Here is a 72,089-nt window from a genome sequence, read left to right on the forward strand (position 1 = left end):
TAGAATTTACAGTGCAGAAGGAGGCCATTCGGCCCATCGAGTCTGCGCCGGCTCTTGGAAAGAGCACCCTACCCAAGGTCAACACCTCCACCCTATCCCCATAACCCAGTAACCCCACCCAACACTAAGGGCAATTTTGGACACTAAGGGCAATTTATCATGGCCAATCCACCTAACCTGCACATCTTTGGACTGTGGGAGGAAACGGGAGCACCCGGAGGAAACCCACGCACACACGGGGAGGATGTGCAGACTCCGCACAGACACTGACCCAAGCCGGAATCAAACCTGGGACCCTGGAGCTGTGAAGCAATTGTGCTATCCACAATGCTACCGTGCTGTCCACTGTCTTACGGTCTGATTTTCCAAAGTGCGGTCGGGGGATGGATTTCTAAGTAGCAGTGGTCAAGAGTGTTGTCGCCATGTGCTGGTTGAACTTTGGCAGTACACTTTTGAGGTTGGCCTTGTTGAAGTCCCCGGCCACAATGAACAAGGCCTCCGGGTGTTTTGTTTCGTAGTTGTTTATAACTGTGTACAGTACCTCCCTTGTAAGAATGATCTGTTCTAAAGTGTTTACACATCTATCTGAGACATCACTAATCAATGTGTCCCTCTCCTTTGTGAATACTGATGCAAAATACTCATTAAGGACCTCACCTTCTTTCTCTGGTTCTACATATAATTTCCCTCCTTTGTCATTGAGTGGACCAACTCTTTCTCTAGCTACCCTCTTCTTCCTAATATACCTATAAAACGCCTTGGGATTCTCCTTAATCCTGTCTGCCAAAGACATTTTGTGACCTCTTTTTGCCCTCCGAACACCCTGCTTGAGCTCTTTTCTACTTTCTTTGTATTCCTCAAGTGTTTAATCTGTTTTTAGTTGCCTCTACTTCACTTATGCATCTTTTTTCTTTTTGACAAGATTCGCAATTTCCCTGGTCATCCATGGTTCCGGAATCTTGCCTTTCCTGTCCTTTCCTTTTACTAGCACATGCCTGTCCTGCATGTTAACTACTCCTTAAAAGACTCCCACATGCCAAATGTGGATTTACCCTCAAACAGCCTCTCCCAAACAACAACCTCGAAATTCTGCCTAATCTGGTTGTAGTTAGCCTCCCCTAATTTAGCACCTTAACCCTATGACAACACTTGTCATTTTGCAGGGTTATCGGAATTGTCATCACTGTTCACCACATGTTCTCCTACTGCAACTTTGATGACCTGACCAGTCTTGTTCCCTAGTACTAGGTCCAATATAGCCCCCTCTCCAGTCGGACTATCCACATATTGTTCCAAAAAACCTTCTTGGACACACTTAACAAATTCCTCACCAGACCCCTAGCCCTAAGGGATTTCCAGTCAATATGAGGAAAATTAAAGTCTCCCACTATAACAACCCTATTATTTCTACATCTTTCCAGAATCTGCTTACATATCTGTTCTTCAACTTCACGTGGGCTGTTGGGAGTCCTGTAGTACACCCCCATCATAGTGACTGCCCCCTTCCTGTTTCTGAGTTCTACCCACAGTGCCTCTTATCTTGATTCTTCCATGATGTCCTCCCTCTGTGTGGTGATCCACTGTAATTGGAGTGGTAAGGTAGGACCTGCACTACAGGTTCGCCGGTAGCTCCTGCCGGCTGGCTCCGCCCAGGGAGAACTGTATAAATATGCATGACCGCCAGTGCCCTGCCATTTTACCAGCTGCAGCAGGAGGCCTCGCATCTGACTGTAATAAAGCCACAGTTGTACGCAACTTTAGTCTTTGTGCAATTGATCATGCATCACTCTGTACAGCTGTAATATGTTCTCTAACCAGTATTGCAACTCCCCCATCTCTTTTACCTTCTTCCCTATCTCGTTAAAACACCTATATCCTGGAATATTTAGCTGCCAGTACTGTCCCTTTTTTAACCAAGTGTCCGTTACAGCAATCACATCCAGATTCTGCGTGTGAATCAAGGCTTTAAGTTCATCTGTCTTACCTGTTATACTCAGTGCATTGAGGCAGATACACTCCAGGCCTCTCGGCCTACTGAGTTCGACCTCCCCCAGCCCGCCCTTCCCCTTAGCCAGCCTGACCCTGGTACCATGCTCATCCCCAGTCTGTACACTTGCTGGCTTACTGTTCTGATTCCCACCTCCCTGCCAATTAGTTTAAACCCACCCACACCATACTAGCAAACCTCCCAGCTAGAATATTGGTGCCCCTCAAGTTCAGGTGTAACCCATCCTTCTTGGACAGTGCAACACTCTCTCAATACTGCCTGTTAACCTAGATTGTGGTCAAGTCGCTAGAGTGGGACATGATCCTACAACCTTCTGACTCATAGCCAGTAATGTGATCACAAAAATACAGCTGATACAATTTGTTGGTGTAAAGGCCTGGCTCAAAGAGAAGATATGCTCACTTCAGCTTCACCATATGGACGGTAATTTACCAAAGTGGCGAATTTGTCTGATACAGAACCTGCTCAATTTATATTCTATTGATGCCCATTTGATCCATTCAGCGATGCTGAAAATTTACCCCATGTATTTATTTGACATTCTGCTTAATAAAGAAATGGTGAAAGCTGATCTCCTTGGTCTGTTAATATGCCTGATTGTGTCAGAGTAGCTGGTCAATACCATTGCAGATGTAAACACATCAAGTCCTGTCTCCAAAGACTCGGTCTCTTCTAAAAAGGGACATAGACAGAAGTTTGCAGTTACCATGTCCTGATGAGAGGTTACACATTAGCGATGCTTTTTCCTCCACAGATACTGCCTGATCTACTGAGAATTTCTGACCAGACATGTTTAGATTCCAGGTACAGTGGCTTAGCTGGTGTCCATATTTAGAACTGTCGTCGTGGCGACTTAAATGGTCACCGGCGATAGACGAAAATTCCCAAATTAAGCCCATAAAATGCAAAACGAGTCATAAATCAAATCAGCAGCAAGTGCCAGCGTAACGGCATCTGCAACATCAAAAATCCCACACAAATAATGGTACATCCTTCAGGACTACAAGCTTCAGTATAATCCATACGGTACCTGTGTTAAATGGACGTGAAGGACTTTTAAGACATTGCCAGCTCCGACCAAGGGAAAGAGTGCCCCGGCAATCCCCGACAAGGTGGTTCAGAGAGTGCTCCGGGCAACCTTCCCCTGTCGGCTGGAGCGTCCCGTCGCTATGGCGACGGCAGAAATTACGTCACATCCGTGCCTCGGGGTCATTCGCGGCTGGGGGTCACGTGGTGTGCAGGTCTTATTGTCCCTCCTCAGCCAGGTGTGGGCCCTGGGCCCTGAGCTGCAGTGAGCCATCGCCAAGTTCCGCCTCAGCCAGGTGTGGCCCTGGACCACCTCTGCTGAACCATCACCAGGTCCTTCCTCAGGCAAGTGTGGTCCTGGACCACCTGTGCTGAGCCAACGCCAAGTCCGTCCTCAGCCAGGTGTGGCCCTGGACCACCTGCGCTGAGCCATTGCTAAGTCCCTCCTCAGCCAGGTGTGGCCCTGGACCACCTCTGCTGAGCCATCGCCAAGTCCGTCCTCAGCCAGGTGTGGCTTGGACCACCTGCGCTAAGCTGCAGTGAGCCATCACCAAGTCCCTCCTCAGCCAGGTGTGGCCCTGGACCACCTGCGCTGAGCGGCAGTGAGCCATTGCCAAGTCCCTCCTCAGCCAAGTGTGGCCCTGGACCACCAGCGCTGAGCTGCAGTGAGCCATCGCCAAGTCCCTCCTCAGCCAGGTGTGGCCCTGGACCACCAGCGCTGAGCAGCAGTGAGCCATCGCCAAGTCCCTCCTCAGCCAGGTGTGGCCCTGGATCACCAGCGCTGAGCAGCAGTGAGCCATCGCCAAGTCCCTCCTCAGCCAGGTGTGGCCCTGGACCACCTCTGCTGAACCATCACCAGATCCTTCCTCAGGCAAGTGTGGTCCTGGACCACCTGTGCTGAGCCAACGCCAAGTCCGTCCTCAGCCAGGTGTGGCCCTGGACCACCTGCGCTGAGCCATTGCTAAGTCCCTCCTCAGCCAGGTGTGGCCCTGGACCACCTCTGCTGAGCCATCGCCAAGTCCGTCCTCAGCCAGGTGTGGCCTGGACCACCTGCGCTGAGCTGCAGTGAGCCATCACCAAGTCCCTCCTCAGCCAGGTGTGGCCCTGGACCACCTGCGCTGAGCGGCAGTGAGCCATTGCCAAGTCCCTCCTCAGCCAGGTGTGGCCCTGGACCACCAGCGCTGAGCAGCAGTGAGCCATCGCCAAGTCCCTCCTCAGCCAGGTGTGGCCCTGGATCACCAGCGCTGAGCAGCAGTGAGCCATCGCCAAGTCCCTCCTCAGCCAGGTGTGGCCCTGGACCACCTCTGCTGAACCATCACCAGGTCCTTCCTCAGGCAAGTGTGGTCCTGGACCACCTGTGCTGAGCCAACGCCAAGTCCGTCCTCAGCCAGGTGTGGCCCTGGACCACCTGCGCTGAGCCATTGCTAAGTCCCTCCTCAGCCAGGTGTGGCCCTGGACCACCTCTGCTGAGCCATCGCCAAGTCCGTCCTCAGCCAGGTGTGGCCTGGACCACCTGTGCTGAGCTGCAGTGAGCCATCACCAAGTCCCTCCTCAGCCAGGTGTGGCCCTGGACCACCTGCGCTGAGCGGCAGTGAGCCATTGCCAAGTCCCTCCTCAGCCAGGTGTGGCCCTGGACCACCAGCGCTGAGCAGCAGTGAGCCATCGCCAAGTCCCTCCTCAGCCAGGTGTGGCCCTGGACCACCAGCGCTGAGCAGCAGTGAGCCATCGCCAAGTCCCTCCTCAGCCAGGTGTGGCCCTGAACCACCTGCGCTGAGCCATTGCCAAGTCCCTCCTCAGCCATGTGTGGCCCTGGACCACCAGCGCTGACCAGCAGTGAGCCATCACCAAGTCCCTCCTCAGCAAGGTGTGGCCCTCGCCCTGGACCACCAGCGCTGAGCAGCAGTGAGCCATCGCCAAGTCCCTCCTCAGCCAGGTGTGGCCCTGAACCACCTGCGCTGAGCCATTGCCAAGTCCCTCCTCAGCCATGTGTGGCCCTGGACCACCAGCGCTGAGCAGCAGTGAGCCATCACCAAGTCCCTCCTCAGCAAGGTGTGGCCCTCGCCCTGGACCACCAGCGCTGAGCAGCAGTGAGCCATTGCCAAGTCTCTCCTCAGCCAGGTGTGGCCCTGGACCACCAGCGCTGAGCAGCAGTGAGCCATCGCCAAGTCCCTCCTCAGCCAGGTGTGGCCCTGAACCACCTGCGCTGAGCCATTGCCAAGTCCCTCCTCAGCCATGTGTGGCCCTGGACCACTAGCGCTGAGCAGCAGTGAGCCATCACCAAGTCCCTCCTCAGCAAGGTGTGGCCCTCGCCCTGGACCACCAGCACTGAGCAGCAGTGAGCCATCACCAAGTCCCTCCTCAGCCAGGTGTGGCCCTGGACCACCAGCGCTGAGCAGCAGTGAGCCTTCGCCAAGTCCCTCCTCAGCCAGGTGTAGCCCTGGGCTACCTATGCTGAGTGACAGTGAGCCTTCGCCAAGTCCCTCCTTATCATAGAATTTACAGTGCAGAAGGAGGCCATTCGGCCCATCGAGTCTGCACCGGCTCTTGGAAAGAGCACCCTACCCAAGGTCAACACCGCCACCCTATCCCCATAATTCAGTAACCCTACCCAACACTAAGGGCAATTTTGGACACTAAGGGCAATTTATCATGGCCAATCCACCTAACCTGCACATCTTTAGACTGTGGGAGGAAACCGGAGCACCCGGAGGAAACCCACGCACACACGGGGAGGATGTGCAGACTCCGCACAGACAGTGACCCAAGCCGGAATCGAACCTGGGACCCTGGAGCTGTGAAGCAATTGTGCTATCGACAAGGCTACCGTGCAGCCAGGTGTGGCCCTTGGACCACCTGTGCTGAGTGACAGTGAGCCTTCACCAAGTCCCTCCTCAGCCAGGTGTGGCTCTGGACCACCTGCGCTGAACGGCAGTGAGCCATCGCCAAGTTCAGCACCGGATCCATCTTTTGTGTTTCTGCACAGGAGCTCACTGATTATTTCCCCCGTAGTAATTTGCGGTTTTGAAATGTGACCTCGTGCTGGGTTTCGCCTCGCAATTTTGGTTTACCACTAGATTCATCCAAAAACAATGTACTGCAGATGCTAGAAAACCAAAATCAGGACAGAAAGTGCAAGGGTGGAGAGAGAGAAACAAGAGTTAACATTTTGGGGTTGTGATCTTTTATCAGAACATACGGTAGCACAATGGTTACATTGCTGCTACACAGCGCCAGGGTCCCATGTTCGATTCCCGGCTTGGATCACTGTCTGTGCGGAGTATGCACGTTCTCCCTGTGTCTGCGTGGGGTTCCTCTGGGTGCTCCGGTTTCCTCCCACATGTCCCGAAAGATGTGCTGTTCGGTGAATTGGACATTCTGAATTTTCCCTCTGTGTACCTGAACAGGTGCCGGAATGTAGCAACTAGGGGATTTTCACAGTAACTTCATTGCAGTGTTAATGTAAGCATACATGTGACAATAAAGATTATTATTAAAAGATGCTGCTACTAAAATAAAAGCAAATCACCGCAGGATTATATTTAATTAATATCACTCCCTAATCTATATGCATGACCACCCCCTTGATTTTATGTGGCCGTGCTACCCTCATTGTGCCAATCCCAGACAGTGCCTTCTTTGATCACTTCCTGATATATCTCTCCATCCTCCTGCACCACTCCAAATCCTCTTTCTTCCTAAATCCTGAAATAGCTCTCACAATTAATTTGGAACTACATTTTCAAAAATCCCTACTATATCACCTTTGGCATTCCATTCATCAAGGTATTCCTGCAACTACCAACATACTCAACCACACTCTCACTTCCACCATTGACTCCCTATTCGCTTTTAAATCTCCATTTAAATAAGAGCAAAACAGTGGATGCTGGAAATCTGAAATAAAAACAGTGTTGGAAATTTTCAGCAGGTCTGGCAGCATCTGTGGAGAGAGAAACAGAGTTAACGTTTGGAGTCCAATGTGACTTCTTCATATTCCAAAGGAGAATCTCTGTTTTTATACTATTAAGGCCATTTTCTCTCACCTTAGACATTTTTTCCAGAATGGCTCTCATCCCTGTTCCCTTAAGTCCATGGGGCTCAAGTTTGAAAGGATATGATGGAGAACAGGTTTGGTGGCCACCCACAGCCAAATTTGGCTGGAAAACATAAAAGCACTATTGGGTCCTGCTCTTGCCTGCCAAAATTTCTCTCAATTCCAGAATCATCCTGGAAAGCAAAGATAACCATCACCTTCCTTTCTCTACTGCAAACCATCTTCTTAACTCCCTCTCCCCTGTCTCATCTCCAAAAATGGAGGATGCCATTGGCTTCTTGGTCATTAAAACCATTGCCTTTGCCACTTCCTTCCCTAGAACCAGCCAACCAAGCCTAACTTCCTCTAAGGTTCCTCCCATCCCTGCCCCAGACCTGAATGAGCAGCTTTCTTGAATTTCTCTCCGATCGGTCGGCGCAACATCGAGGGCCGAAGGGCCTGTACTGCGATGTAATGTTCTATGTTCTATACCCTCTCCAAGCACATATTGTCCATGGAACCTGCCTTCCTCGATCCTATTCACCCTAAACTGTTAATTACCCAACATCCCTTCCTGGAACCCATGTTAGCCAATTTTGTTTAACGCTTCTCTCCTTCATTAGCCTCCCGTTCAAATCTGCCATCCTCAAACACCAACCGGAGACCTTTCAGTCCCTGCAAACCACAACTCCATCTCCAACCTCCCTTTTCTTCCCAAAGTCCTTGAACGGGCTGTCACTTCTTGATTCAGTAACAACCTCAAGGGAAGGGGCCCATCATTCCCCAAGAAAGAAGCAGCTAGCTTGCAGGGCAGAGAGAGCTGCTGGGAAGGTTGAGATCGGTTCGGAGGCGGCGGGGCCATGGGCCGCAGCCCCAGCAGTATATTATAGGAAGAGGCCAGCTGAAGCTGTGTGGTTCGGGGAGCGGACTGAGGCATGTACCAATGTGGCAGCAGGCCAGCCTGACTGATCCTGGTCTGGGCAGCAGGAGCAAAGAGATTGGAGAGCTGATCGAGCATTTCGTCAAACACCAGTACCAAGCCAAGGAGGCCAACTACAAGGGAATCGGACCAGCTCTTCCTCTTTCTGACTGACATGGGACACAAAAAAAGGAACAGCAGGCTGCAACTGAACTTTTTTTTAAATTTCCAAGATGGTGCCAGAGCATGGCGACTCTGCGGGCTCTCCCCTAAAGATCCTCATCCTACATCTTTTATTAGCGTTATTGGAACAACATAGAACATAGAACATACAGTGCTGAAGGAGGTCATTAGGCCCATCGAGTCTGCACCGACCCACTTAAGCCCTCACTTCCACCCTATCCCCGTAACCCCTCCTAACCTTTTTGGTCACTAAGGGCAATTTATCATGGCCAATCTATCTAACCTGCACGTCTTTGGACTGTGGGAGGAAACCCACGCAGACACGGGAGAACGTGCAGACTCCGCACAGATAGTGACCTAGCGGGGAATCAAACTTGGGACCCTGGCGCAGTGAAGCCACAGTGCTATCCACTTGTGCTACCGTGCAGCCCAATTATATTATAGTATGTTCCCATATTATTACCCAACATATTACCCAACATATTATCGTATGTTCTATAATTATTAATTATTATAGTACGTTCTATGTATTTATGTGTGGAGTGATCTTCCAGGATTGTAAGCAGAACAATACTTTTCACTGTACCTCGGTATATATGACAATAAATAAATCAAATCAGAAATCAAAGTCCATGCCCACCTTGCGTGCAACTCCACGTTTAAATCCCTCCAATCAGGTTTCTGCTCCTGCCGCTGTATCAAAATAGCTCTTATCAAAGTCACAAATTACATCCTGTGTGACTCTGGCAAAAGTAAACTAACTTCCTAATTTTTCTCAGCCGGCTTTAGCTTTTGACCACACCATCCTCCTTTCTACTGTCATCCAGCTGGTTGGGACTGCACTCACCTAGTCACATTCTTATCGTCAAGTCGGAGAATTGGCTGGAAGATCTTCCCACTCCAGCACCTCTGCTGTCTCCCGAAGATCTCTCCCTGGCTCCCTCCTATTTATCATCGACATGCGGCCCCTTGGTTATATCATCCAAAAATACAGCATCCGTTGCCACATTTACACTGACAACCCACATCTACCTCACCACCACCTCCCTTGACCCCGCCACTGTCTCAAAATTATCAGACTGCTTGTTTGACATCCAGTGCCAGGGGAGCAGAAATTTCCTCAAACTAAATATTGAGATAAATAAATACTTGCATTTAGTCAGCACCTTGCATGAGTAGGATATCTCAAAGTGCTTTGTAGGCAATAAGTACTTTTTAACTGTAGTCATTGTTTTTTTTTTAGTTTTTCCAATTAAGTGGCAATTTAGCATGGCCAATCCACCTACCCTGCTCATCTTTTGGGTTGTGGGGATGAGACCCACGCAGACACGGGGAGAATCTGCAAAATCCACACAGTGACCCAGGCCGGGATCTAACCTGAGTCCTCGGCACCGTGAGGCAGCAGTTCTGACCACTGTGCCACCATGCCACCTGAACTGTAGTCATTGTTATAGTAAATGTGCAAATTTGAGCACAGGAAGCTTTCCTAAACAATATGGTAACAACCAGATAGTCTGTTTTGTGGTGTTGATTGAGGGATAAATATTTGCCAACACTATGGGTAATAACCTTTGGGCAGCACGGCAGCATAGTGGTTAGCACAATTGCTTCACATCTCCAAGGTCCCAGGTTCGATTCCCGGCTTGGGTCACTGTCTGTGCGGAGTCTGCACGTTCTCCCTGTGTGTGTGTGGGTTTCCTCTGAGTGCACCGGTTTCCTCCCACAGTCCAAAGATGTGCAGGTTAGGTGGATTGGCTATGCTAAATTGCCCTTAGTGTCCAAAATTACCCTTAGTGTTGGGTGGTGTTACTGGGTTATGGGGATAGGGTGGAGGTGTGGGCTTGGGTAGGGTGCTCTTTCCAAGAGCTGGTGCTGACTCGATGGGCCGAATAGCCTCCTTCTGCACTGTAAATTCTATGATTCTAACTCCTCTTCAAAATAGAGGCATGGAGCTTCTATGTCCATCTGAGAGAGCAGTGGGGCTTGGTTTAATGTCTCATCAGAAAGGTGGCTCCAATAGTACAGCACTCTCTAAGTGCCAACCTTGCTTTATATGTTCAAGTTCTGAAGTGGGACTTGAACCCACAACCTCCTGACTCTGAGGTGGCAGTGGTACCAGGTGACACATATCTGACACAGAAGACTGAAGCCACTGTCTGGACTATGCAACAAACTCAATTCCCTAGCCACTAACTCTGTCCCTCTTCTTGGCAACTACCTGAGGCTGGACCACACTGTTCAAAACTTTGTTGCCATATTTGACTCCGAGATGAACCTTTGACCTCAATGACACCATCAGTAAGACAAAAACAGAAAATCCTGGACAATCTCAGCAGGCCTGACAGCAACTGTGCAGAGATAAGGGAGCTAACGTTTCGAGTCAGGATGACTCTTTGTCAAAGTGATGACTGTCAGTAAATCTGTCTAATTCTGTACCACTGCCTGACATCACTGCATCAATGCATTTGGTGCTGAAAAAAAGAGGAGAAAACCAGGGGGCGAAAAGCAGGGAAGAACTTAAAATAATCATCCATAGAATCCAGGAGGCCATTCAGTCTGATGCGACTATCAATTCACTCGAGACAGAGAATAAAAGTGAACAGAGGCTTTAATCAACTAGAACAGTGCCTGCCTGCGACTGCTCTGCAAGTGAGAGCCATAGGGCAGCTGTTCTTATACCTCCCCTCGAGGGGGCGGAGCCAGGGACAGAGCCCACAAGGGCACCAACATGATACAATTAGTGTAGTACAGTACAATGGTCCATAGGTGGAGTCCACATGGGCAGCAGCGTGGTACAATGTAATACAGTGGTGAATGATTACCATAATACGTTCACCACACAGCCATCAAGTCCACACTGGCCCTCTGAAAGAGCACGCTACTGAGGTCCACTCGGCCTATCCCCAACTAACCTGCACATTTTTGGACACTAGGGAATTCTAGCATGGCCGATCCACCTAACCTGCACACCTTTGGAGTGTGGGAAGAAACCAGAGCACTTGGAGGAAACCCACGCAGACATGGGGAGAATGTGCAAACTCCACCCAAGGTCGTAATTGAACCCGGGTACCTGGCGCTGTAAGGCAGCAATACTAACCTCTGTCACCATTATCACTAGAGAAAAAATATTCGGAAAATTAATGGGATAACAGCTGACAAGTCCTCTGGATTTGATGGCCTGCATCCTAGGGTCTGTAGAAATACTGGACGCATTGGTTGTAATCTTCCAAAATTCCCTATATTCTGGAAAAGTCCCAGTGGATTGGAAAACCTCAAATGTAACGCCACTATTAAAGAAAGGAGGGAGATAGAAAGCAGGAAACTATAGGCCAGTTAGTCTAACATCTCTCATTGGGAAAATACTGGAATCCATTATTCAAGAGGTAGTAGCAGGACATTTAGAAAATCATAATACAATTTAGGCAGAGTCAACATGATTTTAGAAAAGAATCATAGAATCTCTACAGTGCAGAAGGAGGCCATTGGTCCATCGAGTCTGCACTGACGATTGAAGAGAGTGCCCTGCCTAGGCCCACGCCCTGACCCTATCCCTACAACCCCACCTAATCTTTTAGACACTAAGGGGCAATTTAGCATGGCCAATCCACCTAACCCGCACATCTTTGGACTGTGGGAGGAAACCAGAGCAGGCCAGAGGAAACCCATGCAGACATGGGGAAAAAGTGCTAACTCCACACAGACGGTCACGCGAGGCCGGAATTGAACCCCGGCCCCTGGCGCTGTGAGGCAGCAGTGCTAACTACTGTGCCATTGTGCTGCCATCACCGTTGGGAAAGGGTAACTATGTTGACAAATTTATTTGTGTTCTTTAAGAATGTAACAAGAAGGATGGACAAAGGAAAATGAGTAGATGTGGTGTTTTTGGATTTTCAAAAGGCATTCGATAAAGTGCCACATGGTTACTGCACATGATAATAGCTCATTGTGTTGGGCATGGTATATTAGCATGGATAGAGAATTGGCTACCTGTAAGGAAATAGAGAATTGAGGTAAATGGATCATTTTCAGGTTGGCAAACTGCAACTACTGGAGTGTTGCAGGGATCATTACTATGACTTCAACTATTATTATATTTACGATTTATATTAATTACTTGGATGAAGGGACAACCAGGGGCTCCGGTTTCTTCCCACCGTCTAAACAGTATTGTAGCCAAATTTGCTGATGACAGATAGGTAAGATAGGCAAGAAAGCAGGTTCTGAGGAAGATACAAAGGGTCTGCAAACAGGTGAGCACACAAAAATTTGACAGATGGACTGTAATGGCAGGAAGAATAGAAAATCAGAATATTATTTAAATGGAGAGAGACTGCAGAATGCTTTAGTCAGAGGGGAACCTAGCTGTTCTTGTATATGAAACACAAAAAGCACGCAGTGTAGCAATAAATTAGGATAGCAAATGGAATGGTAGCATTTATTACAGAGAGGATAGAGTATAAAGTCTTGCTACAACTGTACACCTAGAGCAGGCATTGTCAAACTCGGGGGCGCGACCTGCGGGCAGGTGTCGGGAGGGTCGCGGAGCCGCTCGTTGCGGCGCTCCCGATCGCGCAAATCTGCGCGCAACAGCCGCAGCAGCCGGCTGTTAACAACGCCGGCTGCAAGCAGCCTTCAAAATGGCCCCGAACATGTAAAACAAAATGCAGCCGGACTGCGCATGCGTGCTAGACCATCGGCGCACATGCGCAAAACTATGCGCATGCACGCCGATGATCGGGTACGCATGCGCATTGCGGCCACTTTTTAAAAAACAGTTGCAGCTTTTTGTTTTACAAGTTCGGGGGGGTTTTATTCATTTAATTCATTTATTTTATTCATTTAATTTTTATTTTTTTCATTTATTTTATTCATTTTTTTTTTACAAGTTCAGGGTTTTTTAAATTTGATAAATAGTTTAAAAATAAAGGATCTCCCATTTAAGATGGAGATGAGGAAGATTTTCTTCTGTCAGGGGATCATTGAGGTTTGGTATTCTTCCACATTGAGCAGTGGCGGCTAATTGAATATAGGGCTGAGTTAGGCCGATTTTTGATTGATAATGGAGCCAATGATTCTATGATTCGATTTGTGATATTTCACTATGTTAAAGGCACTATAAGTGCAAATTGTTGCTGTTGTTCTTCTAAGGGTATTTTAGGGATATAAAAAACTGCCTGGAAATTTGAATTAAAAGCATAGACGCTATGGCAATCAGAACTGTAAAGCAGGTTTTGTAGATTGAAATGCATGTTTATGTTGTGAAAGGGAGATGCTTAATAGATCTGATAGAGAGGTAATAATTTCAGCCGTATCAGCTTCTTATGGGAATATTACAAAATGAGAATTTGACATTTCTTCATTTTATTAATTTGACAATTAGAACATACAGTGCAGAAGGAGGCCATTCGGCCTATCGAGTCACTTAAGCCCTCACCTCCGCCCTATCCCCGTAACCCAATAACCCCTCCTAACCTTTTTGGTCATGAAGGGAAATTTATCATGGCCAATCCACCTAATCTGCACGTCTTTGGACTGTGGGAGGAAACTGGAGCACCCGGAGGAAACCCACGCAGACACGGGGAGAACATGCAGACTCCTGGGATCCTAGCGCTGTGAAGCAACAGTGCTAACCACTGTGCTACCGTGCCACCCTAAATTACCCCTTAGTGTTCAAAAGGTTAGGTGGGGTTATTGAGTTACGAGAATAGGGTGGGTTGTGGGCCTAGGTAGGGTATTCTTTGAGAGGGCCAGTGCAGACTTGATGGGCCGAATGGCCTCATTCTGCACTGCGTGATTCTATGATTCACTGGGAAATAACAGAAGATAATATTCTGCCTTGCTGTCGTCTGCAAAGCAGGCCTGATTATTTTAATCTGCAATTTTCAAAATGGTATTGCCATCTAACATTGATAAACATTCATTCCCAAGGCTTATAAGCCACAAACAACACTGTGCCAGTTTTGGATCCCAAAGTAACCTTTGAGGAGAATGGCGCTCACTGTCAATTATGCATAAGTGCTATAGCAACTTCAAGAGGCAGACACATATTAAATGTTAATATCCAATTATTGGTGTCCAAGATGCTTTGTTCCATCTTAGCTTCACAAAAACAGCATTTTTGTTTTGCATAAATATACTTTATTCAGAAAATATCTGAAACATTACAAAATATTTCAAATTCCCATAATAGAAAAATGCAAAGATATTCACATTCCCCCCAGAGATCAAGATGCAATCTGATGTGCGTCAATTCAATAATGAGAACATTGCAAACATTTCAATATTTTTGTTACAGAGAATACAATTCTGTTCAAACTATACATCGGTCATGTCGCACTATAAGGTGCTTCAATACAGTTACATACAGTTAAGATTAAGTAAACATTCTGAGAGGTTTTACTCAGTTACCAGCCCCTCAATCTATCTTGCTGACTGTCTCACCATCGAAATACACTGAATGCCATGAAGTTGCTGCATTTGTGTGCAAGATACAAACTAAACTTGCCACAGTAAGTTAAGTTGTTATTTCATGTCTAATTGCCCTTTCAATAATAGAATGTTAATTATTGCCCTTCAACCTCTTGTGGAACTGAAAATTCAATATTACAAATGTGGAAGCTCATTGAGATACTTTTCAAAAGAACTTTAATTTTTATCTTGTTTTCCTCTCTATCCAATTTTTCTTTCCTCCCTTTTATTTCATTTTCTGTGTCTGATTTGATATTGAATTCACCCACTCTAATTTACACTTCCCTCTCAGTCTTGTTTTATTTATTTCTCAATTCTACTGTCTGATTGTTTAAAGGGGTTCACAACGGCTTGACTTGTCCACTCAGGTTCCCAGTGCCCTGTTTCCCTTGCCCCTTGCTGTTCCATTTTCATTTTCAGTAATGCAGAATGTAAAAAAAAAATCAACTTTCATGTGCAAGGGCACGATTAAGAACATAGAACAGTACAGCACAGAACAGGCCCTTCGGCCCTCGATGTTGTGCCGAGCTTTGTCCGAAACCACAATCAAGCTATCTCACTCCTTGTCATTCTGGTGTGCTCCATGTGCCTATCCAATAACCGCTTGAAAGTTCCTAAAGTGTCCGACTCCACTATCACAGCAGGCAGTCCATTCCACACCCTAACCACTCTCTGAGTAAAGAACCTACCTCGGACATCCCTCCTATATCTCCCACCCTTGTAACAGCTACATCCACCTGAGGAAATAGTCTCTGAACGTCCACTCTATCTATCCCCCTCATCATCTTATAAACCTCTATTAAGTCCTCATCCTCCTTCGCTCCAATCAGAAAAGCCCTAGCTCCCTCAACCTTTCCTCATAAGACCTACCCTCCAATCCAGGCAGCATCCTGGTAAATCTCCTATGCACCCTTTCCAATGCTTCCACATCCTTCCTCTAATGAGGTGACCAGAACTGCACACAATACTCCAAATGTGGTCTCACCAGGGTCCTGAACATGTTGCACAATAACCCCTCGGCTCTTAAACTCAAGCCCCCTGTTAATAAACACTAACACACTATAGGCCTTCTTCACGGCTCTATCCACTCGGGTGGCAACCTTCAGAGATCTGTGGACATGAACCCCAAGATCTCTCTGTTCCTCCACATTCCTCAGAACACTGCCGTTGACCCTGTAATCCGCATTCAAATCTGTCCTACCAAAACGAATCACCTCGCACTTATCAGGGTTAAACTCCAGGGAGTTCCCATTAACTAAGGGAAGACAGTATTAGGTGCCTTGCTACAGCAAAATTTGGTTCAATATGTTTAAGCAATTGCACCTCAGTTAAAAATATTGATGTTTACACTGTACATTTGAAAGAAAAGCTAGAATGAAAATCAGAAAACCATATCACAAAACATTTTGATACTACAAGATGGTCATGGAATGCCCTACCAAAATAGTGGAATAGAATTTAAAATAATTTTTCAAAGGGAAATGGATAAGTTTGGAAATGAAGAGATTGAAAGTGTTGGAGAATGGAGAGGGGGGAATGGTAATAATCAAGATGCTCTTTTCAGAGAATCAGCAAATGTGATGGACTAAATGGTCTACATTCTATGCTGTAAAACTCTGATTCTAGCATAGCTTCTCCCACAGCACAAATGTGCTCTGACAGCTAAATCTTGGTACGATTTAAGAGTGAACTATTTCTGGCATTCCTGTACTATCTTTGATTGCTGAGAGATCAAGGAAAAATGATGACTAGCTTCTTGTCTAAATTAGGAAAATAGATTTATCGAACTGATTTAATTTTCGCTGAAGAAATGAAGATCAAGTCGAAATACGAATCCAAGTTTATAAGTTTGACAAGTGGATAATTTAAACATGTAGGTTATTTAAGTTGGACTGTGAGTGCAAACAAATATATATTAACAGACTTCAAATAATGTTAACCAAGAAGGATTCCTTCTCCACGCAGAGTGGATATATGACAGTTGTGCAGCACGGTAGCACAAGTGGCTAGCACTGTGGTTTCACAGCACCAGGGTCCCAGGTTTGATTCCCCGCTGGGTCACTGTCTGTGCGGAGTCTGCACGTTCTCCCTGTGTCTACATTGGTTTCCTCCCACAGTCCAAAGACGTGCAGGTTAGGTGGATCGGCCGTGCTAAATTGCCCTTAGTGTCCAAAAAAAGGTTAGGAGGGGTTATTGGGTTACGGGGATAGGGTGGAAGTGAGGGCTTAAGTGGGTCGGTGCAGGAATAGCCTCCTTCTGCACTGTATGTTCTATGTATGCTTAATCATTAAGTGGAATTCAATTAGCACATTTTTAAAAAGAACAAAATGAATATCTGGCAATGAATAGGACTGAAGGGTGTGAGGTATAGGCCAGTGGTAATTGCAAGTTCTTTGGAAAGTTGTTAATGTTGTCTTGGAATCTCACTGGCCAAAAATAACATGCACATTGTTTTCTAACAAATTTCTGTGTGCTGGTAACAATGTCACTGTGCTGATTGTTCAATGTTTAATTGACAGGATTCTTACGAATCTTGGTAAAGGCAGAATAGCAGGGACAGAGATTCAGTAGATTTGTTTATTCAGTAGTACATTATTGGTTGCTGGATGCCACTGGTAGTTTCAACTGTTTTTTCATTAGGCTACAAAAATTATATTTAAGCGTGACCATGAAGCTGCCAAAGGTGGTATAGTGGGTGGTGTCACTTCCTCCAAGTTAGAAGCTCTGGGTTCACAATCCAGCTCAGGACCTGATGGCCAAATAATGCCATCAACCTGTTCATAATGCGACCAACAGGTTGAATATCAACCTGCAAAATCCTTCCATCATAACAATGACAGGCAGCAAGAGCAGGAAAGACTCCTGGTCAGCCATGATTGATACGGAGTGACACCTCTCAACCTATAAGCCTCTGATGACAGGCTAGCAACCTGTTCCAGGAAACACCTCACTATGGGAACAAACGAAAGTCTGCCTTGTGCATCACTAGGTGCGGGAAGAGAAACAATGAAGCTACCAGATTATCGTAAAAACCCAACTGTTTTATTAATGCCCTCCAGAATATGGCTGATTCATAGTTACAATATTAAGTTACATAGCAAGCCATCCATTTGCATCAAACTGCTACAAAGAATAAAAGCATTCTGGAAGTACCTTCACCATACTGATGGTAAGAATTCAAGGCAATCATTTCTTGGCACTTATGGGTAGGCAATAAATACCAACTTCATCAATAATGGCAATATCCCATGAATAAGCTTTTTTTTAAAAATGCCTTCCTACAAATTACACTACAAAAGGCAGCCATTCAGTCTGTTGTGTCTACCACACTAAAACATTATTCTTTACTATCTAATTCCTGAGTGGTGTTTGGAATTCCTGGATTTCGGGCGGCACGGCTACCTCACGGCAACGAGGACCCAAGTTCAATCCCGGCCCAGGGTCACTGTCCATGTGGAGTTTGCACATTCTCCCTGTGTCTAAAGATGTGCCTGAAAGGTGGATTAGCCATGTTAAATTGTCCCTTAATTGGGGAAAAAAATTGCCTACTCTAAATTTTAATAAAGTGAATGATCTTCATCTTTTAAAAAAAAAGGAATTCTTGGATTTGTTAACTTTGTATGCATTCATTTATTGGCTGTGGGCATTTATTGCCCATCCCGACTTGCTCTTAAGAAAATGGTAAACTACCTTTGTGAACAGTTGCAGTCTATGCGGTGAAGATGTTCTCATGATGCCGTTATATACGGAATTTGATCCAGGAATGACACAGCAACAGTGACATACTTCCAAGTCAGGATGGAAGTTAAAGAATCCCTACAGTACAGGAGGCCATTCGGCCCATTATGTTTGCACTGACCCTCCGAATAAGCACCCCACCTAACCTGCACATTTTTGGACTGTGGGAGGAAACTCAGTGGAAACCTACAGACACAGGGAGAACGTGCACACTCCAGTCACCCAAGGCCGGAATTGAACATGGGCCCCTGGCGCTGTGAGGCAGCAGTGCTAATCACTGTGTCACCCCTGTTCTGTTCACCATCTGAGCACATTTCCTTGCAGGCTGGGCTGACTTAGGAGTGGCTGCTTGGTGGAGTTTCCATTCACTCGCCACCCTTGGTCTTCTAGGTGGTAAAGGTCACAGATGTGGGCGATGATGCTAAAACCTTGGCAAGTTACATGTGTTAACGTTTACTCCCTGTAACATTTACATCTTATAACGCTTTCAACAATAGTATCTCTATTGTTAAAAAAACAGCGTATGCACCTGCTCATTGCAATTATCTCCAGATTTATGGAATCATAGATGATTATAAAGCACTAAAGAACTATTCAGTCTGTCATGCCTATGTCACTTTGCTACAAGAGCAAATCAGCTGATTCCACTCCCCAGCTTCATCCCCATCTCTAGATTTTCTCTTCACATGATCATCCAATTCCCTTTTGAAAGCCATCAATCTCTGCCACATTCTCAAGCAATGCATTTCAGATCCTAACCACTCACTGTATAAAGGTTGTCCTCATAACATCATTGATTATTTTGCCAATCACCTTGTATCAGTGTCCACTGGTTCTCGAACCTACCTCACTGAGAATCATTTCTATTTACTTTTGTTCAGTCAACAATTGTGCACACCTTTATCAAATCTCCGCTCGACCTTCTCTTCTCTATCAACTCCAACTTCTCCACATAACTGAAGTCCCTCAACCCTGGAACCATTCTCGGAAATCTTTTCTGCACCTTCTCTATAGCTTTACTAAAACGTTGCACCCAGAAATACGCACAATATTCCAGTTGAGGCTGAACCAGTGTTTTGTAAAGGTTCATCAAAGCTTCCTTACCTTTGTACTCTATAGGCGGTGTTTCACAGCAACGGCAACTCTCAATGACATTACCAGAAGTGTGCAGGACATCCACTCGGAAGCAGGATGTCTGGCCACACTGAATCATGTGGCAACCAGCCAATTATGCGTTCAGAAGATTAATGCCCAGCCAATTTTGCAGCACGGTGGACAGGAAGTCACCAACCCTGCAGTTTCCTCACGGGGTCACAATGCCTGGCTGCTTCATGCACAGCACCTCAGACAAGCATCCACTCCCCACAAGCCAGCTAGAGAACTTTAGTGCCTGAAGTTGGCTCTACCCCTTTCCAACCTGCCACATTTGGATCCTTGACATCCACCACCTGACATCCATGTACAGTCACCATTCAGGTTTAGTGCAACAGGCAAGCCCAGGTCCAAGAAAGTTCCTCATGCAAGAGAAGCAATTTTCACTCACTCAAAATTCCCAATGAAGGCTACCTCACCTTCTGCACACTGTCTAGCCAGCTATGAATCTAAAGTCGTGTTTCATGGTTGTTGCTCACTTAATCGCAAAGGTACAATTTAATACACAGTACAGTGCAGACCATTCAGCCCATCGAGTCTGCACCGACCCACTTAAGTCCTCACTTCCACCCTATCCCCGTAATCTAATAACCCCTCCCAACCTTTTTTTGGGACACTTAAGTGCAATTTAGCATGGCCAATCCACCTAACCTGCACATCTTTGGACTGTGGGAGGAAACTGGAGCACCCGGAGGAAACCCACGCAGCCACGAGGAAAACGTGCAAACTCCGCAGTTACCCAGCGGGGAATCGAACCTGGGACCCTGGCGCTGTGAAGCCACAGTGCTATCCACTTGTGCTACCGTGCTGCCCTTAATCTGGTGACCATGTGTCTTAATGAGTATGCATGACATGCTAATCCATTAAAAATAAGTTCCCACCACTTGTCATCAGAAGCCACAATCTGCTACCAATTTAATTCATGACTTTCATCCAATTGTTGGGATGCTTATATTTTGCCTCCCATACAATTACATGTCCTCATCTCATGTCCCACTCCCAGGAGCAGCATTACATTCCACCTAATGCCTCTTTAAGTATTTATAAAACCCAGGATTCTATATGTATTTTCAACTGTCACCTTCAATGATTTGTGCAATTATATTCCCAGGTGTCTCTGTTCCAGAACACACTATTTTATATTGTCTCTCCTAATTCCTGATCCCAAAACCTATTGCTTCATATTTCTCTGCATTGCTTAATCTGTCCACCCACCTGGTTATGTCCTCTCGAAGTCCATCACTATCCAACCCAGACCTCACAATACTTCCAAGTTTTGTATCATTTGCAAATTTTAAAATTGTGTCCTGCACATTCAAGTTTAGGTCATAAATATATATCAAGAAAAACAGGGTCCCAACATGGACTCTCTACCTTCTACCAGTCTGAAAACCATTCAATACTAATCTCAATTTCCTGTTGCTCAGCCAATATCATATCCGTTCAGCTACCATCCCTTATATTTCTTAAGCTCTAACTTTGCTGACTATGTGGCACTTTATCAAATGCAATCATCTCCTTTACCTCGTCTGTACCTCAGAGACAACTATTATGACATTTATAGTCATGAGTTTAAAAATTATTTTCACATGCAAAACCAAACTCACGTGATTTGCTCTCACCAGACATTGCTCCTGAAATCCAACCCATACTCGGACTATAAAACTATAATCTCGCACTCTGGAATTCTCTTGCAAGAACCTTCACTTTGTCACACCTCTGCTCCATCTTCCAAAACTCCCTCAAAACTTCTATCTTCCATCATGTTCTCAGCTCTTTATTCCTTCTGGTTGATCTTTGCCTATCTCCTTAGTATATTTAGCTATTTTAAAAAGTTATGATATAAAATGCAAGTTGCATCAAAGTTGTCCTGCAGTGTCCCTATTTAACTGCACAATGAAAATACAAATTTACAGTTTTAGGTACTCTAAAAGCATCAAGTGCACAAACCACAACTACAAAAAGCAGTGTATAAATATTTCTTAATAAAAACTGATTCTGAAGGCAAGTTTATATTGACACAGTGATGGAATCCATCAAAATATTTAGTACTTATAGTCAATGCAGACAGGTTGTAGACTCTAGCTTCCAATATTTGACAACTTTTGGTCCTCATTGTGAGTAGACAGTAAAAGGTAACTGCATTGATTTATCTCTGGAAGTTTGCAGTCTCGAACACTGCACAAGCATGCAGTGCAGTTTCATGGAGCCAGTCATTTTATTTTCCCATTAATCTTTCTTAAAATAAATTTAGAGTACACAATTGTTTTCAATTATGGGGCAATTTTGTGTGGCCAATTCACCTACCCTGTAGATATTTGAGTTGTGGGGTGATACCCACGCAGACATGGGGAGAATGTGCAAACTCCACACGGACAGTGACCCAGAGCCGGGATCGAACCTGGGACCTCGGCGCCGTGAGGCAGAAGTGCTAACCACAACGCCACCATGCTGCCCTTTATTTTCCCATTAATGACCATAATTCAGAACTTGGGCAGTGAGAGACAGAATTTAGCACAAACACAGTTCAAAGGCTTGATTCTTTAAGATTGGAAGTGGGGATGTTCGCTGGTGATTGTAGTGTTCAATAATCTCAGATACTGAAGCAGTCTGTGTCCATATGCAGAAACGCCTTGATAATATTAAGACTGCAATTTTTAAGTGGCAAGTAAAGTTTGCACTACACTATCACCATCTCCAGCAAGAGAATTGAACTATCTCCTCTGTTTCTATTGCTGTTTCTTCACTGTTGCTGTGTCAAAATCCTGGAACTCCCTTCCTACACCGGAGATACTGCAGTGGTTCAAGAAGGTGGCTCACCACCATCTTCTAAAGGGTAATTAAGAATAAGCAATAAACTGGCCTTGATAGTGATGCTCAGACCCCACAAAAGACATTAAAAATTCAGGACTTGTGGTATGGAGTTGTCCCATTTGCTGCTACCTGTTGGATAGCTTGCTAGCTGTAACTATACTAGTTGTTATTTATTGTACATAAACAAATCATTATGTGCCCATTTAAGATCTAAGGGATGCATAGCTCATCTCTCCACATTTTTGGTACATGGCGAGGAATTACGATATTAACTATTTAGGACAGGATGTGGTTACAGAACATGTTAGATACGCCAAGTGTTCAAATATCAGTCTCAGTGAATCCAGGAATGCAAGAGCAAGCACTCTTGTTTAAAGATAGAATGAGTTTGTCATGAATCATTTATAGTCAAGATATTTTTCAGTCGATATGATCTCCAAATCCTTAATTTCTTCCTTCCCTAAAAGATGAATGGTTTGGAATCTAAACTTTCTACTTGAGAAATAAATGAACCACATTGCATCAGAGATATCGCCAACTGTTGGATCATAACTCATGCTTATATACCCAAATCAGTTCTTTACACTACAGATATTGTTACTTTACAAACATACAGTTTGGTATTTCTTGCAAGTTTCAGCACAATTGTTATGACTATTTAATATATAACATATCTGGTGAAAGTATATTAGAATTGTATTTTACAAAAGAAGTTTTAAAGAATCCAGTATATCTATATATGCAGCAAGCCTATGTTGAAGTAAATTGGTTTTGAAAACTGTTCCGTAATAAATACAAATCTGATTCTAGGATCAAGTAAGGTGAGCCCTGATAGACACAGCACTTTGCATCATGCTTATTGACAAATAAATCCAGATGAAATACATTTGCTGTGTTTTGAATTGCAAATTACAGCTTGAACTATTTTCAAGTAACGACTACAAACTAATTCCAAGTTACCGACTTCAGCATATCACTCCTGCTACAAGTTCAGCTTCTAATTTCACATTTCATATTGGCAGTTTGACACCATGAGGGTAGAATTAACATGATACACAAAAGCAGCATTAGGTTTAGAGGTGGTGAATAATAGCTACTGAAAATTACATGTCTAAGTGTCTATTCAGGCCCTTTCTAGAAAGTCTAAGAAAGAAAAAGGGATTTTTCAAGTAATGTATACAAAATTAACAGAGGCATCGCCATTGATTACAATTAAAGTTCTTCCTTTATATCGGCCTTTCTCTTGCAGTTACAAAAGGATTCATTGTCAGTTGGCTGAAGAACGTGCTCCATTCCCTCTCGAATTTCTGGCTTAGTAGTCTGCCTTTTGGCATACTCCTAAACAGTAAAAATGAAAAAGAATTTGAATTAGAAGAATTGCTACCAGTTCAACATTGCAGTTATAATATTCATAACCAATAGAGGATAATATCCAGCAAGGTTAATTACTTTCTAATAACAGGTGGTGACAAGACAATACAAATACATTAATCAGGATCAATGGTGTGCTACTCTAAATGGAGGGATTTATTACAAGTGGAAAAAAAGCTTATCCTATTTCAATTTCCATCAAGTTTTGGAATTGTAATTTCTGATCATTTTGTTGATAAAAAGGGTAATTTCTGATGGGCAGTGATAGTGTGATTTTGATCAATCTGACATATTAACTTTTTGCAGCACATCAAACAGACCACTGATGAAAGCACAACATAATCTATGACAATGGCCACTGGTCAACATTGTCAAACAAATATTTGAATGGTTGGCAGTCTATGAAAAACAGAGAATCAAGTTAAAAACAACACTTAGGATGAGCAGCACGGTGGTGCAGTGGTTAGCACTGCTGCCCCAAGGAGACAAGGACTCAGGTTCGATCCCGGCCCCGGGTCTCAGTCCGTGTGGAGTTTGCACATTCTCCCCATGTCTGCGTGGGTCTCACCTCCACAACCCAAAAAGATGTGCAGGTAGGTGGATTGGCCGCGGTATATTGCTCCTTAATTGGGAAAAAAGAATTGGGTAATCTAAATTTATTTAAAAAAATTTTTTAGAAAGCACTTGGTAACATAGGGAATGAACTACTCTCTCCACTTCCTAATGCTTACACAAAACAGTAACTTAATCATTGGATGGGGGTTAGGAATCAGTAAATCCAAAGCCTTACTGGCAACAATTAAGAATCCTACTTCCATGTCATATCAAACAAGCTAAATGGTGTGCATTCTCTTTTATTTTCCTATTAGCTCAAAGAATATTAGTTACACCATTAACAATCTAAAAGTGCAGTTTATACAAATAAAAAACATTATTTGCAAAGTTATATCTCATGTCATAGCATTTGGAGAAAAATATGTTTTTTGCTAAATGTGAACCCAGTACAGGATTCACACAGCTCAGAAACAAAATCATCCTCCCCCTCCCCCTGCAAAAATATCAGATTTTGAAATAAAAATTGCAATAAAATTGGAAGAAAAACAGAAGATGCTCAAAACATTCAGTATGGTTATCTGTAATTATCATCCCGTTCTGATGTTGGGCTCACAACTGAAGTAGCTGTTCCCGCCATTGTGACTGTCTGACCTGCTGAGTGTCCTGCAATTTCAGCTTTTCTGAACCTCAGCTTTTTGTGTGATCATTGACTTTGGAAACTGAGTTTAAAATTTTTTTTAGAGTACCCAATTTATTTTTTCCAATTAAGGGGCAATTTAGCATGGCCAATCCACCTACCCTGCACATCTTTGGGTTGTGGGGGCGGAACCCACACAAACACAGGGAGACTGTGCAAACTCCACACGGACAGTGACCCAGAGCCGGGATCGAACCTGGGACCTCGGCGCCGTGAGGCAGCAAGGCTAACCACTGCGCCACCATGCTGCCCGGAAACAGAGTTTATGATCCAAGGAGAACTCCTGCATCATTACAATAATCTGTATAACGACCTTCTCTTTACTGTGCCAGCATGGCTCAGTGGATAGCAGTCTCGCCGCTGAATCAGACCCTCCCACTCCAGAAACATGAGCACAAAGATTCCAGTGCATTACTGAGGGAGTGCGGTGCTGTCACAGCTGCTGTCTTTTGGATGACTCGTTAAACAATCTGCTCTCTCAGATAGACATAAAAGATTCCACGGTGTAATTTCAAGTAGCAAAAGATTTCTCCTCATTGAGGGATGAACATTGACCAGGACAATCAACATCACCAGAACAGATGATCTGGCCATAAACACATTTGCTGTTTGTGGGGCCTTGTCTGTGTGCAAATTGGGTGCTGCACTTCCTACATTACACTTCATAAGGTTCTTCATGCTGCTGGAAGGACTGAAGGTTATGAAATTAAGTCTTTTCTTTTAAAACTTTTATGTTTGATCTGTCAGTTTTGTCCATCTCATTGGTTCACCACCAGGGCGAACACAGAAAAGGAAAATAGAGCAAAGAACCCACTTACAAAATCACTCAATAAAATCACTCACTCCTCAAATTATCTCTAAATAAAATAAAGACTTTTTTCATCATGTAGAAACACCTCATCCATTTCTGCCACCATGATAATAAATGCAAAAGTTTTTCAAAAGGAATGTCGATTAACACCACAGATTTTAGCAACCAAATCTACGTCTAACAACTCTAATTTTTGCAGAAGGCAAGTCGTGAGTATTAACAGTAACTTGTTTATATGCAATTTTCGCCATTGGTCTGACAATGTACTTTAAGAATGCTTTGACTAGGGTCATCTGGATTCGAAACATTAGCTCTTTTCTCTCCCTACAGATGCTGCCAGACCTGTTGAGAGTTTCCAGCATTTTCTCTTTGGTTTCAGATTCCAGCATCCGCAATAATTTTCTTTTATATAGAACACAGAACAATACAGCGCAGTACAGGCCCTTCGGCCCACGATGTTGCACCGAAACAAAAGCCATCTAACCTACACTATGCCATTATCATCCATATGTTTATCCAATAAACTTTTAAATGCCCTCAATGTTGGCGAGTTCACTACTGTAGCAGGTAGGGCATTCCACGGCCTCACTCTTTGCGTAAAGAACCTACCTCTGACCTCTGTCCTATATCTATTACCCCTCAGTTTAAAGTTATGTCCCCTCGTGCCAGCCATTTCCATCCGCGGGAGAAGGCTCTCACTGTCCACCCTATCCAACCCCCTGATCATTTTGTATGCCTCTATTAAGTCTCCTCTTAACCTTCTTCTCTCCAACGAAAACAACCTCAAGTCCATCAGCCTTTCCTCATAAGATTTTCCCTCCATACCAGGCAACATCCTGGTAAATCTCCTCTGCACCCGCTCCAAAGCCTCCACGTCCTTCCTATAATGCGGTGACCAGAACTGTACGCAATACTCCAAATGCAGCCGTACCAGAGTTCTGTACAGCTGCAACATGACCTCCCGACTCCGGAACTCAATCCCTCTACCAATAAAGGCCAACACTCCATAGGCCTTCTTCACAACCCTATCAACCTGGGTGGCAACTTTCAGGGATCTATGTACATGGACACCTAGATCGCTCTGCTCATCCACACTTTCAAGAACTTTACCATTAGCCAAATATTCCGCATTCCTGTTATTCCTTCCAAAGTGAATCACCTCACACTTCTCTACATTAAACTCCATTTGCCACCTCTCAGCCCAGCTCTGCAGCTTATCTATATCCCTCTGTAACCTGCTACATCCTTCCACACTGTCGACAACACCACCGATTTCAGTATCGTCTGCAAATTTACTCACCCACCCTTCTGCGCCTTCCTCTAGGTCATTGATAAAAATGACAAACAGCAACGGCCCCAGAACAGATCTTTGTGGTACTCCACTTGTGACTGTACTCCATTCTGAACATTTCCCATCAACCACCACCCTCTGTCTTCTTTCAGCTAGCCAATTTCTGATCCACATCTCTAAATCACCCTCAATCCCCAGCCTCCGTATTTTCTGCAATAGCCTACCGTGGGGAACCTTATCAAACGCTTTGCTGAAATCCATATACACCACATCAACTGCTCTACCCTCATCTACCTGTTCAGTCACCTTCTCAAAGAACTCAATAAGGTTTGTGAGGCATGACCTACCCTTCACAAAGCCATGCTGACTATCCCTGATCATATTATTCCTATCTAGATGATTATAAATCTTGTCTCTTATAATCCCCTCCAAGACTTTACCCACTACAGACGTGAGGCTCACCGGTCTATAGTTGCCGGGGTTGTCTCTGCTCCCCTTTTTGAACAAAGGGACCACATTTGCTGTCCTCCAGTCCTCTGGCACTATTCCTGTAGCCAATGATGACATAAAAATCAAAGCCAAAGGTCCAGCAATCTCTTCCCTAGCCTCCCAGAGAATCCTAGGATAAATCCCATCAGGTCCCGGGGACTTATCTAGTTTCAGCCTGTCCAGAATTGCCAACACCTCTTCCCTACGTACCTCAATGCCATCTATTCTATTAGCCTGGGGCTCAGCATTCTCCTCCACAACATTATCTTTTTCCTGAGTGAATACTGACGAAAAATATTCGTTTAGTATCTCGCTATCTCTTCAGACTCCACACACAATTTCCCATCCCTGTCCTTGACTGGTCCTACTCTTTCCCTAGTCATTCGCTTATTCCTGACATACCTATAGGAAGCTTATGGGTTTTCCTTGATCCTTCCTGCCAAATACTTCTCATGTCCCCTCCTTGCTCGTCTTAGCTCTCTCTTTAGATCCTTCCTCGCTACCTTGTAACTATCCATCGCCCCAACTGAAACTTCACACCTCATCTTCACATAGGCCTCCTTCTTCCTCTTAACAAGAGATTCCACTTCCTTGGTAAACCACGGTTCCCTCGCTCGACACCTTCCTCCCTGCCTGACCGGTACATACTTATCAAGAATACGCAGTAGCTGATCCTTGAACAAGCCCCACTTATCCAGTGTGCCCAACACTTGCAGCCTACTTCTCCACCTTATCCCCCCCAAGTCACGTCTAATGGCATCATAATTGCCCTTCCCCCAGCTATAACTCTTGCCCTGCGGTGTATACTTATCCCTTTCCATCATTAACGTAAACGTCACCGAATTGTGGTCACTGTCCCCAAAGTGCTCTCCTACCTCCAAATCCAACACCTGGCCTGGTTCATTACCCAAAACCAAATCCAACGTGGCCTCGCCTCTTGTTGGCCTGTCAACATATTGTTTCAGGAAACCCTCCTGCACACACTGTACAAAAAACGACCCATCTATTGTACTCGAACTATATCTTTTCCAGTCAATATTTGGAAAGTTAAAGTCTCCCATAATAACTACCCTGTTACTTTCGCTCTTATCCAGAATCATCTTCGCCATCCTTTCCTCTACATCCCTAGAACTATTAGGAGGCCTATAAAAAACTCCCAACAGGGTGACCTCTCCTTTCCTGTTTCTAACTTCAGCCCATACTACCTCGGAAGATGAGTCCCCATCTAGCATCCTCTCCGCCACCGTAATACTGCTCTTGACTAGCAGCGCCACACCTCCCCCTCTTTTGCCTCCTTCTCTGAGCTTACTAAAACACCTAAACCCCGGAACCTGCAACATCCATTCCTGTCCCTGCTCTATCCATGTCTCCGAAATGGCCACAACATCGAAGTCCCAGGTACCAACCCGTGCTGCCAGTTCCCCTACCTTGTTTCGTATACTCCTGGCATTGAAGTAGACACACTTCAAACCACCTACCTGAACACTGGCCCCCTCCTGCGACGTCAAATCTGTGTTCCTGACCTCTATACTCTCATTCTCCCTTTCCCTAATACTACAATCCAGGTTCCCATGCCCCTGCTGCATTAGTTTAAACCCCCCCAAAGAGCACTAACAAATCCCCCCCCCAGGATATTTGTGCCCCTCAGGTTCAGATGTAGACCATCCTGTCTGTAGAGGTCCCATCTTCCCCAGAAAGAGCCCCAGTTATCCAGAAATCTGAATCCCTCCCGCCTGCACCATCCCTGTAGCCACGTGTTTAAATGCTCTCTCTCCCTATTCCTCATCTCACTATCACGTGGCACGGGCAACAACCCAGAGATAACAACTCTGTTTGTTCTAGTTCTGAGCTTCCATCCTAGCTCCCTGAAAGCCTGCCTGACATCCTTGTCCCCTTTCCTATCTATGTCGTTAGTGCCAATGTGGACCACGACTTGGGGCTGCTCCCCCTCCCCCCTAAGGACCCGGAAAACACGATCCGAGACATCACGTACCCTTCCACCTGGGAGGCAACATACCAAACGTGAGTCTCTCACGCACCCACAAAATCTCCTATCTGTGCCCCTGACTATAGAGTCCCCAATTACTAATGCTCTGCTCCTCTCCCCCCTTCGCTTCTGAGCAACAGGGACAGACTCCGTGCCAGAGGTCCGTACCCCATGGCTTACCCCTGGTAAGTCCCCCCCCCCACAAGTATCCAAAGCGGTATACTTGTTTCTCGGGGGAACGACCGCAGGGGATCCCTGCACTGACTGCTTTTTCCCAGTCCCTCTTACAGTTACCCACCTATCTCCAATCTTTGGTGTAACTAATTCCCTGAAGCTGCTATCTATGACCCCTTCTGCCTCCCGAATGATCCGAAGTTCTTCCAACTCCAGCTCCAGTTCCCTAACTCGGTCTTGGAGGAGCTGGAGATGGCAGCACTTCCTGCAGGTAAAATCAGCAGGGACACTAACTGCATCCCTCACCTCAAACATCCTGCAGGAGGAACATTGCTTTAATAATATCCTAGTTTAAAGTATTTGCCCATCCTTTAGCAACAATATTCCTTACTGGCAAAATAAATTTGTCATAATAGATTATTTTTCAATTTGGAATCTATTTAGCTTCAGTAGAAGCTTCACTTTGACACTGGAAGTATAAATGTACCAAGTGTGGATCATGTTAGTACATCTTTATCTCTTTCTCGGCACAGAGTGACGTCTCTTGGCTTCCAGGTCAATCCAACGCAAGACATGGAGCAAATTCATACAAATTCCAAAGCGTATCTCCCTCACCATTACACAACCAAATGAGAAAATTGGAAAGTTGTTAGTATGTAGAAATTAGTATAATTTAAAGATAATCAATAGGTCTTTAATTTTTGTGCAGAGGCTGGGTAGAGAGAAAATAACCCCACAGTTTGCAATTCAAAAAAGACATAATGGACATAACACTGAGATGCACACTGATCTGGCAAGGTGGGATGGTCTCCCTCTGTCACTGGCGGGTCGGGTACAGGCGGTTAAAATGAATGTGCTGCCGCGATTCCTGTTCATTTTCTAATGCCTGCCAATTTTCCTGCCAAAGACATTTTTTAGAGAGATTGAAGGGATGATTACCTCGTTCATATGGGGAGGGAAGGTGGCCAGAATTATAAAGGTGCTACTACAGAGAGGAAGGCAGGCAGGGGGTTTGGGTCTTTCGAACCTGATGTATTATTACTGGGCGGTGAATGTGAAGAAGGAACGGAGTTGGGTCAGAGGGGTTGACTCCCAATGGGACAGAATGGAGGAGAGTTTGTGTAGAGGGTCGGGATTGAAGGTGCTAGCGACAGCGCCATCCCGACGGCCCCGGGGAGATACTCAGGGAGTCTGGTAGTAATAGCTTTGTTGAGAATTTGGAGGCAGTTTCGCCAACACTTCGGGTTGGGGGCAGGGTCAAGGGAAATGCCGATTCGGGGGAACCACAGAATTGAGCCAGGGAAGTGGGACGGAGATTTTCAGAAATGGGAGGAGAAAGGAGTTAGGACACTAAAAGATTTGTTTCTTGGGGGTCGGTTTGTAGGATTGAAGGTTCTGGGAGTGAAGAATAGGCTGGAGCAGGGGGGAAATATTTAGATACATGCAGATTTGAGACTTTGCCAGAAAGGAGATACAGAGCTTCCCAGTAGAGCCGGTTTCCACATTGCTGGAGGAGGTGCTGAAGACAGGGGAATGGAGAAGGGGATAGTATTGGTGGTTTACGGGGCTATTTTGGAAGAGGAGAAGGCGCTGCTGGAAGGTATCAAGGAAAAGTGGGAGGAAGAGTTAGGAGCGGGTATGGAGGGGGGGTTCTGGTGTGAGATGCTCCGGAGGGTGAACACCTTCACCTCGTGTGCGAGGTTGGGGCTGATACAGCTGAAGGTAGTGTATAGAGCACACCTTACAGGGGCAAGGATGAGCTGGCTCTTTAAGGGGGTAGAAGATGTGTGTGAACGTTGGGGGGGGGGGGGGGGGCCGCAAACCACGTTCATATGTTTTGGGCCTGTCCAAAGCTGGAGGATTATTGGAAGGACGTTTTTAGGATAATCTCTAAAGTGATGCACGTGAAACTGGACCCGGGCCCTCAGGAGGCCATATTCGGGGTGTCGGACCAGCTGGAGTTGGAAACGTGTGCAGAGGCAGATGTTGTAGCCTTCGCCTCGTTGATCACCTGAAGGTGTTAGGGTGGAGATCAACCTTTCCACCGTGTGCCCTGGCGTGGCGGGGGGGACCTGCTGGAATTCATGACGCTCGAGAAGGTCAAATTTGAACAGAGGGGAAGGATGGAGGGGTTCTACAATTCATGGGCGTTATTGATTATGCACTTTCGAGAATTGGATTACATCGAACATTTGGGGGGGGGGGCTGGGAGGGGGGACTGTATGTGTTAATGGTGGCTATGGGTGAATCCGGTTTCCTTTTTGGCATTTGTTTATGTTAACATGTGGGCTAATGTTTGGGGGTTTGGTGGGAGGGTGGGATCATTGTTATTGATATGGGGATTGACATTGCATTCGTTACTGATTATTGTTGGGTGTAAATCTGGGAGAAAATGTGAAAAAGGAGAATAAAAATATTTTTTTTTAAAACAGAGATGCACACATATTCCAGTGATTTTCCCTTTGTTGATTTCATCCGACTCCATGACTATTTCAATGACAAATTTAAGAATGTACAAGGTTCCACATAGGAACCCCCAAGTTTATAAATATTAGAACATATTGTAGCCACCTAAAATGGCTGATTCCCTATTAATTTGGCCAAAACCCGATTTAAAACGGCTAACCGAAAAGGCTGATGGGAAAAGCAGCCAACAGGACACAAACGGACAGCTGCAGACAGAATAGCGTATTCGGCTCTGGGGAAGTCGGCCCAGATCGATACTCAAGACTATTAGCAGCACATCAACCCAGACATCTGCAGTTTAATCGGCTATCCCTGGGAACAATTGCAACATATTAGCAATTGAAAGCCGGGCCAGACCTGTCGGCGCCTGCAGTGGCCGAAACAAAGACAAGTGAACGACCACCCCCCGATCGAGGAATCGCCCCGTTATTGGATATATCGAACCCAGTGATTGGGAACAAGTCCAATCACTTGGGACTCAGGGTCAAGGGCCGCCCCGAGAGGCGGGAAGCCCCGGGACCCTATAAAGTGAGGGGCCAAGTTCAGATCTCTCTCTCTCGCCCTTCTTCGCCTGCTCGCGACCTTCGCAAGAACATCGACCAGAAAGCGTAAGTTTGACTCCAGCGATCGCTACCCGATAGAGACTCCTAGCCATCAACCCATATCAGCCTTTTGAATCCCGCGGGCCAGATCCGATTCGATAAGCCATTTGTTTCCCTGACCTGGTGGGCCCTTCCTAAAGTTAAGTATTGGCCAGTAGTGGTAGGTTTCTATATAGAGAGTAGCATTATTGTGTAAGCATTACTTGTATATAATAAATGACCGTTGATTTCAATCTTATTAAGCGGTGTGCTGACTTATTAATCATAACTCGAGCTTGAACCACGTGGCGGTATCAGAAAGATACCTGGCGACTCATAAGCAAAGGTGACGTAATCAGAGGTAATAAACTAAGGCTAATAAGAGCAACAATATAAAAATGCAAAAAGTGTTTTTAAAGAAATTATCAAGGATCCATCCAGGATGACTGGTTATCCCTAATGTTTCCTTCCATTAATGTTATCATCCACTGATCCAGTTGAATCAGAGTACCACATCCTAGATAATTCAGCACAAAAATGCCTTGCAGGACTATGCAACCTAATAAATGGATCTATTAAGTCTCTCAAACCTGTAAAACTATGTAATAGTAACAGTAAAGACTTGAGGGTTGCAGGAGCTCTCTAGCTAGAGCTTGTCCTGATCTGGCAATTTTCTGAGCTTCAGCATCATTGTCCTAAGAGAAGAGCAAGCAAATTAAAAAGATATTAGCAAGATGCATGTAGCACACCATTCAGAAACTTCTATTAGCCATTGCATTGTTACAAATATAAAACAAAGATTACCCTTTAATGAGTATCTTGCACTGGTATTGTATCCATGACGAACAAGATTACTGCTTTTAACTGTTGTGTATTCATTTTGTAAATGTGTTACAAGCATTCTATGTACTTTTCTAATATACTGTATTGCCAAAATTGATTTTAAAAGATGGAAAATAAAGCTTTACAAAAAGAAGATTCAACTATTCCACAAACATACTGTTATTTTAATTATGAAAGAAGAAATCACACATGTTCCTAGCAACAATTGCAATAGAAAGTTAAGTTGCCTCGTAATGGCCAACTGCTTCACTCCCTTGTGGCACAGATTGCTTCATTTATTGCACATTTTCCACATCAAATTAATAAGTAAACCTAATAAGGTTAAGAATTAAGTTAAAGTCTAGCCAATATGACAGAATGATATAGTACTGTCCTAAGATATGTCTCATGGGTAGATAACTTGCAGCTGTTATCAATAAAACAATGTATCCCAAGAGGAAGCTTTGCAAAATGTTTATGTTAACAGGCATTGAACTTAATAACTTAACAGTAACTCAAGCCATTATTACACACGATTCATGCTGAAGCAAGGAGTGGCACAGTGGTTAGCATTACTACCTCACAGCACCAGGGACCCGAATTCAATTCCGATCTTGGGTGATTGTGCGGAGTTTGGACATTCCCCAGTGCTTGCGTGGGTTATTCCGGGTGCTCCTGTTTCCCCCCACAGTCCAAAGATGTGCAACTTAGGTGTACTGGCCATGCTAAATTCACCATTAGCGTCTAAAAATAGTAGTAATAGTAGTCTTTATTGTCACAAGTAGGCTTACATTAACACTGCAATGAAGTTACTGTGACAAGCCCCATGTCACCAAATTCTGGCGCCTGTTCAGGTATACAGAGGGAGAATTCAGAATGTCCAAATTACCTAACAGCACGTCTTTTGGGACTTGTGGGAGGAAACCGGAGCACCCAGTGGAAGCCCACGCAGACCCGAGGAGAATGTGCAGACTCCACACAGACAGTGACCCAAGCCAGGAATCGAACCTGGGAACCTGGAGCTCTGAAGCAACAGTGCTACCCACTGTGCTACCATGTTGCCCCAAAATACTTATAAGGCATGAAGATGATCTCATGACAGGTTTGCATCGTTGGCCAGTACGGGGATCGAACCTGCGACCTTGGCATTATTAGCACCATGCTCTAACCATCTGAGCTAACGGGCCATGTGCAAGTTAGGTGCTGTTGTAAAGTTACGGGATAGGGAAGGGGAGTGATACGGTGGTCTTTCAGAGGGTCAGTGCAGACTCAATGGGCCGAATGGCTTCCTTCTGCACTGTAGAATTCTATAATTAATTTGACTTAAAAAGGGCACCTTCACTTCAGAAAAGGCTTTCTTGATCCAAGTCTTTTGAGCTGTCTAAAGAAAGGTTTATAAAATCTAGATACTTTTCTTGGTAATGATTTGAAAAACCAATCTAGAAACATCTAGGTATCAAAAGTGTTGACATTTTGATTAAAGTTGCTTTAAAATATATAGTTCACTATTATGTTAGTTGTAGCTAGTTTTGAGAAGTACTACACATATTCTGCTGCTGTTACATTGTGCACAATTTACTTTATTTTGTTGCATGTTATATTAAGTCACATAACTAAATACTAATTTTGCATCTTTTCCCACCCTATACATTTCTACAGTTTTTAAAGTTGAAATTAAACAGCAAATGGTAATAATTAGTGTGGCAAGTGTAGTGAACTTCAGATTAAATGACAGGAGCCCTTCCCATGGCTCAATGGGTAAACAGCACTAAAGCTTAAACAACTGGAGATTCCAAACTTGACCCCTACAATTAAATTAGCCAATCACAAAGTCAGCAGTGATCCCAGTTCCCCTTCCACTTTGTCCTCAAGATTCTCCTTTTCTCAAGGGGCTAATACAGGTTCTGGTGTGATGGGTTCTAGGTAACCAAATGCATATTAAGACACGATTCAATAGCAAAAGTAGATTTTGATGTACTTAATCACTATGTAGAAATCAGGAGCAGGAACTGTGGCTATTTTATTCTCTTTTCAGCCTATTAAGTCAAGGTTTATTGTAGCACCTATACTGAAGAAATATTTTCTTCCTTCACATGTGCTGTATCTGAGAACAGATCCTTCCATGGGTCTGTCTGGTGATGCTTTATCCGGAGCTGTTTTTCTAAGCAGTTTTTTTATGTCAGTGGTGGTTTGCCATTACCTTCCATTCTCAGGGGCAGGGGCAAGGAGGGATCCCAGAGTCTACCTCAACTAGAATGGGAATCGAGCCCATGCCATTGGCAACAATCTGAACCACACGCAAGCCACCCAGCCAATTGAGAAAACTGGCCCTCAAAGAGAGACTAACTCAGCATAAATCAGAATCTGATCAAGAATCTGTATGGTTCAGTGATACACATTTACCCATTGAGCCTTTGGGGAAATTCTACACAGTAAAATCTAATAGCATCACAACTCACTTACTTACCTTCACCCATTTAATCCTCTCAATAACATCACTCATATCTCTTTTCAGCGGAATATAGTGTTTCCATGGCTTCAGAGATCTGTAGAAGTGCTCATAATATTTAGAATCCTGCTTCAATACAAGGCTGTCACCCAACATAAGGTACGGGAACCTGTAAGCTGCCACAGTACCATCCACATTCACTTGGTATTTATACTGGAAAAATGTTCAGAAACACATCTCATCTCAATAAAAAAAAGTTCGCATCAATATTTTTAAAAATTGCATCCACAAAAATTGTTCTAAAAAGGCATATTTTTTTCAATAGTAATAATGAGGAAAAAATATCCAAAATTAAATTTCAATAATTACAAGGTCACTTAATATAATTCAAAATATTTGGAAATTAAAATAACACGAGATTTTAAAATAATGGTTTAATTTGCCCATCGAATCATACCTTAAAGAAGTCAAAGAAACTGATCAACGGCGCCTTTCCAAGTTCTTTCTCTTCTTCACGAAAGAAGAAATAGGCAGTTATTCCTGCATCCAACACCTCAGGATTGTTTCTGGAAATCCTCACTAGTTTCAGCCTCTCTTCGCGACTATCCCTGCCTCTCCAAAAAGCTTGCTCTGTTTTATTACACCAGGCAGGACCTTGGATTTTGTAATAAATAGAAATGATTTGAGCAATTTTAAATACAGTATGTTAATGATTCTTAATCTTAGAACTTCCCCATCTGCTTCCCATGTCAACCAACATGGATAACAGTTCTCTCTCTTAACATGTTGCCTCTCTCTCTCACTTTTATTTTTTATAAAATATTTTATTCAGGCATTTTCATAAAAGACAAACCAAAGCAGAAGAAAAATTATACAACATTATAAATAACCAACACCCACTCCTCCGCTCCCTACTCTTGCCCCTCCTCCCGGCCCCATTTTAAACCCCTTATTCCAACCCCCCCTTCCCTTTTGCTGACTCCTCAATCCTCAAAGAAGTCAATGAACGGCTTCCACCTTTCAGCGAACCCATCAACCGACCCCCTCAGGACAAACTTGACCTTCTCCAGCCTCAGGAATTCTGCCAGGTCACTCACCTACACCCCCGCTTTCGGCGGCTCCGAGTACCTTCATCCAAGTGAGATCCGTCTCCGGACTATCCGGGAGGCAAAGGCCAAAACATCGGCCCCTGGACTCCCGGGTCTTCCGACACCCCAAATATAGCTACCCCGGACCCGGGGCCACCTTTACCTCCAAGACCTCGGACATTAAGTCCGCAAACCCTTGCCAGAACCCCTTTAGCTTCGGACATGCCCAGAACGTGATTCGCAGGCCTCCCCACGCACCGCCCACACCTATCCTCTACCACCTTGAAAAACCTAATCCGCGTTAATGTCAAATGTGCTCTGCGAATTACCTTAAACTGAATGAGGCTTAGCCTCGTATACGACGAGGACGCATTCACCCTCCACAAAGCCCCAGCCTACGATCCGGCCTCCACCTCTCCTCCCAGCTCCTCCTTCCACTTCAGCTTTATATCCCCACCAGGGCCCCCTCCCAATCCATCAACTCTTTATTAACTTCCCACACCTTCCCCTCCCCTCCTTCGATAACAACTTGTCTGAACCAGCAGGTACCTGAAACCGTTCCCCCTGGACAGCTCTTCCTCTTCCTCCAGGTCCTCCAATTTAGCGAAACTACCCCCATAAACAGGTCACCGAACTCACTCAATCTCTGCCTGCTGCCACCCCCAAAACATGCATCCAGCCCCCCCGGTGAAATCCTATGATTATCACAGATCGGTGTCCACACCGAGGCGCCCTCCAGTCCCAAATGCTGCCTCCATTGCCCCCACACCCTCAAGGTCGACACCACCACTGGGCTCACTGTTAAACTTCACCCCTTTCTTGAAGGGGGCAGCCTTGTCCTGATTGAACCCAGCCCTCCACTTCACCAGCTCTGCACCCAGGTCTTGATACACACGCAGCTTGTTCCCTTCCCAGGTGCACTTCTTTGTCTGCCTCGCCCATCAAAGAATCTTCTCCTTGTCCAGAAAGCAGTGCAACTGCACCATCACCCTCGGCGGCTCGCCCGCCTGCGGTCTCCGCATCAGCGCCCTGTGCATTCGGTCGACTCCAGGGGCCGGTCTAAAGCCCCCTCCCCCATCAACTGCCCCAACATTTTGGCCACGTACGTGCTGGCCTCCGCGCCTTTATTGCCTTCGGGCATCCCCGCGAACCTCAAATTTTGCCTTCTGGAGTGGTTCTCCAGATCCTCCACCTTCTCCTTCAGCCTCTTCGGAGTCTCCCACATCATCCCCACCTCAGCCACCAACGAGGCCAACTGCTCCTCATGCTCCCCCACCAGTTCCTCCACCTTCTGGATCACCTGACCCTCGGACTCCAGCCTCCGCTCCACTCTCTCAATACCTGCTTTCACCGGCTCCACCAAAGTGTTCAGGTCCTCCAGGGCCTCCTTCCTCTGCTGGCTGAACTTAGCGTTTAGAAATTCCACCAGCTGCTCTGTTGACTACTGGGCGGGCAGAACAGGCCCTTTGCCCTCCGCCTGTGGCGCACAAAGACTCTCCTGCTCCAACAAGACTACAGAAGGGAGATAGATCACTTGGTTGCATGGTGTACTGAAAACCACCTCTCTCTAAATGTTGTAAAGACAAGCTTTGACAAAGGGTCATCTGGACTCGAAATGTTAGCTCTTTTCTCTCCCTACAGATGCTGCCAGACCTGCTGAGATTTTCCAGCATTTTCTCTTCGGTTTCAGATTCCAGTATCTGCAGTAATTTGCTTTTATCCTATCCGGCTGCATCACAGCCTGGTATGGTAACTGCCCGGCCCAAGATCGCAAGAAACTGCAGACTGTGGTGAACTCAGCCCAACGCATCACACAAGCTTCCCACCCTCCCCATTGATTCTGTCTACACCTCCTGCTGCTTCAGGAAGGCAGACAGCATTATCAGAGACCCCTCCCACCCAGGCTTTACCTTCTTCCAAACCCTTCCATCAGGCAGAAGATACAGAAGTCTGAAGACCCGCACATCCAGACATAGGAACAGCTTCTTCCCCACAGCTACTAGACTCAACGACTTTCCCTTGGACTGATCTGTTCCCTGTAAGAACACTATTCACAACGCCCTATGCGGCTCTTGCTCATGTATTTGCTTTGTCTAGCCCTTTGTTCTGCACTGTAACCAATCAGTTTGTCGATGTACCATTTGTCAATGTACGCTGTTGATTATTCTTTTTTTGTCTACTATGTACATACTGTGTACGTTCATACTGTGTACATTCCCTTGGCCGCAGAAAAATACCTTTCACTGTACTTCGGTACATGTGACAGTAAATCAAATCAAATCCTTTCTTCTCGACCCACCCCTAGTTCATGGATCCATCCACCAGCCACACCAGAGGAGCTACACCTTCTTCAGGTTCTCCTGCAGTTCTTTCCATCCAAATCTTCACCCCTCAAGACTGGGAAAGGACTGAAAAATACCACCTTGATTGGGAGCCACCAAATGTACGCTCGCTCACTCCATGGCCTGCTCACTCCATGGCCGCCACCGGAAGTCCTCTCACTCATTTTTAGATTTGTCAATGCCCCTCCATGCAAAAAGGAAATCCTTAACCGTAGCATCCCAAACTGTCACCCTATCTCCAAGAACCCATTGTTTTGCAAAGGCCTTGACCATATTGTCACCATCCAAATCCGTGCCCATCTTTCCAAAAACTCCGTGTTTGAATCCCTCACGTTTCCACCCTCAAGACAGTACTAAACAGCTCTTATCAAAGTTACAAATGACACCCTTTGTGGTTGTGACAAATGTAAACTTTCTTACCTCATCCTTCTTGACATGTTTGTAGCCTTTTACACAGTTAACCACGCCATCCTTTTCCAACACCTCTCTGCTGTTGCCCAGCTGGGTGGAATTGCTCTCACCTAGCTCCATTCTTACCTAGTGTCATATACAATGGCTTCTCTTCTTGATCCTACAGAGTTATCAAAGGACCCTACCCTGGCCCCCTCCTATTTCTCATCTACGTTCTGCCCTCAACAACATCACTCAAAAGCACATGATTTTTCACATGTACACTGGCGACACCAAGCTCTACCTCACCACCATCTCCGTTGACTCCTGCAGTGTTGCTAAACTATCAAACCGCTTTCCTGGCATGCAGTAATGCATGAGGAAAGATTTCTTCCAATTATATATTGGGAACACTGAAGCCATTGGGCTGGATTTAATGATCCCCTTGACAAGACATGTTTTCAGTGGGGAGGGGCACGTAAAATAGGACAACTGACCAGCCCACTGCCTTCCCTCCCACCCCTGGTCTGTCCTCATAATACTGTAGGTGGGTAGGCTGCCGATTCTAGTTTTAAAAAAACCATGAACAGGCAATTGAACTTGACTCAAATATTTCACTGCCCATGCCATAAAACAGCAGGTGTGGGCAGCTGTTTTTTAAAAAATAATTTATTGAAAAGGCAGGGGGTGGTACGTCATTCGGGTACGTGCCTGTGTACATCAGGGTAGCACCACCGCCCCCCCCCCCCCCCTCCACTCCCCAGAATGATATCCTCCCTCTCTTTGCTTCCAAAACCTGCCCTCCACCCCCTTCACCTTCCTCCCTACTCTCCCAAATTCCTTTCTGCCCTAAAAGCCCATGACTTACCTTAATCCGGGATCCTCTGCTTCCTGGTGCCTGCTTGCCATTCTGGCACTGCCGGGACTGCTAACACTGCTTGCTCTCATGGGTGAGGACCTCCTCCGACTCAGGGTCAGTTCCAGTCTCAGGTGCTTAAGGTCACCTACAGCATGTTATTGCTGCATGGCAGAGGTTTCCTTATGTCGGTGAGCTTTTAACCAATTTTTGAAATGGGGGCATGATCAATCTGCCCACTGTTTCTTCCATACTCTGTTCCCTCGCTAATTACTCCATCGCTCTCCTTGGTAATAGTCTAAGATTAAAATAGCCTGTTCACAACCTAGGCAGCAGGCTTGACCCCCAAGATGATCTCCTGCACACATATTTGCACTATAGCTAGGGCAAATTATTTCCATTTCCATAACATCTCCTGACTTCGCACCTGCCTCAGCTAGACTGAAGTTCTGATTAATGGTCAGACTTGATTATTCCAAAGCGCTCCTGGCTGGTATCCACATTCTATACCAGGTTAACGTGAAGTCATCCAAAGCTTTGTGTCCTAACTCATACTAAGCCCTGTTGTCCTGTTAGCACTGTGCTTGTGACGCACACTGGGTCCTGGTCAAGCAACTTTTCGATTTTAAAATCCTTATCCTTGTTTTCTAATCCCCCCATGATCTGTCCCTTCCTAGTTTGGTAATCTCCTCCGGGCCCACATTCCTGAGATATCTATACTCATCTAATTCTGATGTCTCTGAGCATCCTTAGTTTTAATCTCACCACCATTGGTGGCTGTAGTACTAAGGTCTGGAATTGCTTCCCTACAACTCTGTATCGCACGTTCCTCTTTAAAGACACTCTTCAAAACATACATATTTGACCAAGATTTTGGTCATCTACCTTATATCTCCGTATCTGGCTCTGTGTTATACTCTGTTTTATATTGCTCACATAAAGTGCCTTGGAACATTTTATTAGGTTAAAGGCGATATATAAATATAAGTTGTTGTTGTTGCTCTCCAACAGTAACTCAGGATATACAAGTGTCACCTGCAACCTAATAAATGTTACATTGAATAAGTTCCCCTAATGCAAGAGTTAGAAGGGACAAACAAGAGCTTGATTGAAGATTTGCATTTTGAGATGGTTTTTAAGGTGGCTGGGAGCTAGAGAGCCAGAGAAGCTTGCAAAAATTAGAGTAACAAGAGATGAGGAATGGTTGCGTTTTTAAGAATGTGCTTTAATTCAAATATATTGCTTCAAAGACCTTGGGCGGGATTCTCCTCTACCCGGTGGGGCGGGCCGTAACGGCGCCGAGGAGTGTGAACTACTCTGTTGTCGGGCCGTCTGGAAGGTGCGGAATCCTCCGCGCCTTCAGGGGCTAGGCCGGCGCCGGTGGGGTTGGCGCTGTGCCAGCCAGCGCGGAATGGCTTGGCGCCCGAGGGCCTCCGCTGGCCAGCACGAGTTGCCGCATGCGCCGGAGTGCCAGCGTGTGCTGGCGTCATCCTAGCGCATGCGCAGGGGGGTTCTTCTCCGCGCCGGCCATGGCGGAGGTTGACAGCAGCCGGCGCGGAGGGAAAGAGTGCCCCCACGTCCCAGGCCCCCCCGCGGATCGGTGGGCCCCGATCGCGGGCCAGGCCACTGTGGGGGCACCCCCCGGAGCCAGATCCCCCTGCGCCCCCCCACTCCCCCGAGGACTCTGCAGGTCGCCCGCAGAGCCAGGTCCTGCCGGTACAGACCTGGTTTGATTTACGCCAGTGGGACTGGCCGAAAACGGGCGGCCGCTTGGCCCATCGCGGGGCAGAGAATCGCCGGGGGGGGCTTCTGCCAGTGGCCGCCGACCTGCGCGCTGCGATTCCCGCCCTCGCCAAAACCCCAACGCCGGGGCGGGATTCACACCGCCCCCCGGCGATTCTCCGACCCGGCCCGGGGGTGGGGGTGGGGGGGGGTCAGAGAATCCTGCCCCTTTTTCTTCTGTTCTACAGGAAGTACTTCTTTTTTTAAATATAAACTTTGAGTACCCAATTCTTTTTTCCCCCCAATTAATGGGCAATTTAGCATGGCTCATCCACCTAACCTGTATATCTTTGGGTTGTGGGGGTGAGACCCACGCAGACACAGGGAGAATGTGCAAACTCCACACGGACAGTGACCTGGGGCCAGGATCGAAGCCGGGTCCTCGGCGCCATAAGGCAGCAATGCTAACCAATGTGCCACTGTGCCGTCCAAATACAGGAAGTGCTTCTAATATGACAGTAAAAGGTCGGAAATCTTACAAGCCACTAACTTACCATTAATTGGCAAGTTATGTGATGTGATAAGTTATACGGCTCGTGGCTGAAGGAACTGTTCATACATCCATTCAGACTTGTCCTGCCTAATTTTAAACTAACGTCCAGATTCTGCAGTGGAAATAGTGGCGAGGCAAAGCATGCTCAACTTTATTAAGGAGGAAAAAGGTTAGCAGTGTCTGGCAACCACATGCATACTTAAATGCGGAAATCAGGACATTGCGGTCAGAATTGCCATGCTCTTCCAAAAGCTTTAACGGTATTGCACCAAGACACTTGACATTCAAATACATGAAGAGTATGAAATTGCAATATTTACCCACTAGATCACCCACTAAACACACCAGGAAAAAAAAAGTGTTTGTCCACATAAGCGCAACTAATTTTTTTTAATAGTGGACAATTCTTAATTACTATAAAACCTCTCTGACACTGAACATTTGCTTTTACCAGCATTAAACCTCATTGCTTCAGATTGTAATTAGTGTTGGAAATTTAAAAACTTTTTCTTCCATATTCCATTATTTCACTTTTTGTACATTAAATTAGATATTGATAGTATATCAGTGAAGATTCTTCAACTGGATTGGTTAGGGGTAAAGGTCCTAGATCTGCTGTAGAGGGTTCTGCACTTTTCCTGACCACCTGATAACTGCATCAGCAGTTTAAAAGGCAAGGCAAATTGTGTGGGCAACTGTAAATGTAACAAATGGCAAGGGCTGCTTGTGTTTATTCGGTGCCAACTGAAAAATCTGGGCCAAAATGTACATTACAGGGATACATTGGTCGAGTTACATTCTGGTGGCTTATTTAGAAAACATTTAAATTCTGAAAGAAACTTAAAATTGGGGGTCAGAAATTAAAATCGGAATTAGTTAGAATTTTTTCTTTACTTAATTCAAGAATGTTCAATTAGCTTTTGGAGTGGACAGAATGGAGCCAGTGACCACATGTTTTTCCATTCATTCATGATTTTATAGTGTTGCTGTCATTTATTGACCACCCTTAATTGCTCATAAAGGTGATGGTAAACCACTGTAGTCCGTGTGCTGTTAGGACTAGTAATCCCAAGGCCTCGTCTAGTGATTCTGCGACATGAGCTTAAAACTCATCAAGACAGTTGGAGATTTAAATTCAGCTAATTAAATACATCGGGAATAAAAATCTTGTATCAGTAATGGTGACTATGGAACTATTGGATAGTTGTGAAAGTTCATTTGGTTCATGAATGATCTTTAATGAAGGAAACCACCACCATTACCCAGTCAGGCTTATGTGACCCCAGACCCACAATGATGTGGTTGACTCTTAATTACCCTCTGAAATAGCCTAGCAAGTTTTGACAAAGAGTCATCCAGACTCAAAGTGTTAGCTCCGTTGTCTCTCCACAGATGCTGTCAGACTTGCTGAGATTGTCCAGTATTTTCTGTTTTTGTTGTAACAAGCCTCTCTGTTGTATTCATCATGAGGGCTCACCACCGCCTGCTCAGAACAGTTAGGTGTGGGCAATAAAAACTTAAACCTCCATTTCTCTGATTAAACCTCAACTCATTTGGCATAACGGAAAATCTCCAGCCTCTGCAGAAATGACCAATTCATAACTACAAAACAAAATGTAGAAAAGGGGATGGGGAATGGGGAGAACAAATAAAACGGCTGGGAAAATATGCTCCTGCATGAAAACTTAATTTTAAATAAGGAAAACCCGCTGTAATAGTAGGTGTCAGATCATTGAATTCATCGTAAAATTCAATGTAAAAATTAATAGAAATGTAAGCAAACCACCTACCAGTCTGTCCTTGAATGGAGAGAAGATCATTTGTTACACCACGGAGTGTTTCTAATGTAGAGCGTGTTATGTCATATGTTGGAAGGACAATATCTGCAGTATCCTCAGAGCCACACCAAGAAATAATGGGCAAAGGGTTATCCTTCATTTGACGGGTTTCTAGTGGCCAATCTCCAACATTTACATAGAATTCAACATTGGGCAATCGAACCTAAAGAAAAGTCCACAAAAAAACCAAACTAAATAATGAGCCCTTTTCTGACAGATTACGGTACAAAGAATAACATTTTTAGATTATAGTTTTTTCGACACTTACTTTCCTTGTTAAAGAAAGCAGCATTTCATCTGAAAACATTTTGAAGTCTGTGTACCGTCCCATGGTTCGTCGATAAATCTGGTTATCCAATATGGTGTAGTGAACAATTCCTCGATCGCCGAATCGGTTTGGTACTTCTTCTAGTAGGAGTGCGAGGTCTATACTGGGAAAATTAGTGAAGTCACTAGAAATCTGTTCCTCTTCTGCAGGACAAGATACTGTATCTTTCCATTTCTGAGGCTCCTCTTCTGGACAGTAACAGTATTCATGATAAACTGGCCCTGTTAATAGAAGCAGGAACACAACATATTACAGCTACATGCAATTACACATTACCTCTGTAATAATTAGCTCTATCAAAAATGATTGTTCAGCAAACAATCCTTGTATCAATTCCCCACAAATCTAAAGCTACACAGGTGCAAAGTTCAAACAATTTGCATAGATATTACTAAATTTTACAAAAAAGAATGCCTCGACATGTGCGCAAGAATGACCATCAATAATGCAACTTGCCAATTTGCAAGTCGTTTCCTTCCTATTGCAGCTGGAAAGCACGCCCAGGTTAGTTGTTGAGAGGATTGTTCCAGACGCAACAACTTGACTCGAGGGCAGTAAAAAAAGCGCAAAAGATTACCTACAATCATCTCTGTAACTTTACATTTTTGGGCTTATGCATTCCCCGAATTTGGGGAAAGGGATAAGACGACCGATAACAACAACTACAATAAAAGCAACTTACTGTAGATGCTGGAAATAAAAGTAAGTGCTAAAAAAATAATCAACAGGTCTGGCAGCATCCATACATGGGAGATAAACAATTAACGTTTCAAATTGAATATGATGCTTCTTCAGAACAACTACAACTTGCACTCATATAAGGCCCCCATCTGCAATAACCATAGGTTCAGCCAGCACTCACTGATGCCACCTTTAAAAGATGGAGACAGGACAAGGGGGACATTGACAGTCAGAGGCGGTAGAGTCACGACACTGGACGAACCGCCAAAGAGATTTCAGCTAGCATGGGGCAACGAACTCAGGTACCTGCAGCTTAAAAACTTCCTGCAAAAGGAGACAAGGACGTACTCGCGACCACCGCTACTGGAAGAAATACTTGACGCAGAATTTCTAGGCAGAGGGAACTGTAGCGACATGTACGAACAACTGATAGAGAGGGCTGCCACCAAACTGGACGCGATGAGGAGGAGATGGGAGGAAGACCTGGGGTTTGAAATAGGGTGGGCACTCCGGAGCGAAGCAACCGTCAACATAGGGTCAACTCCACTTCCACATGCACAAGACTCAACCTAACGCAACTAAAAGTGGTACATAGAGGCCACTTGACTAGAACCCGAATGAGCAGGTTTTTCCCAGAGGTGGAGGACAGATGTGAACGGTGCCAAGGAGACCTGGCCAACCACGCCCACATGTTCTGATCTTGTCCCAGACTTACCAGGTACTGGACAGCCTTCTTCGAGGCTATGTCCATAGTGGTGGGGATGAGGGTGGAGCCATGTCCGAAAGTCGCGGTCTTCGAGGTATCAGACCAGCCAGATCTGTTCATGGGGAGGCGGACCAATGACCTTACCTTTGCCTCCCTGTTCACCCGCCGTATAATGGCGGTAAGCAGCACCACCTAAAGCTGCAGACTGGCTGTCCGACCTATCGGAATTTCTCCAAATGGAGAAAATCAAATTCATCATCCGTGGGTCGGATGATGGCTTCCTCAAAACATGGGAGCCATTCACCCGACTGTTCCGGGGCCTGTTTGTGGCCAATATCTAAGTAACCAGGAGCAAGGAAGAGGTAGCCAAGACATGATAGAAGGGAGGGGAGTGAGGGAAGACCCGGGGGAACAAGAAGAGGTAGCCAAACCCAACGAGAGAGAAAGAGGATAGCAGGGAAGAAGGTGGGGGGGGGGGGGGGGGGGGGAGATCACAGGGAAGGACAATAGCCACAGCAAGGCGAAAAGAGAAAGAAAGTGCGGGAAGAAGGAACAGGCCATGGCCGAAGCTTAGCAACTGAACAGTAATAAAAAGTTAACCAAAATGTAAATAGCATTAGGGGCACCACCCTGGTGTCACCCCCCCAGTTTGGTTTTGTAACAAAAAGGGGGTGGAACCCCTTTCTCATTACTTATTTTTTCTTCCTTTGTTTTTGTATATTTGTGTGTGTATATTTGTATATATACCATGTACAAAACCCCAAAAAAACATTTTTTTTAAAAAACTTGTCTTTATATAGCACCTGCAGTGTAATAAAAAATAAAATAAATAATTTTGCGAATCACTTATCTGTCAAAATGGCATAATGAATTAAAGACCGAAGTCCAGATAGTAGGGAATTAGAGTGCAGGAATAAGCGCCTTAGGGGAGAATGAAATGGGCTTGAGAGGGAGAAGGGGAATGTGGGTAAAGGACAATGTAAGGCAATGAGAGGTTGTTCTTTGCTTCTATTTAAATGTTAAAATCAAAGTAAAGCAAGTTAAGAGCAACATGGTAGTTTCAATGCCCAACCATTTACATTTCCTGCTACTGAAGACTGGGGATCTGAGGCCCTATAGGCAGCAAAATGGTTACAGCACCCAAGGAGGATATCTGGTTCACAAAGTCTCTCGGCAACGTTCAACGTCAAAAACCAGCATCCTTGGGAGAGGTAAAATAAAGACTTGGCTGAAAAGAACTATCAGCTAATAAATGTCTCACACAATCAGCTCCTGTTTGGGAAGGCGTATGCCCAGTATTGTGGCAAGATGCCCAAACAGCAATAGGAACAGAAGAAAAACCTCATTAATAAAGTTCTGCATGCTTCAGAAGCGACTCGAAATAAATTCAGATGCAATTCTAATGGTGCCTCTGGTTCTTAACCGATCACCTTAAAACTGTATCCTCGGGTTACCAGCAGAAACAGTCACTCCTCTTTTATTTTATCATTCCTAATTTTGAAGGCTGCCATCAAATCTCCGATTAACCTTCTCTATTAAGAACAATCTCACTTTTCCAGTTCCTCATTCCTGGTACTATTCTAATAAATCTCTTGTCCACACTCTCAAAGGTCTATTTTCGTCCGAAAGTGTGATGCCCAGAAATGAACACACTACTCCAGATGAGGCCTAGTGTTTTACAAAGATTTTACACTATACCCTTGCTTTTAGTACTCTTTAATTAAACCAAGGATCCCACAGATTTCACAGTCTTCTCAACTTGTCCTGCCAACATCAACGGTTTGTGTACTCACCCCATGTCTCTCAGTTACACTGTATTTAAAATTGTGCCATTCAGTACAGATTGCCTCTTCTCATATTTTCTACGAAGATATATCACTTAACACTTTTCTGCATTAAAATTTCATCTGCCATCTGTCTGCCCAGTTCATAGAATTTCATAGAATTTACAGTGCAGAAGGAGGCCATTCGGCCCATCGAGTCTGCACCGGCTCTTGGAAAGAGCACCCTACCCAAGGTCAACACCTACACCCAATCCCCATAACCCAGCAACCCCACTAAGGGCAATTTTGGACACTAAGGGCAATTTATCATGGCCAATCCACCTAACCTGCACATCTTTGGACTGTGGGAGGAAACCGGAGCACCCGGAGGAAACCCACGCACACACGGGGAGGACGTGCAGACTCCGCACAGACAGTGACCCAAGCCGGAATCGAACCTGGGACCCTGGAGCTGTGAAGCAATTATGCTAACCACAATGCTACCGTGCTGCCCCAGTTCACTGACCTGTATATCGTACTGAAGTCTGTTACTATCCTCCACAAATGTTTACTATATTTCTGAGCTTTTATGTCATCTACAAACATTGATGCGCTGCCCTCTACAACCAGGTCTAGTGACTAGTGGTGTGCCTCACGGGTCCACAACTTTTCACAATATACATTAATGATAAGAAGGAACTTAAGGTACTGTTGCTAAGTTTGCAGATGATACAAAGATCTGTAGAGGGACAGGTAGTATTGAGGAAGCAAGGGAGCTGCAGAAAAATTTGGACAGGCTAGGAGAGTGGGCAGTGAAGTAGCAAATGAAATACAATGTGGAAAAGTGTGAGGTTATGCACTTTGGAAGGAGGAATTTAGGCATAGACTATTTTCTAAATGGGAAAATGCTTAGGAAATCAGAAACGCAGGGACTTGGGAGATCTTGTTCACGTTTTTCTTCAGGTTAACGTGTAGGTTCAGTCAGCAGTTAGGAAGGCAAATGCAATGTTAGCATTCATGTCAAAAGGGCTAGAATACAAGACCAGGGATGTACTTCTGAGGCTGTATAAGGCTCTGGTCAGACCCCATTTGGAGTATTGTGAGCAGTTTTGGGCTCCGTATCTAAGGAAGGATGTGCTGGCCTTGGAAAGGGTCCAGAGGAGGTTCACAAGAATGATCCCTGGAATGAAGAACTTGTCGTATGAGGAAAGATTGAGGACTCTGGGGCTGTACTCGTTGGAACTTACAGGATACTGCGAGGCCTGGATAGAGTGGATGTGGAGAGGATGTTTACATTCGTAGGAAAACCTAGAACCAGAGGACGCCATCTCAGACTAAAGGGACGATCCTTTAAAACAGAGATGAGGAGGAGTTTCTTCAGCCAGAGGGTGGTGAATCTGTGGAACTCTCCCGCAGAAGGTTGTGGAGGCCAAATCAGTGAGTGTCTTTAAGACAGAGATAGATAGGTTCTTGATTAATAAGGGGATCAGGGGTTATGGGGAGAAGGCAGGAGAATGGGGACGAGAAAATATCAGCTATGATTGAACGGGCGGAGCAGACCCGATAGAGCAGAATTAGGCCACTCGGCCTAAGTCCAGGTAAATAATATATATCAGGAACAGCAATGGTCCTAACATCGACTGCTGCGGAACACCATTGTTTCCTTCCATCCAATCTGAAAAACTACCACAAACCATTGTTCTGCTTTCTGTCCGAAAGCCAATTTTGCATCCATGCTGCCAGTGTTGCTTTAATTACATAGATGTATTAGTAAAATTAAAGCTAATGTGATACTTTGTTAAACGCCTTCTGATGGACCGTATACATGACATCAACTGAATTACCCTCATCAACCCTTTCCATTAGTTCAAAGAACTGACAAGTCAGTCCAATAAAATTTGCCCTCAACACACATGCGTTGACTTTTATTTATTAGTCCATACTTCTCCAAATGTCAATTAATTATAAGCCAGTCAGCCTAATATCGGTGGCATGGTACCATTCAAATGATAGTCCTTTGAATGGTTCCATGCCACCGATATTAGGCTGACTGGCTTATAATTGCCAGATTCATCCCTCTTCCTCAACCTTTCTTACAAAAAGAAACAAGAGTTTAGTATTTTCAATCCTTCAGCCCTCTGGCACCTTCCCTGTGGCCAAGGGGAATTGGAATACTGTTTTCAGAATCTCCACAAGTTCCACTTTTATTGATCTCAGTAACCTAGGATGCATCACATCCAAACCAGGGTGGCCTTTTACATTGAGGACTGCCAATGTGAAGTACCGCCCTTTTAGCTTTTGTATCTCCTACCCATTATCACTACAATCTTCTCCTTTACTGTTGCACTCGTTGCATCGATATTCACAAATGCTCCATGCCTTCTGCCTCCACAAGATATTTTATATTGCTGAAAGACAATGTTTTGTCAAAGCTTTTTATCTTGCACTCAGCAGGACAGTTGCAAGAATACCAATGTCTGGGGAAATAACAATTTTATACTGTATGAGAAGAGAGTGCTGATTAGTTGGCAAGTGGATTCTGATTAATAGAGGTGTTGCCACGACGAATGCACCAGTTAACATTGGCTGACAGTTACCTGCCAAGCATCCCCCCTCTACATCATCTCCATTTATTGATGGAGACCATAATGTCTGAAATAGGTACACATAAGGAAAAGACCAACTGACAGCCTTTTTTAAAGCCTAATATGTCAATTGCTTAATGTTTATTTACATTTTCCCTTGGAGCAGAGAAGGCTGAGGGGGGACCTGATTGAGGTGTATAAAATTATGAGGGGCATAGATAGGGTTACTTCACCCCAGGCAAGTGGACGGTCAATTAGGTTAACCTTAGATTAGGATAAATGGTCGGCACAACATTGTGGGCCGAAGGGACTGTACTGTGCTGTACTGTTCTATGTTCTAATTCCAGCCCTAGACACCTGGTGTCACAACACAAGTGAATTAACTAATGATTCTTACAAAAATTCCCAAAGTCTTTGGCTCTTGGCTGCCTGATACTTACAGTCACCAGGTTTGTAAGTTTAAACACAATTACTGTTTATTTATAATGAGAACTATAATGAAATACCCAAATACAGTTGGTAAAATATTAATAAGTACCCAACTCCCCTTTTAATTTGCCTCCCCACCCTCTACACACACGCACCAGACAGGCAAACACAGAGGGGTGGAAAAGGGAACAACAAACTAAGTGAGAGAGAAAGGAGTCTTTGCTTCAGGTGAATGTTCCTTGCATGCTTCCTTCGCAGTAAGCATGTATATTAGTCTTTGTTTTGCAGCCCATACTGGCTTTCCTTCAGTTTTAAAACCATGGTACTAACACCTTCCCTGGAAGGTCAGAGACTTTGTTTCCTCAAACCTTGCTTTCAGTTTGTGGTCCGCACCTTTCCAGGTTGGTTTTCCTGAGGCACGTGCACCGAACAAGACAATTTCCAAACTCCCGCTACTAATCTCTAACATGAAAATCCTGCTCATGAAGTTGTGGATGCAACAGAGATCTGGCTAAAAGGGCAGGACTGGGTATTAAATATTCCTGGATGCAAGGTGTTCAGAAAGGATTGAATAGAAAGGAAAAGAGGAGTGGCCGTGCTGGAGAGGATGTGTCCGAGGGGTCAAGGCCAAAATTAACTTGGCTAGAGCTAAAGATCATAAAAGGTGCAATTTTATTGCTCGGTATAATCTACAGGCCACCGATAGGTGTGAAAGATCAAGGAAATTACAGAGGAGTGCTAGAATTAAAGAGTAGTTATAGAGATGGATAGTTATGTTATTCAAATGGAGACTGGGATAATACTAGTGTAAAGGGCAGAGAGAGCCATGAGTTTCTCGTGTGCCCCCAAACTGGGCTCTCCTTCTTTAGCACCATGTCAGCGATTCTGAATATTGATCTGAAGCCAGTTCTTTGGTGGCCATTTTTGGGGTGTCGGACTCGCCAGGGCTGCAAATGGGTGTGAAGGCGGACTACTTCACCTTCGCTTCCTTAATTGCCCAGAGGTGAGTTCTGCTGTGGTTGTGGTCTCCTTCTCTGCCCAGTGGCTAGGTATGGTTGGGCATGTGGCACAGTGGTTAGCAGTGGGACTGAGGCGCTGAGGACCCGGGTTCGAATCCCGGCCCTGGGTCGCTGTCCGTGTGGAGTTTACACATTCTCCCAATTTCACCCCCACAACCCAAAGATGTGCAGGTTAAGTGGATTGGCCATGCTAAATTGCCCCTTAATTGGAAAAAAATAAATAATTGGGTACTCTAAATTTATTATTGTTTTTCAATAGAAAATTAAAAGGTATGGTTGGGTAACCTAATGGAATTCTTGTACCCGGAGAAAGCCAACTTCAATTGATGAATCTGAACCAGATAAGCTCGAATCAAAGTTAGCAGGCAAAATTGCAACTGAACAATATGGTGCCTTTAAGGAAGAGGTAGTTCAAGTCCAGCCAAGGTATATTCCCACGGAGTGGAAAGGTAGAGCAAACAAATCCAAAACAATCCACTTGCCAACTAATCAGCACTCTCTTCTCATAGAGTATTATGAAGCAGAAAAAGTGTGTTAGAAGTGTGCTTATGTCGGGTGAATAATTGAAAATCAGGCCAAATACAGAAGGTTCAGCGGGGAATTGAGAAAGCAAATAAGAGAAGCAATGATAAAGTATGAGAAAAAACTGGCAGCTGACATAAAGGAAATCTCATACCAGCCTCCCCGAACAGGCGCCGGAATGTGGCGACTAGGGGCTTTTCACAGCACCTTCATTTGAAGCCTACTTGTGACAATAAGCGATTTTCATTTCAAATCCAAAAGTCTTCTGTTGGCAAATAAATAGTGCAAGAGTGGTAAGCGGAGTGGGGCCACGTAGGGACGACAAAGGGGAGGCAAGGGATATGACTTAAGTATTAAATTAGTACTTTGAATCTTTCTTTACCAAGGAATATGCTGCTCAGGTCATGATGAGAGAGGAGGTAGTTCAAAAATTTGAAAGGTTTACAATTGATAAGGAAGTGGTATTGAATAGGCTGTCTGTATTTAAAAGGTGATAAGAACCAGGACCAGATGAAATGCATCCAAGAATACTGATGCAAGTGAGTGTGAAAATTTCAGGAGCACGGACCATAATTTTTCAATTTTCTCTTAGATTTTGGAATGGTGGACTTATTCAAAAAAAGTGTAAAGATGATCCCAGCAATTACAGACCAATCAGTTTTTTAGTGGTGGGGAAACCTTAGAAACAACAATTCAGGACAAAATTAATAGTCACTTGGGAAAATGCAGGTTAATTATTGAAAGCCAGCACAGATTTGTTACAAGAAAATCATGTTTAACTCCCTTGCTGGAGTTTTTTGATGAGGTAACGGAGAGGGTTGATGAGGGTGATGCTGCTGAGGTGGTGTGCATCGACTTACAAAAGGCATTTGATAAAGTGCAGCACAACAGACTGGTGGGCAAAGTTAGAATTCATGGAATAGAAGGGAGAGCAACAACATGGATACATAATTGGAATGTGTGACGGGAAACAAACAGTGATGGTGAATGGTTGTTTTTCGGACTAGAGGACGGTTTGTAGTAGAACTCCGCAAAGATAGTGTTAGGACCCCTGATCTTCCTGGCATATATGAATGACTAGTGGGCAGCACGGTGGCGCAGTGGTAGCACTGCAGTCTCACGGCGCTGAGGTCCCAGGTTCGATCCCGGCTCTGGGTCACTGTCCGTGTGGAGTTTGCACATTCTCCCCGAGTTTGCGTGGGTTTCGCCCCCACAACCCAAAGATGTGCAAGGTAGGTGGATTGAACGCGCAAAATTGCCCCTTAATTGGAAAAAATGAATTGGGTACTCTAAATTAAAATATATATATATATATATGCATGACTAGACCTTGGTGTACAAGGCATCATTTCGAAATTTACAGATGATATGAAACTTGGAAGTACTGTGAACTATGAGGAGGATAGTGCAGGACTTCAAAGACATAGGTTGGTGAAATGGTGCAGGAGGAGCAAGTAACAGATATCTAATGCAGGAGTATGAAATTATTTATTTAGGGAGAACAAGGAGAGACAATAACAAGGACACAACTCTAAAGGTGATGCAGAAGCAGAGGTACTTTGGTATATATGTGCATAAATCATTGAAGATGGCAGGAAAGGTTGAGAGAGTGGTTAATAAAATATATGGTATACTGGGTTTGTTCAATGGGGGCAAAGAGTATAAAAGCAAGGAAGTCATGTTAAACCTGTATAAAACATTGGTTTAGCCTCAACTGGAGTATTGTGCCCTGTTCTGGACACCACACTTTTGGAAGATGGGTGAAAATATTAGAGAGGGTGCAGTAAAGGTTCACAAAAGTGATTCCAGGGTCAAGAAGCCTGTTTTCCTTGAAGAAAAGATGGAGGAGATCTGATTAATGTATTCAAAATCATGAGGAGTCTGGACAGAGTAGATAGGTTGAATAAATTACCATTGGTGGAAACTCGAGAAAGAGACAGCACAGATTTGAGGTAATTAGCAAAAGAAGCAATGGAGACCTGAGGAAAATATTTCACGGAGCCAGTTGTTAGGATCTAAAATGCACTGTCTGAGACTGTGTTGGAGGCAGGCTCAATTGAGCGATTCAAAGGGGAACTGGTTCAATATCTGAAGAGAAGAAAATTGCAAACCTATGGAGAAACGTTTTGGGCATGACACGAGGTGGACTGCTCCTTCAGAGGGCCAGCACCGTCACAGCAGGCCAAATTGTCTCCTTTTGTGCTGTAACTTATTCTATGATTGTATGATTCCTGTGGCACTTCCTCTTGCCCCTGAGCCGCCTGCAGAGCATGCATTCCGTACTCCTACAGTAGGCAGAGTTTCTCCGGTTATCTCTCTGCTAAATTTCATCTGTGGCATCCAGTACCGCCTTATTATGTCATTCCGCTATCCCATCGTACTAAATAGCATTGTTGTAACAATCTAATGTCAAACCAATTATATCTCAGTGCTTAGCTCCAGTTTAGGCCAACCTCCATTCACTGAGATATTTTCTCCCAACTCCTCTACCCAAATGTTGTTTTAAAATCTGAATTTACCTTTCAAAATAAATGGAGACTGGCCTACATGTTGACCGTGGTGAAATATTTCAATCTTTAGCCCCTCACTGGCAGTTCCATACATTCGATACCTCATAAGAAATGTCCCATCATTTCGATCCAAGGGTGCAGGTACGTAACGCCGAACATGTTCTCTGGAGGACAGCACTTGGATCACCACATTGAATGTATCACTTCCTGAATTAAATGGGCAAAATGAATGACTACTTTTCAATTTCTCGCACTATATATCACCCTTATTAACTTATAGATACAGGTTTATAAAAAAATCTCCAAAGTTACAGCAGTGTAATTTTCTAAGATTGGGTTTCAACAGAAATTCACATTAGAGTGGCTTTTAATTTGCACAAACATGTGAGCACAGAAATTTGATTACAGTCTTTAAATGACTCCCAGATGTCTTCATGAGTCCATTATAATTCAATCTGGGGAATCTATTCTCTTGTTCTACTGCAAGATGCAGAACAATACTGACAGAAATGCTCAATAATTATGGCTGTACTTACCGTTGGACTTCAATAAAGTTCACCTACACCTGGCTGCAGTGAAAAATTACAATCAATATAGTTCTAAAAGTACATCACAGCAACAGATCCAAATCTGATGAGCATGTTATTAACTGGAAGTGAACAAAATGGTCCAAAAGGCCCCAATTCCCAGGAGGAATTTTACATACCGGGAGACGAGGTGACATTTTCTCCTGTGGAGTTAACTGCCTGGATATAGAAATATCGAACCGGCAGCACAACATCAGCCCTCAGACCCGGCCCCCACACCAAACTTTTTGCAGCACTCACTTCCTCTTTCCCTGTTTCACATTTACCAACAGAAACCATCAAAAACAACTCCATCGAAAACACCCAGAACAATCGCTGCCGCTGCATCGTTTTGTTGTCTGCTCGGCTCCAATTCAGCGCGAAGACATCCCGCCACAGCACACAAAAAACTTCAATGCCACCCGGGGCTACTCAGCATCGTTGCCTATCTTTGACTGGAGTGCGGAAACCCCAACGGCTGCGTCGGAATGAGAGGAAAACCTGGAACAGATCTCTGGTGGAAGCGAACCGAATAACAACGACGTGCATTTGTATCGCGCAAGCTCTTCTCAGGAGTGTTATCAAACCCAGATTTTTCCTCGCCGGTGCGGAAACGGCTTGATGTTCCACCCTGCAGTCGAGTGCAGATGGGGGTCTGAGGTGGAAGGCTCTCGCTGGAGTTCTCCCCTGTTCCATTGGATATCTGGGCACGTAGAGTGTTGCACCGTGCAGACCCTTCAAATATGTTTTTAAGTCAATTCACAGAGTGCAGTGCTGCCTCTAGTTTTTGCGATTTTAAACAAAAAATGCCAGAAAAACTCAACAGGTCTGGCAGCATCCATGCAGAGAGAAACAGAGTTTCAAGTCCATATATATGACTCTTCAGATTTCCAGCACCTGCAGTATTTTGCTTTTACTGTAATTTTTACAGCCTGGATGAGTTTGTGTTTCATGATTACTGAGTCTGAGAGGGTTGCTCCTCTACCTCAGGCTAATCTTTAGCTCCATGCTCTTGATCTTTGATCACCTGATAGAGAGAGGAGCAGGCAACCCAAAGGACTCATTCTAGACTTGCTCTTGGGCCTGCCTAATTAGGTGATCTTTAACATATCCGGGCACAGTGCAATTGATGGGGGTGCTCACTTAATATATCTGCCTTTCTTCTCCTGGTATGTCCACGTCTGGGTGTGCCTGGAAAGGGAGCATATAGTATCTGCTGTTATACCTGGAGGAGGAGGAACATGCAGCCTCGTCTGAGGAGGAGGGAGACCAGGAGGGTCTGGAGGACAAGACCAAGGAGGAGTCAGAGGCGGGAGGATATGTGGTGGCAAGGGTCCAACATGCCAAGAGGGCTTGGGAGACCCTCATCGTCTCCAGATTCTCTTGGATGAGGCTGTGTCCATCAGCTCAACACCCCATTTCCCTCCCTCCCCCCCATTTCCCTTCTTCCCCCAATACACCCTTGCCCCAACCCCATCCCCCCCATTACACCACCCCCTCCACGACCACCCTGTTCCATCCTCCAAGGGTCTGTGTAATATCCCTCCAGGGTGATGGGCTTGTGTTGGTAAGGTCAGCGGGTCACTATATAAGACAGGTGAGGGATGATAACTCACTCTGAGGTAAGCTCTGGAGCTCCTCAGTTTGTGCGAAAGTCTGACTCCTGTCTTTCAGCTGACAGCACGCTCACTTCCATCCTCTGAATCGTGTCTGCATTAGGGACTTTTGATCATGGACCACTGTGCCTGGGTGGGGGGGGGGAGGGGGCGGGGGCAACAAGGTTGGGGGTGCTGGCAGGCCCGTGTGACGATTAACGTGACAGAGGCTTCACATGTATCAGGTGTTACATGTTTTAATAATGAACATTTTACATTTCCATTCTCCCCAGCTAAAGATAGTGAAGCCCCAGTGTCCACTCAGTGCTCCTCATTCTTCTTGATCTTTTGTGGTCTAGTGCAATGGCTAGGTGTGTCACCAGGATGCACATGTCCTCTGAAAGGCCTGAAGCTGGAGGGTCCCAGCTGACTTACTGGTGTCACTGGCCCTGTTCTGCTCGTTGCCCTTGAGATGCGCCGGTGTTAGGAAGAGGGATTTGGAAGAATTGGAGACTAACGTCATCATCTTGGTGGCAGGCCCTGGGTTGATGTCCAGCGCCTCCTCCTTCCTGACCGTGCAGTAGGGCCCTGAGGGACTCCATGAGATGGAGCAGCAGATGGAGTGAGCTCCAAAGGACACAGAGTCATCTGGGGTTGACAGTTCTGGATGCTCCCCAATTTCTCATCATGGTATTGAAGCCCTCAGCAATGCTCTTCAGTGACTGGGCCACACTCTGGAGTGCCTCGGCAAAATCCACCTGCATAAGGGACATGATGCCATGGTTGTCACAGACTGAGCTATGCTGTGGGCATTACCACTCAAGACACGGACGTCATGCTCCAAGCTTTCTACTGCAGTAGCAATATTGGTCTCGGTGCCATGCATTGTCAGCACCATCTCCTATGCCAGAAGCCTTTGGGACTCCTCCAATCGGCTTTTCCGTCACTGGAATGTCGCTGGCACCCTTCCTGAATGTCGCGGCTCTGGCCTATCAATTGCATCAGCTCTGTGAGAATCTTGTCCAGAGGCTTGACATCTAACTAGGACCCAGCTGCTGTCTCCTTTGGATGTCCCTGCCTCCACCTGGTGTGCAGAAACAACTGTTTGGTGCTCACCAGATGATGCCCCAGAAGCCTGTCCAATTATTTTGCTCAACGAGGTGTGTGTTACTGCGCTGGTGGAAGGTAGGGGTGATAGGTACGATGCCTCAATGGTGGTCTCTTGGGTGGCGGGGGAAGGGGATGACTCTGGACAGCCCGGCCTCATCAGATGGAGATCCTGTGGAAGAATGGACATGTGGGCAGTGAGATGGAAGCATCATTTTGTTTGACATGAACTACTCCGGGGGGAGGCTCTCAGAAGCCATTGGAACCTCTGGGTGGCTAGGAACACGGAAGGGAAGTGCCCTGCCATGTGTGGTGGATTACGATGAGAATTGAGCCAGAACAGCTGGTGGGATTCTTACTGGTTTTCCCGCCCAAAATGACACTTGGGAGAATCGTCCCATTGTATCTGGTCCTGTGTAAAAATTAAATCCTACTGGTTGGGCATAAGAGCTTGAGAAGATATTTTTTACGGCCTTAGAGTTTGATCCTTTGTTCTTGGTTCAGGGACTCCCAAACAAAAAGATAATTGATGCCAATGAGAAAAGGCTGTGCAATACCCTAACATTTGCAATTAGCGATAAGCCTACTTCTGTTCAGAATTAACTAAATTATTAATAATTGCATTCCAATGGAACTTGTGTATCTGATCCAAATCAGATGCATTCCAAAATATATGGGGCCCTATCTCAAATACTCAGACTCCGTAGTGTCGTGTTGGGTGTTCTGATGCACAAATGATCCAACAGGCTGTAGATGGTACAACTCTGTTTTATTGTTTAATCAACGGTAACAACTAACTACTGGCTTTGGTACGTGCTTCACCAGCTAACCTGTGGACCCAGCCCTATCACTATCTTAGTGAGGCACTCAGCACATGGTCTATGTCTGAGTGGCACGCTGTGAGCTCTGTGCTCTGAGCTATCTCCTGGTAGAATGAGCGGGAACTGTGGTGTTCCCTGTTTTATAGTGCGTGTGCTCTCACTGGTGATTGGCTGTGATGTTATGTGTGTGCTGGTTGGTACAACTGCCTGTCCATCAGTGTGTATGTGATTGCACCATGATATGCTGATCTGGATATCATGACACGTAGCATCTGACTTACTCCTACAAGGTTTTCCTCAGGTCATGTAGTATCGTCTCTAATATACTAGACGCGAGGGTGTGCACCACTTTGTCATGTTTTCCTGTCTTTACCTTTTTTCACCATCCTATTACTTGTCCTCTCTACTTGTATATATGGAAGTGTCAGGTTTACTGAACCAACTGCGTTGGTTTCCTCTTGATATTGATCATGCTGTACTGTACCAATTTTGAGGGCGTGTTGTATTCGTAGAATCATAGAATCCCTACAGTGCAGAAGGAGGCCATTTGGCCCATCAGGTCTGCACTAACCCTCCAAAAGAGCACTTCACCCAGTATCACTCCTCACCTATAACCCCACCTAATTTTTGGACACCAAGGGGCAATTTAGCATGGTCAATCCACCTAACCTGCACATCTTTTGACTGTGGTAGGAAACAGGAACATTTGGAGGAAACCCACACAGACACGGTGAGAACGTGCAAACTCCACGCAGTCATCGTGCGGTCCCTGGCGCTGTGAGACAACAGTGGAAACCATGTGTATTGTTTGTAAAAATGTAAAAACTCTAATAATTTTTAACAATTTGACATTGATACAGGCAGGAAGTAGAAGGACAGGTAACCAATGATAATAATAATCTTTATTAGTGTCACAGTAGGCTTACATTAACACTGCAATGAAGTTACTGTGAAAATATGGAGTGACAGTATAATTGGAAGATGTGCAAGAGGCTAATGTTGGATGAGCACAAACAGAGGATTATGGAAGGTTATAGTTATAGGGAGGATAAAGACAATGGAGGGATTTAAAAACAAGGAAAATAATTTTTAAATTTAGATGTTGCCAAACTGGGAGCCAAAGTAACTAAACAAGCACAGGATTGCGAGATGAACAGACTTGATGTGTTAGGATATGGGAAACAGAGTTTACACTTATGAGGGGTGGAAAATGGAAGGTTGACTAGGAGTGTTTTGTAGGAGTGACAAAGGCAGGTATGAGGGTTCCAGCAGCAGATCAGCTGAGGCAGTTAGGCGGAATTAGATGATGTTATGGAGATGGAAGTATACACAGAGAGATGAAATTCAGGGGCATAGAAGAGAATAAGAAAATATACAACAGGTAACATGTTTCTTTATCACACACACTGGGGAGATGCAGCTCCCTGACATGGGGCTTTGAGAGGGGCTGAGGAACCATGTATTTGCCAAATTCCATTATGAAAATTAAATCGGAACTATATATCATTCAGACTCGGACTTGTTATATGTCTATGATTTTAATGCATTTCACATGAAAAGTTCACATTGCTCCATGTAAGTGAGTTTCTAATTGAGATTCTACTTATTTGTTTTATTCAGAATGACAATGTGAAATGGAGGGCTTCAGGTTCTCAGGGTGTTCAAAGAGGTTGTGGGGCCAGCAGACACTGTACAGATGGAATGGGCTTCTTCCAAACTGGAGGGATATCAATATATTAACAAAATGGATTAATGCGGAAATGAGGAACCAGTAAAGTGGTTGATGACCAAAATAATTATAAATGAGTGGTTGGAGGCCGCAGGATAGATTGGACATCAGTTAAGAAGAATAGTAAAAGAAAGATTTAGAAAAAGGAAAAGGGGTCTGAGGGGTATGAATACTTTTATATATGAATACACAAAGCATTAGAAATAGTGTCAGAACATTGCTGACTCACAGCGCCGAGGTCCCAGGCTCGATCCCGGCTCTGGATCACTGTCTGTGTGGGGTTTGCACAGGAAGAAGTCTTACAACACCAGGCACATTCTCCCCGTGTTTGCGTTGGTTTCGCCCCCACAACCCAAAGATGTGCAGGCTAGGTGAATTGGCCACGCTAAATTGCCCCTTAATTGGAAAAAAAATAATTAATCAGGCACACTAAATTTATTTAAAAAAAGAAATAGTGTCAGAGACCCAGAAAAACGGATTGCAGTTTTGATCAAAATCTGACTTCAATGCCAGCCTGCACCATCCAATCAACCCTTTGTGCGTGCTTCAATTACTTGTTTCCGGCTAGAGAGAGTTAAATGTAGTTAGCTCGCTTTGAGTAGTAAGTCTTGATGCTCTCTTTGGTTGGCTCTGAAAATGGCGGTCAATATGGTCGCCTTCCTTAATTCTAATTATGTTTGCTCTAGAGTCGTCAGGTATCTTTCGATACCGCCACAAGGTTCAAACCCGAATACTGATCAAAGACTCAATACACCAGTTAGTTAGTTAAAAGTCAATGCTTATTATTTTTTTTTAATAAATATTTTATTGAAAATTTTTGGTCAACCAACACAGTACATTGTGCATCCTTTACACAATATTATAACAACACAAATAACAATGACCTATTTTATAAACAAAAAATGAATAAATAATAAATAACAAAAATGAAAACTAACCCTAATTGGCCTTATCACAAGTAACACTCTCCAAAAATATAATTTAACAGTCCAATATATAATTATCTGTCGCAACAACCTATACATATTATACAGTATATATTAACAACCCTGAGAGTCCTTCTGGTTCCCCGCCCCCCCCCCCCCCCCCCCTCTCCCCCCGATCCTGGGCTGCTGCTGCTGCCTTCCTTTTTTCCATTCCATCTATCTTTCTGCGAGGTATTCGACGAACGGTTGCCACCGCCTGGTGAACCCTTGAGCCGACCCCCTTAGAACGAACTTAATCCGCTCTAGCTTTATAAACTCTGCCATGTCATTTATCCAGGTCTCCACCCCCGGGGGCTTGGCCACATTAACATTCTTTCCACATTAACAATATCCTGCGCCGGGCTACTAGGGACGCAAAGGCCAAAACATCGACCTCTCTCGCCTCCTGCACTCCCGGCTCTTGTGCAACCCCAAATATAGCCAACCCCCAGCTTGATTCGACCCGGACCCCCACTACTTTTGAAAGCACCTTTGTCACCCCCATCCAAAACCCCTGTAGTGCCGGGCATGACCAAAACATATGGGTATGATTCGCTGGGCTTCTCGAGCACCTCGCACACCTATCCTCCACCCCAAAAAATTTACTGAGCCGTGCTCCAGTCATATGCGCCCTGTGTAATACCTTAAACTGAATCAGGCTTAGCCTGGCACACGAGGACGACGAGTTTACCCTGCTTAGGGCATCTGCCCACAGTCCCTCCTCGATCTCCTCCCCCAGCTCTTCTTCCCATTTCCCTTTTAGTTCATCTACCATAATCTCCCCCTCGTCCCTCATTTCCCTATATATATCTGACACCTTACCATCCCCCACCCATGTCTTTGAGATCACTCTGTCCTGCACCTCTTGTGTCGGGAGCTGCGGGAATTCCCTCACCTGTTGCCTCGCAAAAGCCCTCAGTTGCATATACCTGAATGCATTCCCTTGGGGCAACCCATATTTCTCGGTCAGCGCTCCCAGACTCGCGAACTTCCCATCCACAAACAGATCTTTCAGTTGCGTTATTCCTGCTCTTTGCCACATTCCATATCCCCCATCCATTCCCCCCGGGGCAAACCTATGGTTGTTTCTTATCAGGGACCCCCCCAAGGCTCCAGTCTTTCCCCTATGCCGTCTCCACTGTCCCCAAATCTTCAGTGTAGCCACCACCACCGGGCTTGTGGTGTAGTTCCTCGGTGAGAACGGCAATGGGGCTGTCACCATAGCCTGTAGGCTAGTCCCCCTACAGGACGCCCTCTCTAATCTCTTCCACGCCGCTCCCTCCTCCTCTCCCATCCACTTACTCACCATTGAAATATTAGCGGCCCAATAATACTCACTTAGGCTCGGTAGTGCCAGCCCCCCCTATCCCTACTACGCTGTAATAATCCCTTCCTCACTCTCGGGGTCTTCCCGGTCCACACAAAACCCATGATGCTCTTTTCAATCCTTTTTTAAAAAGCCTTCGTGATCACCACCGGGAGGCACTGAAACACAAAGAGGAATCTCGGGAGGACCACCATCTTAACCGCCTGCACCCTCCCTGCCAGTGACAGGGATACCATATCCCATCTCTTGAAATCCTCCTCCATTTGTTCCACCAACCGCGTTAAATTTCACCTATGCAATGTGCCCCAATTCTTGGCTATCTGGATCCCCAGGTAACGAAAGTCCCTTGTTACCTTTCTCAACGGTAGGTCCTCTATTTCTCTACTCTGCTCCCCTGGATGCACCACAAACAACTCACTTTTCCCCATGTTCAATTTATACCCTGAAAAATCCCCAAACTCCCCAAGTATCCGCATTATTTCTGGCATCCCCTCCGCCAGGTCTGCCACGTATAGTAGCAAATCGTCCGCATACAAAGATACCCGGTGTTCTTCTCCTCCTCTAAGTACTCCCCTCCACTTCTTGGAACCCCTCAACGCTATCGCCAGGGGCTCAATCGCCAGTGCAAACAATAATGGGGACAGAGGGCATCCCTGCCTTGTCCCACTATGGAACCGAAAATATGCAGATCCCCGTCCATTCGTGACCACGCTCGCCATCGGGGCCCTATACAACAGCTGCACCCATCTAACATACCCCTCTCCAAAACCAAATCTCCTCAACACCTCCCACAAATAATCCCACTCCACTCTATCAAATGCTTTCTCGGCATCCATCGCCACTACTATCTCCGTTTCCCCCTCTGGTGGGGCCATCATCATTACCCCTAACAGCCTCCGTATATTCGTGTTCAGCTGTCTCCCCTTCACAAACCCAGTTTGGTCCTCGTGGACCACCCCCGGGACACATTCCTCTATTCTCATTGCCATTACCTTGGCCAGGATCTTGGCATCTACATTTAGGAGGGAAATAGGTCTATAGGACCCGCATTGTAGCGGGTCCTTTTCCTTCTTTAAGAGAAGCGATATCGTTGCTTCAGACATAGTCGGGGGCAGTTGTCCCCTTTCCTTTGCCTCATTAAAGGTCCTCGTCAATACCGGGGTGAGCAAGTCCACATATTTTCTATAGAATTCGACTGGGAATCCATCCGGTCCAGGGGCCTTTCCCGCCTGCATGCTCCTAATTCCTTTCACCACTTCTTCTACCTCGATCTGTGCTCCCAGTCCCACCCTTTCCTGCTCTTCCACCTTGGGAAATTCCAGCCGATCCAAGAAGCCCATCATTCTCTCCCTCCCATCCGGGGGTTGAGCTTCATATAATTTTTTATAAAATGTCTTGAACACTCCATTCACTCTCTCCGCTCCCCGCTCCATCTCTCCTTCCTCATCCCTCACTCCCCTATTTCCCTCGCTGCTCCCCTTTTCCTCAATTGGTGTGCCAGCAACCTGCTCGCCTTCTCCCCATATTCGTACTGTACACCCTGTGCCTTCCTCCATTGTGCCTCTGCAGTGCCCGTAGTCAGCAAGTCAAATTCTACACGTAGCCTTTGCCTTTCCCTGTACAGTCCCTCCTCCGGTGCTTCCGCATATTGTCTGTCCACCCTCAAAAGTTCTTGCAGCAACCGCTCCCGTTCCTTACTCTCCTGCTTCCTTTTATGTGCCCTTATTGATATCAGCTCCCCTCTAACCACCGCCTTCAGCGCCTCCCAGACCACTCCCACCTGGACCTCCCCATTATCATTGAGTTCCAAATACTTTTCAATGCACCCCCTCACCCTTAGACACACCCCCTCATCTGCCATTAGTCCCATGTCCATTCTCCAGGGTGGGCGCCCTCCTGTTTCCTCCCCTATCTCCAAGTCCACCCAGTGTGGAGCGTGATCCGAAATGGCTATAGCCGTATACTCCGTTCCCCTCACCTTCGGGATCAACGCCCTTCCCAGCACAAAAAAGTCTATTCGCGAGTAGACTTTATGGACATAGGAGAAAAACGACAACTCCTTACTCCTAGGTCTGCTAAATCTCCACGGGTCTACACCTCCCATCTGCTCCATAAAATCTTTAAGTACCTTGGCTGCTGCCGGCCTCCTTCCAGTCCTGGACTTCGACCTATCCAGCCCTGGTTCCAACACCGTATTAAAATCTCCCCCCATTATCAGCTTTCCCATCTCTAGGTCCGGAATGCGTCCTAGCATCCGCCTCATAAAATTGGCATCATCCCAGTTCGGGGCATATACGTTTACCAAAACCACCGTCTCCCCCTGTAGTTTGCCACTCACCATCACGTATCTGCCCCCGTTATCCACCACTATAGTCTTTGCCTCGAACATTACCCGCTTCCCCACTAATATAGCCACCCCCCTGTTTTTCGCATCTAGCCCCGAATGGAACACCTGCCCCACCCATCCTTTGCGTAGCCTAACCTGGTCTATCAGTTTCAGGTGCGTTTCCTGTAACATAACCACATCTGCCTTAAGTTTCTTAAGGTGTGCGAGTACCCGTGCCCTCTTCATCGGCCCGTTCAGCCCTCTCACGTTACACGTGATCAGCCGGGTTGGGGGGCTTCCTACCCCCCCCCCCTTGTCGATTAGCCATCCCCTTTTTCCAGCTCCTCACCCGGTTCCCACGCAGCTGTATCTCCCCCAGGCGGTGCCCCCCCGCCCATCCCCTCCCATACCAGCTCCCCCCTCTCCCCAGCAGCAGCAACCCAGTAATTCCCCCCTCCCACTAGATCCCCCGCTAGCGTAATTACTCCCCCCATGTTGCTCCCAGAAGTCAGCAAACTCTGGCCGACCTCGGCTTCCCCCCGTGACCTCGGCTTGCACCGTGCGACGCCCCCTCCTTCCTGCTTCTCTATTCCCGCCATGATTATCATAGCACGGGAACCAAGCCCGCGCTTCTCCCTTGGCCCCGCCCCCAATGGCCAACGCCCCATCTCCTCCACCTCCCCTCCTCCCCCCATCACCACCTGTGGAAGAGAGAAAAGTTACCACATCGCAGGATTAGTACATAAAACTCCTCTTTCCCCCCTTTTTAACCCCCCTCTTCGCCCCCCACATTCGCCCCACCACTTTGTTCAAACGTTCTTTTTAATAACCCGCTCATTCCAGTTTTTCTTCCACAATAAAAGTCCACGCTTCATCCGCCGTCTCAAAGTAGTGGTGCCTCCCTCGATATGTGACCCACAGTCTTGGTGGTTGCAGCATTCCAAATTTTATCTTCTTTTTATGAAGCACCGCCTTGGCCCGATTAAAGCTCGCCCTCCTTCTCGCCACCTCCACACTCCAGTCTTGATAAACGCGGATCACCGCGTTCTCCCATTTACTGCTCCGAGTTTTCTTTGCCCATCTAAGGACCATTTCTCTATCCTTAAAACGGAGGAATCTCACCACTATGGCTCTGGGAATTTCTCCTGCTCTCGGTCCTCGCGCCATCACTCGGTATGCTCCCTCCACCTCCAACGGACCCGCCGGGGCCTCCGCTCCCATTAACGAGTGCAGCATCGTGCTCACATATGCCCCGACGTCCGCTCCCTCCGCACCTTCAGAAAGACCAAGAATCCTCAGGTTGTTCCTCCTTGCGTTGTTCTCCAGTGCCTCCAACCTTTCCACACATCGTTTCTGATGTGCCTCATGCGTCTCCGTCTTCACCACCAGGCCCTGTATGTCGTCCTCATTCTCGGCTGCCTTTGCCTTCACGACCCGAAGCTCCCGCTCCTGGGTCTTTTGTTCCTCCTTTAGCCCTTCGATCGCCTGTAGTATCGGGGCCAACAGCTCTTTCTTCATTTCCTTTTTGAGCTCTTCCACACAGCATTTCAAGAACTCTTGTTGTTCAGGGCCCCATGTTAAACTGCCACCTTCCGACGCCATCTTGGTTTTTGCTTGCCTTCCTTGCCGCTGTTCTAAAGGATCCACTGCAATCCGGCCACTTTCTCCTCCTTTTTTCATCCGTATCCAGGGGGGATTCCCTTCTGGTTTACCGCACAGTGTTTTTAGCCGTCAAAATTGCCGTTGGGGCTCCTATCAAGAGCCCAAAAGTCCGTTTCACCGGGAGCTGCCGAAACGTGCGACTCAGCTGGTCATCGCCGTACCCGGAAGTCAAAATTCAATGCTTATTTATTTACACACACAGTAATATCTACTCATGTACAAAACTCTACAGACTAAACTATCACTACTGCTAAAGCCTATACTTAGCTAGTTAGGGCACATATGACTGGAGCACGGCTCAGTAAATTTTTTGGGGTAGAGGATAGGTGTGGGAGGTGCTCGAGAAGCCCAGCGAATCACACCCACATGTTCTGGTCATGCCCGGCACTACAGGGGATCTGGGTGGGGGTGGCAAAGGTGCTTTCGAAGGTGGTGGGGGTCCGGTCGAACCATGCTGGTGGTTGGCTATATTCGGGGTTGCAGAAGAGCCGGGAGTGCAGGAGGCGAGAGAGGCTGATGTTTTGGCCTTTGCGTCCCTAGTAGCCCGGCGCAGGATATTGTCAATGTGGAAGGAAGCCAAACCCCCGGGTGTGGAGACCTGGACAAACGACATGGCAGGGTTTATAAAGTTAGAACGGATCAAGTTCGTATTAAGGGGTTCGGCTCAAGGGTTCACCAGGCGGTGGCAACCGTTCGTCGACTACCTCACAGAAAGATAGAGGGAATGGAAAATGGGGCGAATTGGGGTCCATCTCATCATTCCGGATGAGCCTGAACGAATTGTCTCGGTGCTGGGATCGTGTGTCGAGGTTGGAGCTACTAGGTTTTAATCCGTAATCGTCGGGCGGTGGGTCTGGGTCAGGGGCTTTGATGTACTTGATTTTTAAGGGGTCACTGGAATCATGGGCAGCACGGTAGCATTGTGGATAGCACAAATGCTTCACAGCTCCAGGGTCCCAGGTTCAATTCTGGCTTGGGTCACTGTCTGTGCGGAGTCTGCACATCCTCCCTGTGTGTGCGTGGGTTTCCTCCGGGTGCTCCGGTTTCCTCCCACAGTCCAAAGATGTGCGGGTTAGGTGGATTGGCCATGCTAAATTGCCCATAGTGTCCAAAATTGTCCTTGGTGTAGGGTGGGGTTGCTGGGTTATGGGGATAGGGTGGAGGTGTGGACCTTGGGTGGGGTGCTCTTTCCTAAAGCTGGTGCAGACTCGATGGGCCGAATAGCCTCCTTCTGCACTGTAAATTCTATGATGCTTGGATTCGCTGGGAGTGGGGCCTGGTGCAGGGGTATAATCATAACGTGGTGTGCTGTGGCTGTCGTCATTGCTATCGCTATCACTGTCGCTGCTGGTTGAAGGAAGGGAGAGGCGGAGTCGTGCTTCTGGGGGTGGAGTTAAAGATGTATCTGAGGACGGGCTGGACTGGCTGGGGGAGGGTAGGAATGCGTCATCTGTGGGCGGGGCGTGCTCAACTGCTGCTGCGAGCGAGATGTGGTGTGAATGGTTGTTCTGTGAGCCATAAGACTTGATCTGGTTTATGTGAAACCACGCAGACTTGTTGTTGGGATATGTGATCTTGTATACTGAGGGGCTGACTTTGTCCGAAAAGGAGTATGGTACGGAACATTTGGGGGAAAGGAATGAACTGGGGTTGTATAGGGAAAGCATCACTTGCTGCCCTACTACAAACTCGGTGGCGCGTACCGTTTTATCGAAACAAGCTTTGCTTTGTTTCCTCCTGGTCCCAAGTCTCACAGCTGCTGTGAGTTGGGCTGCCTTTATATTCTCAATAAGCTGCTGTACAGCATTAACATGCTTGAGGGCGGTGACTGCAGGGCCGGCCAAATCCAGTCCTAATAAATACTCTGTCCCTTTCATGGGGCATCCGGTCATGAGAGTGTGGGGGGTGTATCCTGTTGTCGTGGCTACCGTGTTTCTTAGGAACATTAAAGCAAATGGGAGAACTGAATCCCAGGTGCTGTTGTTCTGCTGAACCATTTTCCTGAGGGTGGTTTTTAGAGTTCTGTTCATCCTCTCTACAATGCCGCTTGACTGGGGGTGATATGCTATGTGAATCTTCTGCCTAATTCCGAAAATTATGAGGACGTTCTTCATTACTCGTCCTGTAAAATGGGAGCCTTGATCGGACTCTATACTGCGTGGGAGTAAAGATCTTGTAAAGATGTGCTGAGTGAGGATTTTGGCTGTTGTTTTGGCCGTATTCGTTCTGGGTGGAAAAGCTTCCACCCACTTTGTGAAGGTGTCGATGACCACCAACACATACTTAAAACCATTTCTGCAGAGGGGTAGGGGTCCTATGTAATCTATCTGCAAATTCGTCCAGGAGCCATTAACGGGGCGGGTGTGACTAAACTGAGCCTTTCTTGCATATCTGTCCGGATTGTTCTGGGCACAGATCAAGCAATTTTCAATGTAATGGGTTACATCGGCTTTTAAATCTGGCCACCAGCAGTGAGGTCTGAGGTGGGTTAGGGTGGGTTCAATGCCTTGGTGTCCATGATTGTCATGGAACTGACAAATAATCTGGTTCCTGTCCTGTCTGGGAACTACATAAATGCCGTCTTTCAAAATCACGCTGTCACGTGTGGTTATTGCGTTCTTAAACTTATCATACGGGGCTGGGAAGGTTCCTTTTAAAACTTCCCTGAGCTTTTCATCTTCCTTTTGGGCTTTTGCTAGGTCCTGGATGTTGGTCTGTGAGACCTGAACCGCGTGTACTGGGGTGCTCACGGGGGAGGGGGGGGTTCCAAAAGTAACCATGTCTAGAACCTGCCTTCGCTAGGGCATCTGCTTTAACGTTACATGGGGGGGAAGAACAGTGATGACTGTGAACTTTAATAATGCCATATTTCCTATCTTTAGCTGTCTCTAGGATATGCCGGAGTAATGGGGCTGAGGGTAGGGGCTTTCTGCCTGCGGAAACGAATCCTCTACTTTCCCACAGGGGTAGGAATTCTGTTAAACTATTGCAGACATATAAACTGTCCGAATATATGTCTGCTGGGGTCGGAAACGAGTCAGGGTAATCAACAATATACTCTATGACTGCCAGCTCTGCTGCCTGCGAGCCTAGCTGTCCTGGCAACTTTAATAAAATATCATCTAGGGCGCGTCCTCTACATAAATGCCGCAACCGGTGATTTTCTTTCCATTCAAAACTGTGGAGGAGCCATCCGTATACATTTTTAGGGGTGCGCACGTGTCTGTGGGCTGGGGTCTCTGGGGTGTATTACCTGCTTTCCTGGGAGCTGACTTAGGTATAAATGGGCCTGAATTATGGTTGTGGTGATGATCTCACACTCATGTGGGGAACCTGCATATTGCAAATTGTCGGCTAGGAAAGTGTGAGTCTTGGTTCTAACTGTAATGTCCCGTCCCTGTAACAGAAGGGTCCAACGGGCTGCGTGGATTTGGCTGACTGTGCCATCTTTAATGACCGTCTAATAAATGCTGTGTTGGGGTGTGTTCAGTGAGAATGATGATGGGGTTGAGTCCTGTAATGTAGGCGAAGTATTGTACTGCCCAAAAAACTGCAAGCAGGTGCCTTTCACAGGCAGAAAATCCTTGCTCGACAGGATCTAACACGCGTGAGGCGTATGCCACGGGGCCTAATCGGTCATGGCGTTCCTGGAGGAGCACTGCCGAAAGGGTTCGGTCGGTGCTTGCTACTTAGATTGCGTACGGGGAAAGTGGATCTGGGACCTGTACTGCTGTGCTGAGGGCTCTCTTTAAAGCATCCACGGCATCCGTGTGCTGTGGAAGCCATTCCCAAGGTGCCTGTTTCTTGAGCAGGTCGGAGAGGGGCGCTGCTTTTGTGGCGAAACCGTCAATGTGGTTTCTGCAGTAGCCAACCAGTCCTAAAAATGACCGGAGGGCTGAGACATTATGGGGAAGGGGCAATTTGACGATCGAGTCAAGTCTCTTTTGCTCGATCTCGCGTTTACCATGAGTGATTACTGTACCCAAGTAAATCACTTTTTCCTGCAAAATATGGTCCTTCTTGGGGTTGACTTTACATCCAATCTGTTTTAGGAGTCCTAGGAGTTCGGCGAGAAGCAAAATGTGCTTTCCCTTTGTATCTGTCTGTAGTAGCAAGTCACCTACATACTGGACCAGACAATCGGGTCGGGAAAATTTTGCTAGTCCATTTGCCAGCTGTCGGTGGAAAATGGAGGGGAGTTGTGGAAGCCTTGTGGCAGGCACGTCCACGTATATTGTTGTCCCTGGAATGTAAAGGCGAATTTGTGTTGGCACACTTTATCCAATGGAATGGACCAAAAGCCGTTGCTAATGTCCAAAACCAAAAATGTTTTGACTGTAGTCCCTGTTTGAGCATGGTCTCGGGACTCGTGGCTATGGTGGGGGCTAATACAGGGGTTACTTTGTTCAGCTCCCGGTAATCAATGGTCAGTCGCCATGATCCATCGGGTTTCCTGACAGGCCAAATTGGTGCATTATTTGTGGAGGCTACTGATTGGAGTACGCCTTGGTCAAGCAGACTCTCTATTACTTTGGAGATCTCTCCCTCTGCTTCTTGGGGAAAACCGCACTGCTTTTGGGGTCTGGGGTCGGGACCTGTAATGTTCACTAAGCCAGCTATCTTGC

General features: G+C 45.8%; 2 protein-coding genes and 1 non-coding gene across 4 annotated transcripts in view; all 3 read right to left on the reverse strand.

Moving 5' to 3' along the window:
* The window catches only part of c15h11orf65 (chromosome 15 C11orf65 homolog), a 147,975-nt gene extending 144,802 nt beyond the window's left edge, over positions 1-3,173 (reverse strand). For both annotated transcript variants that reach the window (XM_072476789.1, XM_072476788.1), the window contains exon 1: positions 3,039-3,173. The gene's annotated coding sequence lies outside the window, so the exon portion shown is untranslated. The remainder of the gene's footprint in view (positions 1-3,038) is intronic.
* Positions 3,174-17,657: 14,484 nt separating this feature from the next.
* Positions 17,658-56,418, reverse strand: poglut3 (protein O-glucosyltransferase 3). The gene is made up of 8 exons (XM_072476790.1): positions 56,073-56,418; positions 55,376-55,573; positions 45,092-45,372; positions 44,776-44,986; positions 36,492-36,688; positions 36,053-36,247; positions 33,354-33,458; positions 17,658-23,679 (listed from the first exon to the last, which is right to left on the reverse strand). The coding sequence occupies exons 1-8, from the start codon at positions 56,278-56,280 to the stop codon at positions 23,554-23,556; spliced, it is 1,521 nt and encodes a 506-aa protein (XP_072332891.1). The 5' UTR covers positions 56,281-56,418; the 3' UTR covers positions 17,658-23,553.
* trnai-aau (transfer RNA isoleucine (anticodon AAU)) lies at positions 34,699-34,772 on the reverse strand. Its single transcript has one exon. It is a non-coding gene; the product is annotated as a tRNA-Ile (tRNA).
* Positions 56,419-72,089: the final 15,671 nt, after the last annotated feature.

Source organism: Scyliorhinus torazame, chromosome 15, assembly GCF_047496885.1.
Source record: "Scyliorhinus torazame isolate Kashiwa2021f chromosome 15, sScyTor2.1, whole genome shotgun sequence".
Lineage (NCBI taxonomy): Eukaryota > Metazoa > Chordata > Chondrichthyes > Carcharhiniformes > Scyliorhinidae > Scyliorhinus > Scyliorhinus torazame.

Excerpts from the sequence above, each read along its gene's own strand:
- poglut3 (XM_072476790.1), bottom strand. The coding sequence starts at position 56,280 with ATGCAGCGGCAGCGATTGTTCTGGGTGTTTTCGATGGAGTTGTTTTTG. Across the intron at positions 45,373-55,375 it reads GTCTCCATTTATTTTGAAAG|GGCCAGTTTATCATGAATAC; the intron begins GTAAATTCAGAT and ends TTCTATTAACAG. Across the intron at positions 44,987-45,091 it reads TGCTTTCTTTAACAAGGAAA|GTTCGATTGCCCAATGTTGA; the intron begins GTAAGTGTCGAA and ends ACTTTTCTTTAG.